Genomic DNA, 72,089 nt, shown 5'->3' on the forward strand with positions numbered 1-72,089 from the left:
TGGGCACCTCGGTCGCTCCGGCCCATGGGCGTTTTTCGGTCGATTGTACAATAATGTATTAGGAATTTTCCCATCAAAAATACCGTCCACCTCTGTGCTGTCAATAGAGAGTTTTAGGGAACCATTTTTGCACATCCGATACGGTACGACGGGCCCTCCGGTACGAACTGCGCATGCGCTTGTCTTCTGCGATCTTACCGTAATGCGCTGGCCGAACCGTAAGGCACGACCGGCACGACCAATGGCCGACATGGACAGTCTCGCTTAGTTAGCAAAACGGCTATTTCACTGGAGGAGAGAGCGTGCCGTGGCTCCAAACATGAATAAAATAACTCGTGGCAGTTCCAGGCAGGAGCGTCCTGTGTGACAGCAAGTCCATAAAGTTTGAGTCAGCAAAAAAGAAAGAGTATAAAGAACAAAACGCAATAGGACTTTTTCAATAGAAATAAATTAGTGTTTAGCAAACCAAGAATCGCCTGCGCGGTAGCTCAGTGGATTGGAGAGCCTATTTCTTTAGCTCGTACAGGAGCGGTAATGGAGACTTCGAATCCCGTTGGCCCATACACCTCTTTTTTTTTCATATTTAGGTTGTTTCTTTTTTTATACAAGCATTGGATGCGCATTTCGAGCACTTGTCACCCGTTTTTTTGCAGGTGCGGTTATGACTGAGGATCATCTGTAGTGGCAACAGAGTGAGCAACAGCCTTCTGCATCAAGGCTCTGGATACTTTTTAGTTTAAAAATGTTGCATGAATTAAAAATTTCTGTACAAATGTTAATCACATATATTCCATAAAACGAGCCCTTTCAAAATTGGGTGATAGTTTTAATAAGTGCACAGCAGTAGAGTTGCAGGTTTTCCTTTATATTTTCTTCATGGTCGTACCGTACACGGCGCAACGATCGGAACGCGGGCTACGACCGTGATCGTCTGCTATCTGTACCGTAAGAGAGCAACATGAGCGCCGCATCTACCCCCGTCTCTCCGCCTCCTCCTCGCAAGCGGTTTACAGCAGAAGACAACATCTTTCTACTTCGGGAGGTGCTAGGCGCTACTCCTTTTTCACTCCAGTCCTTTGGAATGACGTCCTTAAAGGCTTAAACGCAGCGTCGAAAAAGAACTTCTCGTTGCGAGGAGCCAAAGAACGGATTGGACTCCTCGTAACTTTGTACAAGAAAAATGACCGCATCAACTTAAGAAAGTGAGTATATTTTGGTTATTTTTGTATTTTCTTCGGGATGTAATATTTCTAGTTTTATTTGTCCATAGCTTTCTTAATACTCGATCCTGCATTGGGCCTCGAGGGAAAGAGACAGTATCGCTAGCAGACGACTTCGAATGTTGATGATAAGCGCGCGCGAGCGTGTTCTTGTGCCAAATCGAGTTTGCTTTCGGAAACGTCTCAGCATATCAGGACGTGGTTGGTGTAAACATCATATTTTGTTGATGTAAAACACCAAAGCTTGCCCGCTGAGAACGTATGACTTATTAGAAAACAAGTTACCATGTACGGTCGCGTCATTATTTTATTCCCCGAGTATATAAATCTGGTAAACTGAAAGAAAATAAAAATACGCTGGCACATCATTCGTGGTATCCGCACATCATTCCTGGTATCACAACTTTTTTGTTTACTTAAAAGCTACGACAAGTTAAACGTCCCATGCCTTGCCGCCAACAAACACCTTCTCTTAGTGCGCAGACAGTCGTACAAAATCAATTTTTCTAAATTGTTTTCGCTGAATCGAGCCAACTCCAAGTCATTGTCAAAAAGATCGAGCGCCATTGTTGTCGGAAAGCTCCTCTGCTTCTTTAGCAGACGAACATTTTAGAACTTCGCAGTGCCAGGGGCGACACGCCGTGGTGCGCCAGGTTTTGTATTACGGAAGCGCATTCATTCCAGTAAAAAAACGAGACGAACTATAAGTAGGTATACAATATTTTAGGTTCTCTATATATTTGGGGTGCGATCTTTATTTACTTGAGTTTCTGCGATTTTTACAAACACACGCAAATTTGTCTTTTCTCGATGATGCGGATGCAGGTTTCCGTCGCCAGGGGGCGCGACCTGTACCGATCGTCTGGTATCGTCTGCAAATACAATTCCCCCGAAGCCGTTTCAAGGCACACGATAGGTCCACACACCTGATCTAAGGTATCGATCGTTTTTGTTTATCGATCGTATTTTGTTCCGGTTCCCTAAAACTCTCTAATATATCGTTTTCTGACCACCACGTAGCATTTTTACGCTTTTTAATATTGCCACGAATGGCAAGTGATGAGGCGGCAAATAACTGAGTAAACTAAACGTTTAATCGGGCGAACTTGTGCCCAAAAATAAAGAAGGAAACAGAAGATAACAGTAGAGCGTCGCGGGCGTCGAAGTTGGCGTGAGAGCAGATGTCGAACGCTGAGGCGAGACTGACTCCGGCTTGCCACGCGGAGCCCCTTTTGTACACGGGTGGGCTTCTCGAGCATTCGGCGTAGAAGGTTCGGCGCGTGGAAAATTCTAACATCGAATCAGCAAGACGGTTCTCGAATTTTTCAGAACATCACATTACAGCCTCAACAAAAAAGTGTAGCCGATGCCAAGAATCGAACCCTGGCCTTCTGCATAGAAAGCAAGCGCGATAACCATTTGGCCACAAACGCGTTTTTTTTATTATTGTCGGTTTGGACATGTACAATACAAAAGGACCACACTGTTCAATTCACCTCATAAAGATCACTTATGCGCGGTCGTAAAATTTAAAATTCTCTCAAGGTCTCAAGTACGTCTAGAATTGACACCGAATCAGGCGCACAAACCAAGGTGGCGTATACAGATTTTAGTCTGCAGATAGATTCTATGAAATACATGCGTACGGGTCGGGCATCAACGTCGGCATGCCTCACTGCCATTCTACTTTTCCATGTGGCATGCAGGCCCAGGAGCATGACTAGATCGAGAGGGATTTCAACTTGTTTCACCACAGAAAGAAACCTAATGCCGTATGGGGTTAAAGGCAAGTCCTTTTTAATAGTTCGCTGGAGGACGTCCCAGAAAAGGAAAGCGTCTTAGCATTCGAGAAAAACATGTTCGATAGTTTCAGGCGTTTCGCACAAAAAAACAATCAACGCGCCACGGTACGTAAGTTTTTTTCTCCTCAAGCCAAGTTTTGACAGGGAGTGTATTGGTGTGTAACTGAACAAAAAAAAATATTTTAATAGAAGGGGCAATGGTCATCTTTTTAACTCTAGATAACACATTACGCTCTGGGCCTGCATAAAACGTAGAACGATGCAACGGTTCAGGAAAAACACTTTCAGTAAAGTCACGAGTTAAGCGCTTGCGTGTCACCGTCGACAAGTATCGAAGAGAAAAACGCACAGACAAAAAACGACACGCTTCAACCACTTCTCGAAGAAAACTGCTGAGTTTCCTCTGCTCGGGTCTACATGAAGAAACACCAAAGAAAGGGATTTCATCTGCAAGTTTCATTTGAATTACCGTCCGAAGAAATGGGTTGGTTTGTTCTCTAAGAAACATAAAACGGGATGCAGTCTGCCTAACGAACACGTGAGATAACGATAGCCCTCCCTTACTAACGCGACGAAACAAATTGTCGCGACGCATTCTCTCCCATTCCGATCTCCAGATGAAAACGGCAAAAACACGATGTAATTTCTGAATATTCACTCTAGCACACGCCAGCACTTGAAGGACATACCAAAATTTAGCGATGAGAAAAATATTACAAACGGTAGCTCGGGTAAAGATGGACATATCCCATCCCTTCCATTTGCCGGCTGCCTCGCGTGTTTTCTGCGCTACTGATGACCAGTATATGTTCGGTCTCCTACAATGTTGTAAGGGAACGCCTAACAACTTTGGAGGTGTCGACGTAAAATTTACGTTTTCAAAAACGTCGGGCTTTGTGGCCATGTTCCATGCCATAAGTCGCTGCACTTTTGCCAATAGACAGCTGAACCTGTAAGCTCGCAGTAGGCCTTCACTTCACAGACTGCTCCTATAATGCTACCCTTATCTTTACAAAAAATAGCGACATCATAGGCATAGAACTGGAGTTTGATCTCTATATTTTGTAACGAAAACCCACTAATATTCGTATTATTTATTACAGTTCGACAAAAGGGCATTAAATAAATACTAAACAACTAAGGTGATAGCGGGAAACTCTGTTTAACTGACGAATCCACAGAAATTCTAGATGTTGCTTTCCCGTTAATTATAATCTGTCTTGTACATCCCGTATATGCCATTTGTACAAACTTTCTTATGACTTTTCTCAATCGTACATGATCTAAACGGTATGTTGCACTCTCACTCAAACGCTTTCTCCAGATAAATCTGGAAGATGGCAACCTGATCAAGTTGAGCATCGCACAACTCTAATACACTTCTCGCAATGTGCACGTTCGTTAAAATAGATCTACCTCGGATACTACAGGTCTGGTGATCCCCTACTATGTCGCAAATAACATTCTATAGTCGTCAAGCAAGAACTTTCATTAATACTTTATGGTCGACGTTGCCTAAAGCAATGGGTCTGTAGTTCTTAACATTTCTTAGTTTGTGTGCATCATCCACTTTAGGAATAAGGACATCATGGGTATTTAAAAAAGAAGGCGGTAACCGTTCTGCCTCATTCGACTCGGTTATTACGTCATGCAGACGCCCAGCAATATCGTGTTTAAATTATTTGTAAAATGCCGCAGTTAATCCGTCAGGACCCGGAGCTCTTTTTTTGTTGCCAGTTGTTCTATCGCCTTCTCGGTATCTATGATCTTATGGAAGAGTAGAGTGGAGAACCGAACGGCGCGCGCTCTTGGCGCGTGCCGTTCGGCAGTGGTGCAGGTGTTCGGGGGACGCTGTCACAGATGCCAGCGAAGAAGGAACAAACAAAAGAGAGAAGAATTTAGATCGAAAGTACACGTAATGTTAGCTTGCGTATGTCATAAAATATATTTCGTGCTTTTTTCACAATATCGATGCCGATGAGCATGAAAATATTTTACGTATTGGAGAAAATACTTTATGCTTAGAGCACAACCAGCAATCACCGACATTTTTAGGAGACGTACTTCACTTTTTGACAGTTTTTTGATTCAGAGAAAACATGTTAGTAACAGCATAACAGCACAGGTAAACAGCATACTACATGGTTCTATGAACAGGGCGTTACAAATTTAAGCTATTTTTTTAAACTACAGTCTAAGTAAAATAACGCAATTTCTTGTTTTTTGTTTTGTTTTTATGCTTGACAATAATGGTGACTTTTTAAAACGATGAACAAAACTTCTGGTTTTGCTAAATAAAATGCGGAAAATATATTCAATCTTTTGCGGTTCAAATCGGTTCTAACCTGCTCGAACCGGATTGAACCGTAGTTTTGCTTTTAGGAGCTGAAGTGGAGCTGAACCGAAAGCAGTAAACCCGGGATACGGTCCATTCGTCACATGCGCACTCGTCAAAGGGCGATTGGTCACAGGGCGATTCGTCGCACGGGAACATTCGCCATAGGATGACCCGTCACACGGGTAACTGGTTCCACAAAAGTTCGTGCCCAAGCAAACATATTGTTCTGTTTGGTTCGGTTTACAAAGTGGGTCACCCCCTACCTCAGTTGGTAATAACCCCTGGAGAAGGGGATTATTATCGTCATTCTTTTCCAGCTCGCTTGCACCCTTGCAATGACTGCATTCTCAGCTTAACTTACCATGTCTTTTTCTTCTCAATGACGAAGAATTGGTAACAAACGTTTTAGCGTCTGGTTCGGTCCCCAAAAAGTGAATGTTGGTTCGGCCGGACAAAATGGGTCACCTCTTATCATAGCATGACGTTCGCTTCTCACGAGTGAAGAATTTGTAGCAAATGTTTCAGCTTCTGGTTCCGTCCTCAACGGTGCATGTGGAGGCCACATAAGAGCGACTATTTTTTTTAAAACTCGAACTGCATTTGAAAGGATGGGGGTGATCGGAAAGAGAGAAATGGAGCTTTCCTGTTTCTTTCACGAGGGGTTTTCGTACACATGCAGCAGAAAAAATAATGATACTTGTTACTGGATTTATCACAAAAGAGGTATATGCAAGGCAAAAGTAACAACTGATCTGGCTGGTAGTCGGATAATTGCTCGTTCAAGCCAACAAAGGCAGGCGGGGCACCCAACTGAGATCAACCTGTTGAAGACTCATCACATGATGAAAAGAAAAGCGGTTGAGCGCCAAAATCTTCCCTAACACGAGTATTGTAAGATTTGCTTTTCTAACCATTGGTTTATGTCAGAGTGGGAAGTTGTGAAACTCCTCATAACGGAATGTGGGCATTCGTGGAAATTTAAATTTTACTATCGTCCCCTGCGCACTCGATGTGACCAGTTGCCCGCGTGACGAGTCATCCTGTGGTGAATGTTCCTATGTGACGAATCGTCCTGTAACGAATCGTCCTTTGACGAGTGCGCATGTGACGAATCGTCCTCATACCAGTAAACCCGAACCCGAACCGAACTGATAAAAATTTTGTTTCCATACTCTACTTGAATGACGAAGTATATACCAGCGAACTCCGTCGCTGGTATTTATCGCTGTAAAACCTTCCTTGCGACCTCCAAACTCCCAGAACAATTTTTTTTTTTGCAAAAGTTGTTTCACATTTTAAGATCAAAAATTATCTTTTTTACTAGGCTGGTCAAATAAAGTCCGCCATTTTACAAAAAGGACGAGGACCGAAAATATTATTTGTATACCATAACAGACAAAACAGAGAAGCAGACGGAAATCAATAATTTGTGGAAAAAGAGCTGCCGAGATATTTCTGTTTTTTACACAGTTCCTTTTTACAAAGTACATTAGTTGGTCGCACACCCTGCAAGCCAGTTGATAAAGCACAGTTTCGTTTTCGCCGGCCCTTTATCAAATGTGCCTGCGTGTTATCGTAAAACGGTCACTAAGAAGCGTGAACGTCCTTGTCCAGAGTTGCGTGCTCTACGTGTCTCTGCCCCTTATCTGAAAAGAAACCCGGCAGTTCATCGCATAGTTTCGTTTTGCCCGTCAAGGACCAAGCGCTCCATTCAAGTCCTCTTCGTACCCTTCGTTCCCCTTCTCCAGGGATTAGTATTGTCATTCTTGTCCAGCTCGCTTGCACCTTTGCATTAATTGCAACTGAATCATTAATGCTTATATCATATCTGGATCCTCTCAAAGATTTATTTAATTTAATTTATTTACTCTTATGTCCCCAAGTCATTACAGACAGAAGTGGAAAAGTGTAATATACAAGGTGAGCCAAAGCAATCGATGGATGCTTGTAGGTATGACATAAATCGGTTTCTAAACGTATAGTACTAGGATTATAGTAATTGTTAGTTTATTGTCACGTACTTTTATAGTCGTGCTTTTATAATTAATTATATGATAATATACCTAGTGCAATCGTTTTTAAGCCCTTAACTCTCGTAAACTGAGCAGTAAGAAATGCTATTTATAATTTGTTTAATACATCTATCCATCCGTTCTTTTTTGTACCCTGAACAATTCCCATATTCCGAATATGGGAATTGTTTACTTTTAGTTTATAAATTTACGTAAATTCAACTCGCAGTTACTTTTTTTTTGTAATTGATCGTACTTGTTCGTTTAATGTGACATGGTGATAAAGCAAGACCTCTGAATAGTTAAATATTTGTTCAATTAAAATGGTTTAGAACTGCAAATTTGTTCAAGTTCGTCGAGATGTAGATATATGCTTTGTGTTAGTGCAACATCTTTATAGGATTCCAAAAGCACGTTAGTTTAGTTTTATCGATGTTCGCTGGTACTAAAATAATAGAAAAGAAACAGGAAGCAAGAGATCTATATTCTCCTGAAAGAAGGAAACAGCTCGACTGTAGCTGCCATGCGGTAATAATAAAACGGCACCATCTGCATATCGAAATATTCTTGAGAGCAACGGTAATAATTCTAAGTCGTTTACCATAAATATTAAAAAGCATTGCACCCAATATGCTGCCCTGTGGTGGACCACCTTTGAATCTCGAATTTTTTGCCTATGCTGTTTTTAATTTTTACCATCTTACCCCTGTTCGTGAAGTAGTCAGTAAAAACATTAAAACAGCACTTACAAGCCGTTCCTATTACGTTTTCTTAGCAGAAGCTTTAATTTACTATGTTGAAATTCTTGGACAAATTTAAGAACAAAGCAAGCGCTACTTAATTGTTTTCAAGCGTTGCATTCACACAGTTTGAAAAGTCTTCTAGTAGAAAAGTCGTGCTTTTGTTGCTGCCTGAAGCCATTTTGACCGCTATTTATTAAAAAAATATATTTCGTAAAAATCGTTTATGCAAATTTTAGCCCATTTCTCAAGAGCCCGAGAAATCACTGGCAATAGTAAAAGTGGTCGATAATTTTTAAATTATTACTTACAGTCGCTTTTATATTATATTTATTTATTTCAAAATACTATCAGTCCCTTCATGGGACTATGATAGGGAGGGCATGAACAAAATACTTTATAAACACTGAAGGAAAATAAAATAAAAAGAACACAACAAAAACTTGACAACTGCATTTGTTGCAAACCCGTCCTAAAAATATATTGCAAAAGAATCAATCGGCGCTGGGAAAAAATGTAAAATCAATACAACAATGGAAGAATGACGCTGGCAGGAAGTCATGACGCGACAAAAAGAGAAAAGTAATTAAATAAACATGCAATTTCAAGGATCGCTGCCCACGTCATCAAATGCAAGATAAGAACAAAAAGATTCCAGCGATTGACACGATACTGCTTGTTCTGGGAGAGAGTTCCACTCGCTTATCGTTAGAAGAAAAAAAGAATACTTAAGACAGTCTTTGAAGCAGCAGGGCTGGTGTTTGTTACGTGTAATTCTAGACGCATCGGGAATTACGTAAGCTGTCTTGTCTATCTGTAGATAATCATTAAGAATCATGTAAAGAAATTTTAACCTTTTCACTTTACGCCTAGTATTTAGTAGCGAAAATTTGTCTCTCGAGTACAAAGCCGTTGGCGAATCTAATCGATGATATTTAGAAAATATAAAGCGCAAAGTGAGCCTCTGCACTCTTTCTAATTTAAGGGCATCTTGCTTAGTGTGGGTGTCCCAGATTTCGCATGCGTATTCCATAACCGGCCTGACGAGCGTTTTATATGCCAAAAGTTTTGTGTTGACTGAACTCAGTTTTAGGGACCGTCTTAAGTACCATAATTTGGCGTTCGCTTGTTTAACAACATTATCTATGTGCGTTCCCCAGCGTAGATCGTGAGAAAAAGTCACACCCAGATATTTGTATTTGCTAACCCTTTCAATCGGGTTTCCTTCTAACTCATATACAAACACACTGGGTTAGTTTTGTGAGTAACTGTCATGCAAACGGTTTTTTGAAAATTTAACGACATTTGCCATGTATTGCACCATTCACTAAGGCGCGCAATACACGTATTTAGGTTAAGTTGGCCCATGGGGGTTTTTAATTTCTGTGTACAATATGCAGTCATCGGCGAATAATCTAGCCTGGACGGTAAGGGGTTTAACTATGTCGTTTATAAATATTAGGAAGAATAGCGGTCCGAGGACCGTGCCCTGGGGGACTCCCGACTTGACATAACTCATATCGAAGTGCTTATCTTTGATTTCTACGAATTGCCTCCGTTCATATAAAAACATCTCTATCCATCTGATTAATACGGGATTCTTTAAAATAGATTTTAACTTGATCAATAACTTCCTATGGTTAACCTTATCGAACGCCTTCTTAAAGTCTAAAAATATTACGTCAACTTGACCCCTGCGGTTCAAAATCTCGGAAAAATCATGCACAACTTCAACAAGCTGAGTGACAGTAGACAAACCCTTGCGAAATCCATGCTGAAAGCTATTCAACAAGCTATGATTTCTCAAAAAAGAATGTATATGGTTCGAAATTATATGTTCAAGAAGTTTTCCACATGTAGATGTTAACAAAATTGGCCTATAGTTGTTAACGGATGAAGCTTTACCCGACTTCGAAGCAGGTATGATTTTAGCAAACTTCCAGTCATTAGGCAGTAATCCTGTTGAAAGAGATTTCTTAAAAATGATAATTACATAGTTAGACAGTGATTCAGCGTAACGTCTCAGAAACGCATTCGGGATCTTGTCGTAACCGGTTGCTTTCATACAATCTAGGTTAAGCAACAAGTCGACAATACCATCAAGAGATAAACTTACATCGGGGATAGGAGGCACATTCTCTAGGTTGTCGAACACAGGCGTAGTCCCATCGTCCGTAAAAAAATGCGGTTGAAAAGAAGTGACTGAAATAATTTGCAATTCCGTATTCATCCTGGATCGTACGTCCTTCAACCTCAATTTTTTCTACACCCTCTTTTGCTGGTTTGAGGTGCCGCCAAAATTTGCGAGGAGATGATATTATAAAAGCTGGCATGGTTATATTGTAGCATTTATTTTTCGCCGCTTTAATCAGCGATTTAAGATTTTGACTTAGCGTTCCTAGTTTACTGCGTCCGTCCGGGTCGGGCACCTGACGAATCCGTGCTCGACAGCGCGATATTTTTCTTTTCGCGTGAATACTATCTCTATTAATCCAGGGATTGTGAGTTGCCTTCTTTTTACCCCTAGTAGGTATATACCTTGTTATACACTTGGAAATAACTTCTTTCATATAAATCCACAAGTCGTTAACCGACACCGTAGGATCGTCAGCAATTCTCTCAAATATTCCGTATGACCAGTCTAGCTCGTCCAGAATAGCTACGTCATCAGCCCGATTGAAATACTTGTACGTACTGTAAGTAAATTTAGTACGAGAAACCGATTGGATGGGAAGAGATAGAACAACCATGCAGTGGTCAGAGATACCGGGCAATACCCTACAGTCGTGGCTAGTTGAGAGAAAATTGTCAGTAACAAAAAACAAATCAAGGATCGAGCTTGACGAACCCTGAATTCTCGTGGGAGTTTTAACAACTTGAGTGAGGTTGTGCGAATAAGTCATATCCATTAATGCAGAGGACACTAGGGTCTCATGGGATGTTGAAACTAGACCATCCCAGTCAATGCTACCGAGATTAAAATCACCAGCAATGATAACTTTCCGGGAGTGTGCACGTAGTTGATCCAAAAAGTCGCTCAGATTATTTATAAATTCTACTCCCATTCCAGGCGATCGATATACAGCTCCCAATATGCATTCAACTTTGCCAATCTTAATCTTACACCACTTATTTTCTATATCAGGGGCACCATCTAGCTCTTCACAATCCAAACAGTCTTTAACAACAATAGCGACACCGCCCCTTCTGCTTTCACTGTCATTTCTAAAAAGTTTATAGCCTGGGGGATGATTTCGCTGTTTAGTATAGATGGATTCAGCCAAGTTTCAGTGATGATGACAGCGTGTGGGTCATGTTCAACCAGGATGTGCTCAAGATCAACGACTTTATTTATTATGCTTCTGGCGTTCACATTTATAATAATCAAATCGTTATCGCCGTTTGAGATGACTGGTCAATTTTTGGAGTGATCAGGGGGCTTATATTCTGCGCGTGTTGGAAGCTGCACTCTGTCATCCTTATCTACGTCCCAGACGTACAATATGTCCCCTACCCTTAATTTGTCGAAAATTATTGTAGTTTTCGCTCCACCATCTCTATTAGCTTTAGCACTGTCCCACAGCCTTTTTCGTACTGTCCTCACATGTAAGGAAAAGTCCTCGTTTATAAAAATATTAGACCCCTTTAGTTTACGCGCATTCTTAAGCACTTCCTTTTTTTCTGTGAAGTTTCCAAGCTTCATGCTGATAGGGCGAATTTTGTCGGAAGTGCGTCTTCCAAGTCTATGAATTCTTTCGATACTTTTAACCTCGACTTCTATTCTTTCCATGAATACTCCGTTGACTACACTATTTGTTAGCTGCGCTTCCGTCTCGTTGTCAGGCGCCTTGATTCCATAGATGATGACGTTGTTACGCCTACTTCTGTTTTCCAAGTCATCAACTTTTCTTGCTAGGTTTTTGAACGCACAATTCAAGACTCACTTTTCTTTCTTGCGCACAATCAAACTTTTGGGCCATTTCATTAAAACGGGAAGCCTATGCCTCGATCGCCCCCAGTCGCCTATCTAACGAGCCGAGATGATTACTTAGTTCAGTTATGTCCCCTGCTATTCTGTTTTGCCCTTCCGAAATTTGCTGCAGTGTAACAGGTCCCGGATTCAGCTCAACATCACCACATAATTGAAGCAGTATTAGAAAAGCATCCCAACATTCAGACATTGTGACAAGAACAAAGCCAGGGCTCGGCAGCACAACAAGCGTTACAGAATTGTCCCGCAAGGACTTAAACGCACGATATTTGTTACTAACCTGCGTGAACAACCAGAAAGGATTAACTATCCTGCTTGGAACGGTGCTACCGAGCGCTCTGAAGCCGCTGTTGCTTTGGTGCCGGTCTTGCAGGTGAGTAGATGTCGCTCCCGTCGCCAGCGTGCCGAAAGGGTGATCCAGGGCCAGGTGTCGCTCTGGGGCCGTGCGCTGGTTTACGCGGCCTTTAATCCTCAGATAAGCCGATGAGCCAGGAATCGCCGAAGAATTCACTTCTCGAAAGCCGTGATGTCCGATCTTCCTCGGGCTTGCAAAGTCATGGTGTCTTGTTCCATGCGGCGTTGTAGATGATGATTGCCACAACAGAATCTGCGTGAACAACCAGAAAGGATTAACCATCCTGCTTGCAACGGTGCTACCGAGCGCTCTGAAGCCGCTGTTGCTTCGGTGCCGGTCTTGTAGGTGAGTAGATGTCGCTCCCGTCGCCAGCGCGCCGAAAGGGTGATCCAGGGCCAGGTGTCGCTCTGGGGCCGTGCGCTGGTTTACGCGGCCTTCAATCCTCAGATAAGCCGATGAGCCAGGAATCGCCAAAGAATTAACTTCTCGAAAGCCGTGATGTCCCATCTTCCTCGGGCTTGCAAAGTCATGGTGTCTTGTTTCATGCGGCGTTGTAGATGATGATTGCCACAACAGAATCTGCGTGAACAACCAGAAAGGATTAACCATCCTGCTTGGAACGGTGCTACCGAGACCGAACGATCTAATTACTATAAATACTTTCAAAACTTCCGGCAGTTTTTTTTTTTTTTTTTTTGCGTTTGACACTTGCTAATTTTTGCAATTAGAACTACCTTTAGCCTTGGACAATTTTAGCTTATATTCCGAGCACGAATTTCATCTATTCTGGTTACTTTCAAAATTGACATTGAATTAATTGTATTGATAAGGCTGTGCTCATTTCTTTTTTATAAATGTGGGGACTTTAGACTACCAACTCGGTCCGCCAATACAGTAAAAATAAAGCTGTTGTTGAAGGATTCCGCGAGTGGCCATGTAGGTCGGACAAATATTTCTTGATTGTACCGTCAATGTTAATTTTTTTTTAGTTGCAGATTCTGGAACAATACCGAGTCAGGAAAAGGGTCCACCCACCATGCCACCTGAAGCTATCTAGGGAGGAAGCAGTCGCTTAGAGGCCATTAAAACCGACACCTATCCACGTGGCACACTCAAACGCCTGATACAACCAGTCCGCTGCAGATACGACTGCAAGGTTTGCAAGCTGCCAAATACCTTTTACCACATGGTGGGGGGATACCCAGGGCAACACGGCAAAACAAACAACCTATACAGAGACCCACCAGAGAACAGTGGGATGAAGAATTTGACATTGAGAAGGCCATGTTACGCACAAAAATCGATAAAATAGAAATATACCAGCGATCCAACAACGTGGAAATTAAAGGCGTGTGTTTGGAGTGAGATCCGCAAGGGTGTAGATCCAAGACTTGGCACCATTGTAGAAGATGCCATCGTGGGCTCTGACATTGACATCTGTCAGCGTGTTCCAACTTTCAGAGAGGGAGATAAAAATATTTTTGTCCGGTTTCTTCGACGTGCAAAAAGAAACCAAATCTGAACAAAAGCAAATAAACATAAAATAACAACAGTAGCTCTCGACTACGGCGGCTCGAGTAACCTATTCTACGTAAACGAACATCCGACAGGCAAGCAAAACGTTGCTTGGTGCTGCTATCACATGAAACCAAGCGGTGGCAGGCTGGCACCGATGTTGACATGCACAAAAATTACCAGTCAGTTTTCTGCTCTGCATTTTAATACTCGAAATATTAGAATTGAACGAGACAATATTGACCTATTTCCGCAACCTCTTTCTGGTAATTTTGACGTCATAATATTTACGGAAACTTGGCTCATCGCAAACGAGCCTCCGCCCTATTTTAAACATTACAAACGTGAAAGTTTACGCAAAGAAGTACAAAGAGGTGGTGGCTTAGGCGCGCATTTCAGGAACAATTTAGAGTACGAAGGTTTGGGGCATTAAATTGCTGAACAATAATAATGAGTGTCTGATCCCCAAAATAGAACCGGTGATTATTGTATCCCTATAAGTCACTGTCTGGGAATGTTTTCAAATTCTTGTAAGCATTTGATACCTTGTTGAATTTTCTGGGTACATGTCATTATCATTTTTTATTCTTGGAGACATAAACATTAATACAATAACGAACGATTGACACGCCAAAGACTTGCAAGACAGTTTGAACCAACATGCTTGTAGCAACACAATTACGGTGCCGACCAGAGTGGCTTAAAATTGTGCCCCTTGATTTGGTATTTGCATCACAAATGCAAAAAGAAATATTTCTATTTCCGGTGCTTTCCCTTGAAACGTTAATTATCATCTTCCCATTTTTCGTCTATGCCTCATCTTATTTAATATAAACACAAAACAAGCCAATACATTCTTCGCTAGAACTATGAAGATTGACACTTTGAATACGTTTACTCGCTTTCTTGAGGAGACAAATTATAACGAGGTGTATATTTCTAAACAAGATAAAAACTGATCAGGCTTTTAATGCTTTTCTGCAAAACCTTAAATTTTGCTACGACGCCGCCTTGCCTTTAAGGATGAAAAAATAGGCTAGGAAATCATAAGCTACTGTGAACGCAGTTAAAGAAGAAAAAGTGAAAGCCGTTTACAATTCCCTGTAACGCCGAATTGGAGCGCAGCTCTTGAGGAGGAGGAGGGAAGGGTACCGAGGGGAGGGTAGACCCCTCCTCCTCCTCCTCCTTCTCCTCCCCTCATTTCTTAATATGCTCCGGGGGGGGGGTCACCTGACCTCGGGGGGGGGGAGGGGGGTCACGTGACTTTGGGGAGGGGGCCACGTGAGCTGGGGGGCCACGTGATCTCGGGGGGTCACGTGACCTCGGGGGTCACGAGACCTTGGGGGTCACGTGACCTTGGGAGGGATCACGTGACCTTGGGGGTCACGAGACCTTGGAGGTCACGTGACCTGGGGGTCACGTGACCTTGGGGGTCACGTGTACTGGGGGTCACGTGACCTTGGGATGACCTTGGTTACGCCGACGCCGACGGCGACGGCGACGCCTACGCCGCTCAAGCCGGAAACGGGCGCCTAAGAGCTGCGCTCTAAAAAGAATAACATGCCTCACGCTTTCTTGCGAACTCGCGATCCTACCCTACTCAACGAGTTGAAACGGAGAGGGAAGGAAATTAACTCTGATTTAAAGAAAGCAAAGCGCCAGTATTACCAAAAGAAATTTATGTCAGTCTGTGATGGCCAGAGAAAAATACAGGAAACACATAATAGTATTACAAACTATAGGTAAACAAATAGTGTGGATCGAAGAAAAACTCATTTAACGGGAAGTATGTTAATAGTGTCGAAATGGCCAACGCAAGGAACGAGCATTTCATAAATGTCGGCAGAAGTACGGAATCAGAAACCGATACAGACTGTGATATGACACCGCCAAAGACAACAAATTTCCTAACACTGTTTTTGACAACGGCACTTAAAATAGAAGCCCTCATTTTAAAATAAAAATTGGCGTTGCGGCGGGCGACGACGAGCTCAAAACCCGACCTAATAAGTGGACAGCAAGAACCGTTAGTCCTCCTATCTTATCACATATTGCAAACAACATACTACGATGCGGTATTTTTCCGAACGACTTGAAGTTGGCTAAGGTGGTAGTCAAACAAGTCTGGAAAATGGTGGAAGTTTACTACCACCATAATGGTGGTAGTCAAACAAGTCTGGAAAATTATAGAGCAATTTTTGTTTTGACATTTTTTCCAAAATATTCAAAGCCATAATAAAACGTCTGAAAATTTGTTTTTTACAAAATACAAAGTAATAACAACAGCACAGTATGAAGTTCAACAAAGAAACCTCTACGGAATAACCTCTACTGGACATTAAGGAAAATCTTGTTGCAAATACAAAAAATAAGTTCGGTCTATTCCTAGACTTAAGAAAAGCTTTCGACACTGTTCAGCGTAATAGTTTAGTAAGAAAACTAAAGCGGCTTAGTGCTTATCTTATTCAAATGTTTTAAAGCAGTCGCCTGCAATAAGTAACAATTGATAAACTGGCATCTGATAAGCTATAAATACGTCACGGCGTCCCTCGGGGTTCTATTTTAAGACCTCTGCTTTTCTTAATTTATGTTAACCATATCGCGAGAATACCTGGTTTTCCAGAATTAATAATTTATGCGGATGAAACTAAGATATTTTTACTGAAACAAAAACAATGGAATGTTTAGAACATGAAGCAAATACGTATCTTAAGATGCTTTCAAGATGGCTGAGTTTCCGACAAACTACAATTAAATACAAATAAAAATAAAACCAAGGACATAATATTTAAGGTAACGGCAAAACGTTGTACAACGGCTTTTTGGGTTACTACGTTTGAAGGCGAATTAAAAGAACAGGCAACCAGCCAAAAATTCTTGGGCGTGTGGTTTAATCAACTTTTAAAATGGAACAGGCACGCGGATAAATTAGCACCTGAATTATCCAGAGTTGTTGCTTGCATTAATAGAGCATCAAGCCTTGTGCCTAGTTGGCTCATTGAAACGCTATGCAAGTCTGTATTTTTTCATTTGTTTTTAATTTTGCAATGGAATTTTCAGTTGCAACAATATCCCCTTATGATGTATTAAAAATCATACAAAAACGTTTTTACGCATACTCGAAAAATACAGAGGTAACATAAAATAGCTACGTACTCAACCACCCTTTAATAAATACAATATTTTTAAAGGCAAACCTAGTGTTCTATTAAAAACTATTCCAGTTGATATATAAAAGTAAGTTGTGCACGACTGTGTGACTGGGTGGGGGATCGGTGGCCGAGTGTGCTAGCTCACACCAGCTCGGATCAGGTGTAGCGAAAGCTCGCGTTGCAGAACCCAGGGATCCTGGGCTCAATCCCCACCCCTGCCCGTTTCGATCTGGATGAGCATCGTACCAGCAGACGTTCGTGTTTCACTACTGTGTGGTGCACGTTAAAGACGCCAGGCTAACAACGGTTGTACGTCACTGGGTAAATTGCTCATCTACAGCGAGTGACCCGTAGGAATCTTGCAATGGCTGACCGATTAACCGTTGCACTAATATCCACAAAACCCCAAGTATTATTTGGAGCTTCGGTTAGTTTCAGATCCGCTGCACACACACACCACTGTTGTAATCTCCGGGACCGTAAGAAGGGTCGAGACAAGTTTGAATTTCCTCGAGAGTGGAGAGTCTCGCGAGGATGTTTTAATGAGAAATGTATCATGCGTGTATGACTTCGAATTCTTAGTGCTCTTGGATTGCGTGGAGCCCCTTGATACCAAAACGAGAAGCGGAACTCGAAAAGCCTCTTCGTTGATAAGCTGCGACTGTCATGCAACCTCTTAGGATCAGATTACGCTCGACAAGGAACTCGGGACAATATAAAAGCGTCCGCAGACTCCTCTGAAAGCTCAGAGAGAACCAGGTCTTTGTTTTGACAACCGGTCCTTTCCCGAAATTGGCCTCCTAGCGCTGTGAGTATAGAACGCTTTTAGTTGTCGCATTTTATTTCATGCGCCAATAAACGATTGAGTAAAATAGTAAACGTACAGAGTGGGAACTAAAGTCCTATCGCGGTTAAGATGTTAGGAATAACAACAGCTCTGGCGCAGTGGTGCCTAATTATTTACCCATTCTTTATGTTTGCTATATTAAGAAATCTTGCCCCTTTAATTTACATATTTCTAAAGCTATCAGTTGCTTCGAACCTTTTAAAAAATATTGCGACTACGACTGCGACTTTAGCGAGACTTGACTTGGCAGCCGCGCCATAACGGCAGCCAAGATGGCAGGAGGTGGATGCGGCGTGCTGTAGTGGTCATCGTATAAATTTCCCGAGCGTCTTTCTTTGAGGCGAGGTTGAGACGGGTAAAGCGCAACTACGTGGAGTGCTTCAAGCAAGGGGTTTATAACGGGCAGGAGTTGGCGTCCGTTTTCTCCATGCATGGAGCCAAGTATACCGGGAGTAGGCCTGGCCGTAAAATGTCTGCTTATTCACTCGGCTATTGAGACAATCCCTTTGCTATGTATTTTTTTGGAAAGTTCCCCATCTTTTATTGGACTCCCGGGAAATTTACTTCACGATTAGCAAACTCGGTTAACGGACGCCGCCATGAAAGTATGAGGCAAACACTCGCATTTCTATGGTGTATTGCCATGGCAACGTGGTTGTACGCCCCGGAATTTCAAGGCGGCGTCCACTGAACCGGTGTCGAACAGGCGACATTTGGAGCCCAACACTTGCCTGACCAATAGGAAGTGGGCGTGTAGCGGACGCTCTCGACACCGCTCCGGGAGCGTCGTCTAGAGCGAGTCGTCATAGTGCGGCTTTGGAAAGCGAGCGTGTCAGACGTCGTACGCACGTACACTGTTAGCGAAAATGTAATATTTCGCCTGTTTACACCCCATTTTCACTCGTTAGCATATTCTTACACGCTCTGCTAGTGATAAATCGTCAAAAAATTACTTGGGGTAGTAAAAATTGGTGTTTCGGTTTCGGTTTACACGACTAAGCGTGTAAGCAACACTGAAAACACCCCAGCCCAACACCCCAAAACCACAGTGCCCAAAACGTCGAGCGCCATGTTGCTTCTGCCTTGAAGCGGTACGGTGGACGTAGCAGCCGAAGGTGAGTTTTTGATTTTTTTTATCAAGTTTGTATAGAATGTAGCACGTCTCAGATTTTTATTACATGCCATTCAAGAACGTTAGATTTGCTTTGAGCAAGCCGGCTCAGGCGTTAAGCCCGATTCACACAACCGGCGTTTAGCCACCCCGTCGATTGGAAACGACTCGACTGCTCGCCGGTTCTTTTGCGCGAGCTTTCGCTCGGGCGCTGTGGACCCTATGAACTGTGGTGCTCAAAGCTAGCACAATTAGGCACGGCTAGCGTCCCGGTAGAAGCTGCAGAGAGCGGAAACCGAAGACACACTCGCATAAGAGTGGCGAAGCCGCGATCCTGCGCTGATCGTTGTCTCGCCGCTCTCTCCGGCAATATCGACGCTTCGCTGCTGGGTGTCTCGTATTTCGACGTTTTAGAGAAACTTGGCAAGCGCGAGGAGTCTCTATATCGTTTTCTCCGTCGCCTGCGTGGAGGAAACACGGTGGCGATAGAAACATATGCTCATGCAGTCAGTCAACTTGGACAATCCCCCTGTTCCCTCAATCCTATCGCATTCTTTGACTGCGTTTGTGACAACAACGTTTCTCCAGTGTGAAAGCTTTCAGTCACAACGGGCTACAAACTGGGTTGTGCATTGCATGTAGCCCTGAGGGAATTCTTCGCCGGAGACACCAGCACATTAGTTTCATTGGTAAGGTGACCGGCCACTAACGTGTTTGGCAAATGAAGCGATCACGGGTAAGTAGAAATGCAAACAATGTTGAATGAATATTAAGGTGGTTGTATCCAGAGCCTGCCAGTTGAAATCAACCTTTAACGATATAGTCTGCGGTAACTTCTTTTTGCACTTAGGATTGCAATTTTAAACACAAAGCCACTTTACATAGCTGTCGAAAATCGTGTAAACAACAGCAGTCATCGTCCCCGGTTCGGATGAGCGAAGCCTTAGCTTGATGAAAAGAATGGCGGTCTATACTTCTTGGTTATTTCAATCACAACCTCGCACAGCTGAACAGACAAACAAATCAAGGAAATATATCCTGCGCTGGCTTGCAAATCACAGCACACAAGCAGGGTACATAGCAGAGCAGAAAACACTGGCAATGAGCACACGGAGGCATGCAGCTTCCTTTCTTTTTCCCTCGGCGAATGAATGGTTTGCTGCAGCATTCCGTAAGCACGTCGACATTCAAAAGTTGAGCCTGATCTGTCTTGCAGTGCCTTGCGGGACGGCAAGTATCGCCCACCATTCCACAAGGCACTGCAGGACTCGCAAATGTGTGAACAGTGCTTTGCAATAAAGGCCATGATCGGGCAGCAGGTGCCCATCTAAAGACATTTAATATTGATTGGCATTGAACTAACCTTTGGGCTTCATCACGTAGCAAGCATGGGTGAGGTATAATTCAAGAACATTTAATGTTCGACGAGTTTAATACGTTGTGGTGCTTTCCCATCTGTTTCGGTGTCACAGAGTGGGGTTCAAATTAATAAAAATAATTCAATGATCCACTCTGAGGATAAACGAGAAATTACAGGAAAAGAACAAGCGAGCTAAGTTCGACCATTGACTAGCGCTAGGTCCACGCCTGGTGTATAATGAGTAGAGAAAGATGATGGCACAGGGGGGATAAGCAAACAAAAGATTAGATTTAATAAATTGAAAAACTAAGCTGTACACGGCAATAGAGCACTCAACACAAACCACACTCCAGCTCAAAGCTATGGGGCCCTGCGAGCCAGAAACTAATACTAAAAAGACTCGACGCTCATAAAACCGGAATAAGCCAACAAAACAGTGACGAAAACCCGACACTAACAACGAGAGCAAACCGAGATGGAGCTCGAACGTTACCACTACACACATGGGATAATCCCCCAAAACAGTCGCGACAGAAAGTAGCACTGTGTAAAAATCTTCCCAACATTCAACAATTCATACTTTAGAGCCAGAGAATGCAGTAGACAAGTCCTAGAAAACCAGGCTTAGCTTTCCGGTAGGTGCTGAGTCCAGAGCAGTCCGTAGTCTGGAGTTGTCGGCCGAAGAACGGCGTCTCGGAGTCCAGCGGTCCAATTAGAGGCTTGATGAGGTCGACACCGCGTACCAGACAGCCACACACGCTTCAGCACAACAAACTCAAAGACTTGCCCGACAGGCAGGGCAGAAGCCAAAAATTACACGTTCCAAGACTCATCTGCAGGGAGTAACCGCGTTGAGCAGCGACCCGGCTAGCTCTGGGGTTGGACTACCTTCTTTGTTCCCGAACCCCCTTTTATAGGCTCGTCTACCGACCAACCTCCCATTTCCCCGCCTTTCGGGTCAGTCAACTTTCAAGAAAAACAAAGCTACACAGCAACGACCCAAAAGGCAAAACCTATTACATTTTTCAGACAACCAAACATATGTGCCCATCCATTCCCCCGTACGAGTCTAAAAACATCAATTATCGCCGATACATAGAACACGACAGGCGGCAGACTGAGCAAAGCCGCCGCCTTCAAAAAGCGCGCTAGCCAGCGTAAACATCTTTGTATCCCGGCGGCGCCCCTGCATGTCAAATCGGCACCATACGCGAGCCAGCATACGCACCCCTCCGTCCGCGAGGTCAAAGCCACAAACTGTGACCTGGGATGATCTACGTCGCCCGTTAACAAAAACCCATTCCGCAAACGAGCAAATTCGTTGGGGACTTAGAAAGGAACTACGACGGGACGAACTGAGATTAAAAGTGGCACCACACTCCCCCTTTTTGACCGTACCAACACTTAAAGTGGTCCAAAAAAAAGATCATAAAAGTATTTAAAAAAATGAAGAGAAGCCTGAATTTGTGACACCCGGTTTCTCCATCCTGTGTTTTTTTTTTGTGCTTTTTCTATTACGAAGCGAGACATTATTCCAGCCGTAGGCACCAGATGTAATTCCCGTCTGCGATCATAAGATTATAGGATCCTAACTGCCGGCAGCTAAGTGTCAATTACATCCGGCTTGTACATACAGTGCAACATCTTTTGCTATTCAGCCGATTATCACTTTACAGCCTGGTTATCTGTTTTTGTAAACGACAGTAGTGCTACATGTTAAACGGCTCTAAAGCGATAGAGCAAACTCACATCTCATTATCTTTTAGCTGAATAAACTGTTTGTTTGGTTATGCTTGTTATCCAATTTTTGTTTTAATTTCATTTTCTCATATAAACACCTTACATTATAGAAAAAAAATATTTTTATAGTACGGAGGTGTCCATATTAAGAAGACATGACTGTATCATATTTGAAACTAGTTTGCCACAGCCAGTGTTATAATATGTATTGATTTTTTATGCAGTGCCTGCCTTTCCTTGCCCCTTGTGAGGACGACTGAGAAAGCGACTTTGCGCCACAACGACGAATGGCAAGTGTCCCAAGTGTCGTCACCTATAGTGGTCATGTGCTATGTGTTCGCAGCATTGTAGGCCGACCGTGGAGCACTTTCAAAAGGGAACTTTCGCCATGTGCACAGTATGGCCGTGTACAATACGGGGCACGTACAGTCAGAAGAATTTTGAGAGGGAACATGCGGGCGCGTGTCACTTGGTACAGGCAAAGCAGCCTAGCAAGTGTCATGCTTGTGCACTGAGGGGCCCTGGTTTGAAGAGCCGAGGCAGAAGTTTCAGCAGCGGTGTCACCGCCCTGGCGGCTTGTCGCCGAAGCAGAGACGGGGTTAGCTAGCTTTGCTCGTGGCTGGCTTTGTGTAGTGTGTGTAGACCGGGAACGTAGACTTATGAACTTCGGCAACAAGAATACTACACGGCTTTGGTGTTTTGGTACGAGCAACAAACGTGACACTATCTGCTACGACTAGCTACGACCACCCACCGCAGCGGTGAAGGCATCAAAGAAGCAGAACCTGTGTATTACGCCGTTGCCGTAACCCAACAGTGCTCATTTGTCATGGAGGGCTTTCCGCCCAGAGACTTTGCTCGTCACTGAGTGTTATTTCCCGTGTTTCTCTTTGTGTGCGCAGTGGCTGGACGGGCCTCATACAGCAGTTCTTCAGGCTCAAAGGTGACTAAAAGTTGAGGGTGAATGGACTTGCAGCAATCCCCTCGGTTGGTGCGTGTGACAGAACCTTTGTACGGCATCATCGGGAGGATGCTGTTGTAACTTAGCAAGTTGTCCAATTGAATGTTCATTATGCTAATATTTAAAAAAGCTTGTTTAAAAGGATGCTGGACCAAAATTTGGATTTCATAAAATAAGGCCGCGGAAGCTTTGAATGGGAGCTCTACAAACTCCGAAACATCACTCATACATTAATATCTCAAACGGATGGTCGTATTCTTGGAAAGGAAAGCGCACAATCAAACAAGAAATGTGACATCATACTTCTCCTGGTACACTTTAGAATGAGGGGAAGCGGCCTCGCTTCTCTCATTCCCGCTTCGGTTCACCTGCTTAAGGGGATGAAGCCTAGAGGAGAGGGAATGTGAATCGTACATCACATGTCTCGTCGGCCTTGTTGAATCCCACATGTTTCCAAAAATACGGCCATCCGTTAGAAATAATGCTCTATGTGTGATGTTTTGGGGGTTTTGCAGCGTCCCGCCTACCGCCCCAGTATTGTTTTGCAAGCTTCGAATTTCGGTTAAGCATACCTTTTCATATGAATAATTGTGTCATCAGAATGTTAGAACATGTTAGTTCTACACAGCTACTCAAACATTTTCGAGTGGTCTCACCTGCCAGATTCAAAAGGGGGGGGGGGGGGGGGGGGGCAGCATGTACATGTTTTTATGTCTACAGCACAAATAGTTTCTATCATGCACTCTAAATAGCTGTCAATCGACAGACTGGGTAAAAGAGTGAGCACAAACAAGTCCAACTACCAACAATGCTGTCCATGGCGAATCTTGGACACCATGTCTTACGTTATTTGGCCTCAGCGGTCTTTCTATATTTCTTTTCATTGTTGCCGGTAGAGCAGCTACCGATAGGGGGGGTTGCGAGGACGTCAACTTTGAAATGCAGTTTCTTCACATAATTTTTGCACTTTGGGAAGTTTCTACACATATACCTTGAAGTCGCTATTGTACGGATGAAACAACTTTGTAAGAGTGTCTATGAAAACTTTGGCAGGGTTCTCTTTAACGTGCCTGACTTACAACAAGGCTGTCCAACTTGAGAGATTTCACTGGTGGGAAGCTTATTTTCATATAAGAATGGTGCACTTCTTCACAGCGCTGTATGTATCCAACAGAAACTCCAGATTTGTTCAATAAAAGTAGCATTTGCTAATATTGTGTTTTCTGTGTATCTGATGCACTAGGTTGTATTTGTTTTGAACGCTTGCTACGTTTAGGCTATAAAATATAGTCTAAATTTTATGCCGACAAGCTTATTGAAAAAGAAGTGTTCGGTCTGAATAAAAGATTCCAAAAATTACACTAAAATAAATTGCTACTTGGGGTAGCAAAAATGGTGTTTTACAGTCAACTCTCATTATTTCAAACTCCAGGGCCCGTTTGCTCGAAGCGATAACCGCGGCTGAAGTTAGCCACAGTACCTAGGAGAGGGATTTTCAAATCACGTGACTGGCTCGGTAGGGATGCGGGGAAGCGTGGTGGTGTCCCGGTGAGTGAGCGCCCCACGCTTTGGAACTAATATGTCGTTGTAGCTGCAATACCGGGCTCGTTAGTCAGCAACGAATGGTGCAGGAGGCTTTCGCTTTGCCTTACCTCACTTCATCACAAAGCATGAGCAAGGCTCTTGCCGCATTTTTTACATAGTCTTTCGACTCTGGCCATTCCTAAGCCTAAATGAATGTGGTAATTGTCGGCTTAGCAACATCTTTGGAAAGCGGATTGTCTTGACTCTATCGGTCGGGTATTCATTGCACACAAAAGCAAACAGCATCCCTATAGACCTTTTTCTAAATTACCCAAGCATCGAGAAGAACGCTGGAAGTATAATTCTGCGGTCCGCGCGCACTGGCCTTCCTCTTATAAAATATTCAAAGTAAATAATCATAATAAATATTTGACCAACGCACGTGCAAGACAAAATTTGTTTTAGACTTTTTGCTTTAGAACAGTTACTACTTCAGACGCCAGCACGTGCAACGCGTGTAACTACACTTGTAGCATGCACCTCGGTGCTTGGGAAATTTAGAGAAAGGTCTAATATGGTCTATTGGGACGCTGTCTGCTTTTGTGTGCTATTAATTCCCGGCCGATTGAGTCAAGGCAATCCACTTTCCGAAGACATTGCCATGCTAACATTTATCGCGTTCATTTAGGCTTAGGAATGGCCAGAATCGAAAGACTATCTGAAAAATGCGGCCAGGTCATATGCTCATGCTTTGCGATTTAAATGAGGTAAGGCAAAGCGAAAGCCTCTGGCACCATTCATTGCTGACTAACGCGCCCAATATTGCAGCTACAACGACATATTAGTTTCAAAGCGAGCGGCGCTCACTCACCGGGGCACCGCCATGTTTCCCTGCATTCCTGCCGAGCCAGTCACGTGATTTCAAAATCCCTCTCCTAGGTACTGCGGTTAACTTTAGCCGCGGTTAGCGCTTGAGCAAACGGGCCCTGGAAGCCACACACTTTAGTTTGAAATATCAGAAGATTGAATTATCAAAATTCATCTAAATATTGTCACGAATAAAAACATACTTATTTATTAAACTTAAAATCAGTGTGTAATGCGCCGAACTTGTGCTGAGAAACATAAATTAACAAAGACTTTTGATGGTGTCGAAAGGACAACTGCCTCAAGCAGAAAAGCGAAGGTACTTTTGTAAGCGCGTGAATATCTAGAAGTTTCTGAGCTCGAACAAAAAAAATTTGGAGTCGTCTCGTCATTCCAGTCACGCAAACAAAAGAAAGAAGGACATGCGCTGGCGGGGTCAGCGGCATGTGAGTCGATCACACTGCTGACTCGGCTATTTGCACGTGGCATTACTCCCCTCCTGCTAAAAGACTCATCGTCTATACAACACAAAATTAAATTAACAGCTTAAACAAGACTAGGTCAAAATACAGAGTCTCGTAAATAGCAGATTTTCACAGTCCTACCGAACATACCTAGTTCAGTTGAGTCGGAAGATGTGAATCGCCTACGGGTCGCAGAGGGCAGCGTGACAATGTTGATGTGCCATTGGCCAACGACTTACAACTTAGGTCTCGTGTAGCGAATAACCTTGAGGTCGAAGCACCACTTTAACAGTTCCTTGCTGCGACGATGAATTGGTGTTTAGATTCACAGTGGGTAGCCAGGCTGAAATTGGGCGTCGTGGTGACAAAGATTGTAGCAGTCATCGTCAGGAAGTTGTGGCTTGCATCAAAATGCGACCAAGCTGGCAAACTTCCTCCGTTCGTTGAGTGACATACCAGGCGTCGTCGTCCTGTTCGTCTTCGTGACAGATACCACACTTGCCGTAGGTATCGTCATCGGGTTCATCATCAAGGTCGCCGTAAAGTTTGTAGTCGTGATTGTCGTTAAAGGGCAACTCCGGACCATACTTTCAATTTTGGGATTATGACTGTTTTTAGTGCAGTCAGCGTCCCTGAATTGCAAGGTGTAATTTTTTCCTCGTTATTGTGCGTAGTTTTAAAGATATGGACGCCTCAAAGTTTTGTTTGGGGCACGGCCAACAAAACCGAAACTAGCCGCTCGAGGCCCTGGCAGCACTAGAAATCAGCCGCTATGTGAACGTGACGTCAGGATCGTTCTCGTTCAACGAGTATGCAGGTTGATCAGCAGCTACTTCTGTTGCGCTAGCCGTCTGAAGGTAGGAGGTAAGCAGATTTTATTTTAATTCTGTATATGTGGTAGTTATCCAGCACATGTAGGAAGAGTTAGTGCGTATACCCAAAAGCTAGTGACTGGAAAACCCGTAAACTCGTACAGTGCCATACTCGGCGGCCGCTGCCGCCGTGCGTGTGCCATGCCGTACTTGTCGCTAGTATACCCAAAAGGTAGCGACTGGAAAACGAGTGAACTCGTTCAGTACCGTACTCAGCGGCTGTCGCCGCGAGTGCAGTCTTCCGTACTCTGTCGCTAGGCCTAAATTGTCATCGGGGCTCCGTGGATGGAGCGGCGTTGCTCTACGACGTGCTGCCAGTGAAGTACAGTACTGGGGGCCCTCTCGCTTTCGCGCTGCGGGTCAGTAACAGACACGAAGCTTTGAGGCTTTTCGGCACGGGCGGCTGCGTTAGGGCTGTACATGTCTGTTTTTGCATTCTTTTTTTCTTGGGCGCGTAAAAGCCAAAGTCCACTAGTCGAACAGCGTTTACCCACACCTTCTTCAATATCTGGTACGTTGGATGCTTGTGAAAAAGCGCCTCCGGGTTGTGCAGCGGGTTGTTTGAGCAGCCCACAGCACTACAAGTTCTACTCGGCATCCTTCGAGGAACAGCTGGGCAGTCTTGGGCGCTACGAGTTGCTCGCTAAAACCAGTCTTTTGAGTCCTCACAAGCAAATAAACAAAAGGCTATACCGAAGCTACACGGGCTACATATCAAAGCACTGGCTAAACATGACAATCACAAGTCCAAGTAGCGGTGGTAGCGGCTCAAAGAAGCGCACTCCGCGTAACGCTTGGAGGAAAAAAAAACGATACTGACGTCACGGCCCAATGTTGCTTTAGTGATCGGCAACCCGCTAGCCGACCGCTAAGGTGCAGCGGCTCGCGGCGGGTCACATTTTTATTATCGGCATTAGTTGAGAATGCGGCATCCCACGAACGTAATATTTTGGCTGGGGTCGTATTTTGTGTCACTACAGCGATACCAGTAATTTCTTTAATTTCGAATTTTGGCCGGAGTTGCCCTTTAAAGTCATCGTCCGGATTGTCCTTGGATAACTGTCAAAGCCGTAGTCGGGATCGTCTTCCATGAAATTGTTTGAGTCTTCGCCTGGGTCATCATCAGTGTCGTCATCAGTCTCGTCACCACGGTTGAAGACTGCTTGTCATCGAGGCCGTTGTCAGGTTGGTTGTTGACATTGTAGCCGGGTTTGGTCTTTGGAGTTGTCGTCCGTTTCATCATCAGCGTAGAAGTCGTCATGATGTTTTCGTCTAAGTGTGGTAGCCAGGGGCTTTGTCAAGTTCATTGTCCGGGTCGCTTCCGAGGCCATAGTTGAGGTCGTCGTTGATGTCACAGTTGGAGTCGTCCTCGGATGATTTCAAGGACGTCGCCTTCACGATCGTCGTCTTCAGAGTTATCGTGTTCACAGATGGTACGCTTTATGGGCATAGACTGCGTTACCCTGCACATCCACCAATATGTCATGAACAAAAACAAACTTGATTAATAAAACTTCAGATCAATGTTAAATGCAGCGAACTTGTGCCGAGAAACATAAAGTAACAAAGACCGCACATACTTTGACAGCGACAAAAGGACGACTGACTCGAGCAGCCATGCGAAGCTCTTTTTGTAAGCCCGTAGGTATCTAGAAGGTTCCGAGCTCGAACAAACAAGATTCTCGAGTCATCTCAAACATTCTAGGCGTGCAAACAAACAAAAGATTCCCCATTCCACCCAACTCCATTGCAGAGAATCGGAATTTTCTAATACTAATTCCATTCCTTTGAACTCCTGGAAAGGAAAAACTGGGCCCATCCCCACTCCTGGAATGGCTGAACTGCTGCATTCCATTCCTCTCAATCCCTCCCAATTGTGAAAATGGCACTTGACAGCTAGTACTAAGTTACCGGAAAATGACGTCGGCGTAAAGCTGGCGTTATGAAATGCGTAGACAACTGCAAAATTCAAAACCCTACCTGCAATCATTGATTTTACTAAGTTGAGCTTTGGTCGCACATAGCACTAGTGGCAATTGGTATGGGGGCACTGCAGATATTGATCGCACCACCAGGTGTAAAAGCCTCATAACAGAGAGGAAAACTAAGTCGCCCATCTTTTCCACAAAAAAACCGTATATGTCCTCCACTTTTACGAGATATATAATAAGTGAGGAGTCACGTGTATTAACGAAGTGCGGGCGGTGTGACATTGTCCCTGCCTGGTGGCCTGCAACTGGTGCTGTAATCACACATGGTCCCAACAGCCTTATGGTTGCATCTTGCAGCACCAGGAAGGACACTTTAACTGTGTTCCAAATCTTACCCAAATAGATCCGCGTTACTCCGGTGGGTCGTGTCACGTGACAACACAGATTGAAAAGTGCTGGGCACGGGTAGTTTTTGGAACGCTGAGGTACAAAACACGAGTAAATTGCCCTTGTCAGCCTACAACTCTACAGTTTCGGTTGCTTCACTGGGGTTGCCACTTTTATCCTCGAAGGAACATAAGCAGTCGGATAACCAAACCGTCAGTTACCTAAGTGCAATAATGCCGTTTCGAAAGCCCCTTTGACGGCATCTAAGCAGCTCGCATTAGAACAAAGCCTATTCCATTCCTACTCTATTCTGGGCAAAATGTAACTACTAATTTCATTCCCATTCCATTCCAGTGCTCCCACCGTTTTATTTGCATTCGATTCCAGGGTTGTGGAAGTGCGGAATCGTTCCAACTCTGGAGTGGCAGCTCCTCAACACTGGTGATAGTCACCAAGGCACCCAGTTCAGTGTGAATGCTGTCCTCACAGCTTATCCAAAGCTGTTATTACTGTAACAAACTCCAGTACGACGAAGTAGTTGAATTCGGAAGCCTGTTGTGCAGATTTGTACCTTGCATTGTTTCCGGTATTTTTTATTTCTTTTGTATTTTATAATGGACAACAACCGTTGTAATCTCGGTATTGTTGCCAAACCTGAAGGTTTTATCATCGGTGCACTTTTAAATAAATACATATATGCCACAGCCGCAGCTCAGCGATGAGCACTTAGGTGTTTCGGAAGTATTCATTTTGATTGCGCGATAATGTTTGTCTTCTGTTAGGATTAAAAAAACCAAAACAATATTCAACATGATGGATAATTTTGGACACCCGCGGCATGTGTGATCTGAGCATTTGTTCTTTTCATCTGAAGTGTGTCTCTTGCTTACTACCTATAGAGTATACGATGTTGTGGACGGAAAAGATGCTGCGACCTACTCCGAGCAATAAAAACATTCTGGTTATTCTCATGTCGTTGAGCTCGTGGCGACGAGTATGAGTAGCACTGTCATCTGTGGCGATGCCAAGGCTGAACCGATAGACTGCCGCAGAGCTATCGCCCTCAGCTCTGCACTGTGAGGAATGGCACGATTTTGATGAAGTGATTACGGCTCCAGAGAGGTGTCGTTGCTGTCAACATGTACCGCAAGCAGGATGACATACTAGAGAGCAGGAAAGAGAGCGTTTGGAAGCCGTGCATGGTAGTTGACTCCGAGGTCAGGAAATGAGGCAGGAGACGGGGGAAATCGACCCTGTCGTGCTTTCAGTCCGGCTCGATCAGTTTGGAGTGTACAGCCTCGGACTGAAAGGGGGATGCCGGCCGACTGCGGGGCCGATGCAACATCTCCTAAGATGAGGAACCGAACTGAGAGCGAATGCCTGGCATGGCAACGATGAGGAGACCCTGGTCGGCTAGCAACATGCCTTGTGAACAGTGTGAAGATGGCGATGAATATTCACTTGCCAAGCCGGTGGGGCAAGCAAGGTGGTCGCAGCCCATTGCTGGGAGATGCCGGTGCTAGATGCGACAGAGCAGAGGTGGTTGCGGAGGCGCTGCAGATGTGGAGGCTGAGAAAGTTGAATATGTGCCTACTGCATTTTCGTCCGAAAAGGCAGAGCCATTGCCGTGCCCTTGGCCACGAAGAACATTCCCCTGGATAGCAGGTGCTCAGAGTCAATCATCATGTCCAGGTCACCAATCTGTAGCACTTTCGATCTTGAGGACGGAAGAGACGGTGCAACAGACTCTGAGTTTAACTGTGAAAACATTCTCTTTATTCTCGTACCGTCAAGCTCTTTCCGACGAGTAGCTTGCTTTTATACACTGCAGTCATTAGCATTATAGTTGATCTAAGTATTTTGCAACACTATTAATACGGCAGATTGGGCGAGTTGGTACGGCATAATTATGAACCAGCGCACAGGTAGACCAGTTACTCAAAATCCAAATACACAAAAATATACACTCGCACAGCGCTGATGTGATTTTTTTTGTGTTTGGATTTTGGGTAACTGTCTACCTGTGCGCTGGTTCGTAATATTGCAACACTGCCGTCTTTAGGCGGTGTGGAGGTTGAACCGATGGACCGCCAGAGGCCCATATCTGTATCTGTTTCATATACTGAATGCCTTTTTGCACGGCTCTGTGTTTACTTTTGTCTTCCAGATTTTTACTGCTCACTTGTCTTTTTAATTTTATTTAGAGGATATTACTGGCCATTGAAGGCCCAAGTAGGAGTGGGGTACAACATATGCATTCACACACCTACAACAACAAACAAATAACACGACATTAAGAGGTTTACAACAACTAACCAGCAAATATACAGGATATATATATTTAAAAGGGGGGGGGGGGGGGGGGCGGCACAGCATGCATCAAGCAGCATGTAATTCAATCATTTGTAATAATAGACGTGAAATTTAAAACTCATATTTAAGATTGAAGATTATCAAACAAATGTGAATTTAATTAAGCTATACATTTTATATAGACTGTTACTTTTTATACAATTTTGTCCTGATTTGTCAGGATACAATCTGCAAGTATGCATAAAGTAACTGGAAAGTTGAACGAAGCAAATTAGAGATTGCAAAACCTACTTCTCAATAGATATTTTTTTCCCAAAGTATTTACGTGATAGTGCAGCTGAAATAAGGCTCCTTTTTCAATTTGTTTTATTTGAAACACCTTAAAAGTACATTGTTTTCTATGATTTTATTTTATTATTATGCTTGGAAAATTAAGTTATCGATTGTGTTCAGTTTATTCTAAACTATTTATATGAAATTCCAGAGTGCTTTTGTGCATAACAGTGGCTACATAAGGTTTTTATAATATCTGATAAAACAAACTGACTAGTTTCTCTTTAGTGACCGTTTCGCCAAGGTGACAGCAGAAGAAGTAACGGATCCCTACGTCAAACTGCAGGAATTTGAGATATATGTTTTCTTAGCGAATGCACGCCACTGTTGTGACATATTTGAATATCCTTATCGCTTGCTTGGGCTCAGCGGGTAATGCAGGTCGGCACTAGCGTGAGTATAAAGGCTGAAATGCATAAAGCGATTTAGCGAGCGACGGCGACAGCGACGAGTCAGCGACGTATTACGAAGATTTCTTACTATCGCTCGTCGCGTCACTCGGTTTTTGGATTTCTAGAAAACATCGTTCCACTTTCATGGGGCTTGCGTCGTCGCGCGAGTGACCGAGCGTCAGCGAAGCGGGTCGCCGTCGCTTTTCTCGTCGCTCGCAAAATCATTTACATTCGGTTTATACTTCACGCTGTCAATAATATCGACTCGAGCGCGCATAATTTCATTTCCACGGGAGCGCGTGTAAATCAAACCCTAAACCAAGACGGGGGCTGCAGCCAGCAGCTTTGAGAGCGTCATACAATGGATTATAGTTTGACAGAAGCAAGCACACACTTCGCTAGCGCATTCCAGCCTTGAGCGCTCGAACTTCCAAAAACGAAACCATATTTTGCTACATTTTGGCTAGCTCGAAACATTTTTTTAAAAGTATAGGGTGTCTTTTAGCTATAATCTAGACTAAGTGAAATGTGTACCTTCCCAAATTATATTTACGTCGCCGTACTATATAAGTAATAATTGTGTAATTTCGTTACGTTCATATAAAATACGGGGGGTGTCACCGGACCTTCGTCTGAAACAAAAAGTCTGCTATATATACCGAGCGGGTTTCTATTATAATTGATTAGGAGTGTCGGGTTGTTAGTGCCTCTGTTCGTTGTTTGTGTATGTAGATGCTTGTATGTTGATCTTGTGGTTTGTGCTGTGATGTATGTGTTGGTATGCTGCCTGCCGTCCGTGTTCGAGCGTGTCACTTCCACAAATGCCGAAATGTCCTTCATTTTTGTAGTTTTCCGCATACTCACTAGGTGGCGCAAGCAGCCGCCCAATTTTATTTTAGCTTTGTTTGTACGTAGTCCATTTATGTGCAAGGAACCACACCACATAGCTACAGTCTAGTAGAAAAGTGACCGCGTGTTTAAATGGCGCATAGCGCCGGCGTTCAGTTCGTCTTCGTTCGCTGGCAACCTCCTTGTTCGCTGGCCGTTTTGGTAGCCGATTCGTACCCGGAAAGCCGCAAAATTTGCGTACACACGAGATATGAGTGGATACGTCGAAACGTCGCGTACAACTTTGCTCGCGGTAACGAGGTGAGCGGGACGTCGGTAACGCCGGTCGGGTAGGGTCGGGTCGGATCGGTGTCGGAGCTATTCGTCATCGCTCACGGCAAACGGGCTTTTTCAATAATGTTCATGTCTGTGGTCACGAAAAGATAACTGCTGTGGAAATTACCCGGCATCGGTGACAATGCAACCGGCTTGAGGCCTCGGCGATCGGCTGAACCGCCACGCGAACGAGACCTGCTCGATGGGGAAGCACGCTGCTGGATGCAGTCGATGGTCGCTCCCACTGTCGCGTAATCGCCGTAATGGATACGGCGTCGGCGCTTGGGGGTGAATGCTTGCGGTAGTTCAGCACGTATGGACGATTACGAACGAACACGTGCAAACTACGCTTTCGCTGCGGCGAAAAGCCGTGTAAAGCGCTGGGCCTCGCTCGTCGAACCCGTCTTGCGTCAAACGGCCGCCATTGTAAGAAAACACCCCTAGACGTGTGATCGCAGAACGAAGTACACGTTCAAAGATGTTCATTTTACACGAGACCTCGGGTGCAAACGAAATACACCGAGCCTCGCGTGTAAAACGAACACCATTTGGGGAGTCCGCCCTGGGACAACGGTTTACACGTCCAGGGGTGTACTTTTTCGCTGTGTGTGTAGCTGAGAATGACCCGGCGCATTGAGAAAGCTGTGGAAGCACTGCTTCCAGAAGGTGTTCGTTTCACTCCGCCGTGATGAGAATGTGAGTTCGCTTCGAAACGTCTTTTGGTGCGCCGATGGTATCGAAAGCCAGCCGCGACAGCGAGCAGACGAAGCAGACCGCAGGCACGAAGCACTCGAACGAGCGAAGAGCATACGATGGGTGCTTGGTAGGATTTTGGTTGGATGAGAGCGGTTCGGTGCACAAGGCTGTCTGGGATGGGGTTCTTTTTCCGGCGTCACTGGGGAAGACGTCATACCGGGTCCTGCCCTTTTTAAACGTACTTCGTTTCAAGCGCCTCTTGAACTGCGTCGCGGAAAAGCTCTTTTCTGTTCGCCATAAATTCGAACGAGCTGACGCTACCAACACGGACATGTTGTCTCGTACGACGCTTTTACTTCACGAGAGTACTTGCTAGAAGACAGGATTGTTAGAACTTTTGAAGCGTCAAGTTCCCTTTGGTTGCTCCTATGATGCTCGAGAAAATGGAGAACACATTTATAGGGGCGCCTGCAGAACAGTTATTTCTGTAATGGTTGTCTTTTTGCTCGACATAAATATTTGTGCACTACTTGATTTTCTTGTTCAGTTGCCCTCCGCGCTCTCCCCCCCCCCCTTTTTTTTTTTTTAGTGCAGCGGTGTTAATTTTAGGACATTTTGTGCATGATCTGCCCTGGAATTTATAATTTGCGCGTGCCCTTGAGCGATCGATTCCTAACCAAATTAAAAATTCTGGTTAGTCATGACAGACTACGTGGCGCAAGTGACCGCCTGATACGGCGGAATCAACGATATTAGTTATCCACCCATTCAGATAGCAGCCATCATGTCACTGGCCGTGCAGTGAACGGACGCGCCGAACAGGAAGCTGAGACTAACTTCACAACAGCCGCTAGGTGCGCTGACAGTCCAATGAGCCGCTGGGACCGAAAGAAGTGAGCATTCTCTATGTTCACTCTATTACTCTTTGAGAAAACGGAGGGAAAGTAGGAGAGGAGAGCGCGCGGGGGAAATCAGAATGCCGAGTTCTGGTTGGAATGGCAAGTGGGTAGACCTCAGGGTAGCTGCCTTTATATGCGCTGCACTCGTCGAACCCTTTGAACGCTAAAGGCCGGCGTCCGGCGTTTTACCGTCGCATTGGAACGTGTTCGACGCGTGCAGTGAAGACAAAGGCAGGCAGGCTTAGGTCTACTTGATTTAGCCACTAATAGTTCGAACCAGAGCTCGGTGCACTATCATCTCCTCCACACTTTCAAATTCTCGGAGCACAAATCTAAGAATAAAAAAAAAAAAGAAAAAAAGCGCCCCTTCTTTTCTGCGATGGACTCGAGAGGGTCATCCGCTGCAACATGCGGGAAGAGCTCAGCGAATGATGACGCTGGAAATATGTTTCTTTTTTAGTTCTAAACGTGTTCTGTTATGCCGAGCGCTTTGCGTAATATGCCGGGCGCTTTGCGTAATTTGCAACGATTACCGCTTAGAAGTGCTTTGCAAGAACGCAAACACGCGGGGTGTTTTTTTTTTTTTCTAGCTTGAATGTGTGAGAGGAAGGTTCAGTATATTTATAGGCTCGGCCGGCTAATATTTTATTTAAACGGCCTGTCAATTCGTGACGAAAATTTCGGATAGAGCTATGCCGCTTTGAGGAACTGAGGTCATGGTGGGGGTCGAGCACTCTATCACCACTCCACAGCCGATCAGCTTACAGCATTAGCCAATCACAGCGCCGGAGGACGAATCACAAACAATGATCACTAGATAATAGCCCCGCTCTGCGTTTCTTGAGCTGGTTACTATAACCTCTTTAATTACTCACTTAAGTCCCCTCTAACTAACCTATAGGAACATGACAAATATTCGGGAATCATTGAGGGAGAGATTTTGGTATTGGCCCCATGGCGAAAGGTTCAAACGCTGAAAGCAAGAACGCAAACAGAAGCCGAAAATATTTCAAAGTACATTGAAGCCAGTGTCCGCGATCAACAGTGTATAAGGTAGAGTCAGAAAACCATGCCGCTTAATTTCCAGGTGTTATACTTTGACTTTCATATTGCGAACCAAATAAAGTTGTAAGTCCTTCGGCCTTTTTGCCCACTTTCTGATATCATCTGTTCACCGAAGAGTTTAAGAATTTTCCACGATTGGTTCTACATGATCAACGTTGGTATATCTGCTCTACTTTTTGTAGTGAGGGAATAAATATTTAACGTGTTGCTTTCCAGGCTGCCTCTACTCGCGTCTCCAGCTCGACGCTCGCCCTCCCGCGGCGGAAACGGGAAGCGCTCTAGTGAGGGTCCCTCGATTCTCCTGCTCAGCGGGCACGGCGGAACTGCTCGCGATCCTGGCACGCGAAATGTCATTTCCCAATGTAAACAACACTCTTCACTGTCCCAACGCCGGTATGGGATTGTACCTTACTAGAGAGTTTTAGTGAAAAAATTGTAAGGGTGCAGGCGAGCTGGTGGAAGTTAACCATAGTTTTGTCTAACCCGAGACTGGGGTATTTCGGAAAAGGGACGAGAAGAAAAGAGGCCACAAGGAGGCGACGTCTCAAACACAGCTAAGGATTCTTTGCAAACTTCGCGGTGCGTGAATGACAGACTGACCGAGCATAAAAGAAATGTAAAAAACGGGGCACCGAACTCGGAGATCGCCAAGCACGTGTCTGAGTGCAACAATTGTAGGGTGTTTTGGTCGGAAACGGAGGTAATACATCGAGAGGAAAATGAGATAAAAAGGGTAGTGAAGGAAACAGTCCGAATTAAGTCGATGGGAAATTGTATTAGCCAGCCATCAATGCATCTAGGAGAAAGCTCAAGAAAGTTCCTCAAGATGTAAACCCCCCGTTTTTTTTTGTTTTTTTTTTTAGCTATTCAGCACTTTGTGCGCTGCCTACAAAGATGCAGGATTCCGAGTCAGAACATCCAACGCGTCAGAACATCCATCGAGTCAAAACATCCATTTGTGGATGTTTTGTCTCGGTGGATGTTCTGACTCGATGGATGTTTTGACTCGGATGGATGTTCTGACTCAATGGATGTTTTGACCCTATGGATGTTTAGACTCGGATGGATGTTCTGACTCGATGGATGTTTTGAGTCGATGGATGTTTTGACTCGGATGGCTGTCATGAATATTTTGACAAGTTGAATGTTCTATCGTTTTTTGCCTGAAAGGAGATTGCTAGCTGTTGTGTAAACGACTTTTGACGTTATGGTAAGCAAGGACCGTTTGCATACGCTCCCAGATAAAATTTAATCATTTATGAAGGACAAAATTGACTTCGGTATTTGACGGAAGTGGATAGGATATGTTCTTATTGCTTTACTATTATTTGAGCTGTGAACTGCCTTTACGATTTTATTATCTTATTGAGACCTTGTCAGTTACTTAGGCTATTCAATAAACGTGGGTTTGTATATGTATTTTGTGATTCCGATTTCTTCAATTTTCCTCTACGAGTGTTAGTTACTTTTTTTTTTTTGCAAGATCATTGCTGTTGTTTTTCTTGGTCCCTGCTTGATCCACTAATGGTCTGTTGTTTTTATTAATAAATAAATAAACAAAATAATAAAGTTGATATCGTCAGGGGCATGTAAACGGACCTAAATAATTTTTCTTTTGTTTTATCACATATTAGGGGGTGTACGCTAGTCAGTGACCCTGTGTCTTCTTGTAGCATAACGGAGCGTAAAATAAGGAAGTATTTTGGTGGTCCACTCCGTAATAAAACCAAGTAGGACACGACGGCGCAGTGGCAATGGCTCACGGAAGCGGCGATCGGTAATGTTACGTGATCACGCGATGTGGTTTAAGATTGTAATTTACTTGCATTACAGCGAAAATACGCTGCTTTGCGGTCTTGGTGGCGTTTTATTTGATGTCGTTTGACCCGTGCAGCTCGAGAGCACGCTACTCTGCCATTCGTGGCAGCTACGTGACCCACAGTCAATGGACAAGGCCTTTCGAATTCATATAAAAATGATAGGTATTTTGATCGCCTTTGAAGAAACCAGTGTGACAGTCATTCTATAATTTTAGCTTGGTGTATGTCAATGCGCTCCTAAGAGGTTCGGAAAGAAAGGAGTATTTTTTCCAGGCAATGTGGGATAACAAATTTTAGCAATTCATTCAAAAGCAACGTGATAAAAATCATCCAAATTAAAAGAACGATATTATTATTCACATGAAAAGTTAGAGCACTCTCATGCTTGAGATGGTGAAACATTTTTTCAAAACAGAATGGCTCTGTTTTAAAAGTATTTTGCTTCGCCACATTAATTAAAAAAACATTGGTTTTTTTTTCCCTTTTTTTTTTACATATGGGTGGGAGATGCAGAGCGCGCGATGGGCTGACTCCGAGTCTGCGCGATTGCTCGAGGGACCAAAATACTGTTGTCGGTGAATGATGCAGCGTAAGCCCTTCAGAAAAATTTATTTCACCTCGCCAGTCAATTGCTTCCATTTTTGTGTTAAGCCTCTGAATTGTTTCAAGTCGCTCTTGTCCCAGACGTTCACCGTGATCAGTAATGTTATTCCGAGAGAATCGTAGCTTTAGTTCGTGGTTTTTTAAAGTTAGTCTCACTCTCGGACAAAGCACTCTACAGAGATTTGCTCAATTGTATATAAATAATAGTTTTTTTTAAATTACGAAAGCACTATTAAACAAATTTTAGTTTTGTTTTTTCGTGTATTAAAACTTTTGTGGGTATTTGTACCCCGTCGTAGTGTCTCTACACTCATTTTTGTCACGATTACTTCTACCGGACACATCGTAGTGCATATCGTTCGAATAGAGTCATTTGGTTGAATAAGACACCAAGACATCGTGAGGCATTCAAAGAGGTTTATTCAAGGAAACTGGCCCATGTGTGCTGTTCAGTTCATTCTACGGAAGAACTACAAGGATTGTAATTCTGTTAAGATAATTAAGGGCATCCTGAAATGTCAGGACTGCAGATGACAAATAGCCAAATATACTCAGTGACAAAAATAAAACACGAACACGAGGGATCCTACATCCAATTTTGGCAAGTGCCCGAAACTGGCACTTGCCAAAATTCGCAGTCTCGAGCCGGAAAAAATTCATATATATTGTTTTCTTGTCTTTTCAATTCAAATAATAGTTTTGAATCAGATGGATGTTTCGACTCGGATGGATGTTCTGACTCGATGGATATTTGACTTGATGGATGTTTCGGCTCGGATGGATGTTCTGACTCGATGGATGTTTTGACTCGATGGATGTTTCGACTCGGATGGATGTCTTGACTCGTTGGATGTTCTGACTCTGGTGTCACGTGGCCTGATGGATGTTTTGACTCGATGGATGTTCTGACCTAATGAATGTTCTGGCCATAAGCGAAGATGCAGTACAGCTGCAGGATATATTGTTTGTTCTGGTATTCCTTGTTACTTCTTTCAAGTGTGTAGTTGAGGTTGGAACTTTTGCATTCTCCCCTTTGTGTATTTTGGTTCATGGTTACCCTCTTCCGCTTTCCTTCAATGTGTAGTGCGGGTTAAAATGACCAATTGCCGGCTTTCCTTTTTTTTTTTTTTTTTACGGTGACTAAGTACCGGCTAGTTTAATGGTTTGTTGCTTGGCTTTGTATAATTAGGTCTTGTATGCCCTCTTTCCCTTTGGTTCCGTGTGTTTGCGGGTTTGAAAAAACCTTTTAACGGTTCTTTGTTGACTTTGTGTAGTCGGAGGCTTATCTTGTCCTTTTGTCTGGCTGAAAGATTTTTCTTTTGTAATGTTTTGGGCCTATGTTTGGCTTAGTGTATTCCGGGTGTTATGTTGTCATTGGCCGACTTGGTTGGTGGTGTGTGGACGTGGTGTGTATAAAAGTGCATACGATGAAATAAAATCCTTAGCTGTGTTTGAGACGTCGCCTCCTTGTGGCCTCTCTTCTCGTCCCTTTTCCGAAATACCCCAGTCTCGGGTTAGACAAAACTAGAGTTTTAGTATTGCGCATAGAAGCAAACGCAAGCGGTGTGCGTTTGCGTTAGAGTTGCGTGCGACACGTTCTGCGTGCGCCTCATCGCCATGCGCCACCCAAGACCGCAATTTCGGGCTCCACGCACGTGCAGAGTGGAACACGCAAAGCTAACCCAAACACAGCGCTTGCGTTCGCTCGTGTACGCAATACTAAAACTCACTACTGTTTCACCGACTTCCAGCGGCAACAAAACGTGCTGCAGTGGGCAAACGTGCAAGCAGGTAGGCGTTCCTTTGAAGTGGAAAGGATGAGATTGTCAAAACGACGGAGCGTAAAAATGCAAGTAACTAAATGTTATAAAAAAAAAAATTGGTAATTACAAAAAAAAAATTGTTTCTGGGCATTTGGTTTGGAAGGATATTGGCGGCGACTTGGGACGTTTTGCCGATTGTTAAGAGTCGCGACATTGATAGCAAAATATACTTTACCCACAATAATGTGATTTTACATGAAATGCTCAGCTTAGCTATTTATTTTTTTTATTTTAGACTATTTTTATTTTATTACTTGGTAATTAAAGTTGCTGCAATTGACACCAGTGATGATACTTAGCACACTTTTGATTGTCATATTTGCTCGCGCGTTTCAAATTAGATCATAAGCAACAAATTATATTAGACCCTATTGAAAATTCCATCGAGCTACGTAATTTGGGACACTGACTGCCAGTCAGCAGCGTTGGTGGAACGTGATGGACCATCAGACGTCATCTGATGGTCCATCAGATGACGTCTTACAGCCACTGCCAAGGGAATTTCATCAACAAGGGCAGCATTTATATAAGAGTAAAGCTATACGCACTCATAAATATCGCCAAATGCCTCATTAAAACAAAATGTTCGAGAAAAAAAAAAAAAAAACAGCACCACCGCGCATCGAACCCGCGACTACATGCATACAAACCGGACATCTTAACCGCTATGCTATGCCACCGTTAGAGAAACTCGATTGGACTATTCGTTTTATACGACATGCTTTGGCTGCAAATGCAGTTAAGTCGTCAACATGTTATGCAAAGCACTCGTACATCACTCGCCGTACTTCAGTTCTAGTCACCTGCCATGTAGAGTACTTTCGCGTCGTAGAACGATCCTTTTGTTCGCGCATCACCGGCCCAGTAGACCTGTACACCCTGTCGTCTTCAACTACACCGCTAAAGTCCCTTACATCGTCGGAACTCACAACAGGCTGGGTCTTGTCGAGTAGAAATTCTACTAAAACTTAAGACATTGTAGAGCCCGGGCAGGATCGACAGGTTGGAGCGAGCGGGCAAACAAAACGAGTCGAGAGCGATCGTTCATGAAAGCTCGGCGAAGCCTCTATGGGCGAAGCGAAGTGGCGAAGTGCGAAGTGTCGTGTTCGGCGGTTCGGCGGGCTTCTGATCAAGGTTGTCGGTCGGTTGCGTGTCGTATTTCTAACGTCAGCGGTTTTATGGGCTCACGTCCCAAAATCGTTTTCTCCTGCATAGATTACTTTTCGTATTCATAGATTTGACGAAATAGTGGTATCCGAACGAACTTTACGTCCTTTGACCGTACGTCTGTCTGCACGTCAAAGCTTTCTGACGTACAGTCAGAGACAATCGATGTACAGTCAGAATCACGACCAAGACATCCTGATGGCATTTCGCGGCGGCCGACTGCCACCAGGAAACCATCAGAAAGCCGACAAGCGGGGTCTGACTGGAGTTTGACTGTCGGTCAGAGTAACTTGTTGGCCAATCAGACATGCTTGACGTACAGTCAGGCACAGTCAGTGGTCCACTAGAAAACATTGACTACCAAACAGGGTTACATTGATGGATTTTTCCTTCGGGGAGCTTGAAAAATTACGTATTAAAATATCTGAATTTAAATATTATTATTATTAATACAAATCGCGGCAGTGCATGCCCCCAATTAACGCTATGATCACAACAACAACACAGTTTAATCGTAATAGTATTTCCAGAAAGGTGTCAGTTTGTTTTCAATTTAGCATATGAAAAACTCTGACATCGTTATCAAGATAGACAAACAGTCAAACACTGGATGGATTATAAAATCCTATGCGTGACCGCGTTGCTATAAAAAAAAAAAAAAAACTCATACCCACTTCAGTTGTCTGACTCGGATTTTGTCTTTGGATTGCTGCAGTGAGAACAGCGTTTATTAATTTATACGTTTTGTGGACATATTGTAAAAACAATTGAACTATATTATTAATTTGCTGGGAAGAATGTTAAACAAATTAATCATATAAATACCCAAAAGCCATTAAAAGGGCCCGCAGTTCATTATTTCCCATGAAAATTATCTCAGCGAGAAAAGGCAGCGAGAACGCACAAATATCATCACTGATTTCTTCAACAACTGCAAATAGCCTGGATCGAAATGTATGCCACAAAATAAAGTTTCCGCGAACAACTTCTCCAACTAAATAATTACGATGTTAGACACATCTTCAGTTATGAAAGAAACCAAAATTAAGACCTATATCTAGAAATTAAACCCGAAATCGAGGTTAGTTTCGGTTTCGCTCCACAATTAAAACGCGCATCCTTGCGTTAATTTTACGCTAAACACCGTTCTTGTTTTCAGGGTAAAGAGATGACCTGCGCTCATAACACCCTAGCTTCCTCGTATTACCAGAAATAATTTGTGTCGCTCAATGAAGACAGCACACTAGACAGGCTCAACAGCGGCACGCATCTCCGACCCTCACTATAACCGCCATCTTGAAAAATGAGTGGCGCCATCTATAGTTCGTTGGAGTCGCGGATATTGCTCATCTGTTTTTGTTTTGTTTTTTTGCCTTCCTGCTTATTTTTGAGGTATTCTGACGCTTCTGAGAAAATGTTCCGGTTCATGACCTTGCTTCTCGCAGCCAGCACATTAGGTAAGTCAAGATATTGCTTATTGCTAGATCGCACGAAAAACAAAATGCGACTGAAAAGCTTTTCGCTGGTAAAATCTCGCAGCCAGTTAGAGCTCATAAATGTCGACCAGAACACTTCGCGGTTTTTCTGCGTAAACCTTTTTGACACGTATCAAAACAAATTGCCGAAATACGGCATTCAATTTTAGTTTCAAATGCTTATGCGTTAGAATGTCTAGACGTCAAGTCATTAGGCTTATCCACTGCGCGCTTAAAGAACACCGGGCACCGCGAGTGGCCAACATCTTAAGATAGCTCTACGACCCTTGAGATTGCGCAATTAGCGGATTGATTGCGGCGTTAATCACACCCTGCACTTTGTAAGTTGTCTGATACTTCATGATGAAAAACAGTACGAACAACAAGGACACAGCGCCTTGTCATGTGTGAATTTCTCTCATCTGTGTCTATGTTTTGCGCTGTTTTTCATAATGAGCCCAACTGTCCATTCTAGTAAGCTTTATTTCATGTGACTCTAAGTGCAGGTTGTTAAAAGAAGAAAAAAAAAGATGCAGGGTCTTTCTCCTCTCAAAAATAAACTATTTATCTCCGAAAACTCATTCTCCGCCCAAATGAAATGCTAACCGTCCGCACCATTACACAAACATTTCAGAGCAAACCGAAATCTCATTCAAAAGCTGCAAGTAATTTTCTGAAACTTTTATTGGGCAAGTTTATTTATTTATTTATTTGGCTACCTATAGCGCCCTTGCTAGGGCAAAATTGTACTGGGAAAGACAGTACAAAATTTACACAAATGCAAAGTACTTATTGAAAAGAAAGAGCTGTGTGATGTGGGAGGATTCACATTGACAGCGCCATCAAAATATGTAGATGATAACACAGCAGCAACTTTGCAACAGAAACACCAAGAAAAGTCGATAACAAAATATCAAGAGCAAACAAATTTTAAAAACATCTTGTAGGGTTGTAAAAAATGATAAATGGTGGAGCAGAAGCAATTTCACCCGATAAGTTCCAATTGTGTACTGTGCAGGGAAAGACGCTATACTTAAATATGTTTATTCTGCACCCGTAATCACGAACTTTCATAGGGTGATTTGTACAGGGAGGCACAGAGGCCGATTATTTTATGTATTGTTTTTTATCAATGCCATTTCTGTGATTAAATATATACTAAAATAAGGACAGCCTAAGACATTTTCGGCGTTCTGCAAGGGGAGGCTACCCTAATTTATTACATATAACAGACGAGCTTTTAGAGAAATCATAGTCGCCTAGCACAAACCGCGCTGCACGTTTCTGTATACGTTCGAGCTCATCTATACTTCTCTTGTTGTGAAGATCCCACGCAGTGCAAGCATATTCTAAAATCGGACGCACGTTCGCCTTACATAAAATTTCTTTGAGTTTTGTGAGTAACTGCCTAAAGATTTGCTTAAGATATTTTAACGTGCGGCTAGCCTTAGAGGACAGATAATTAACATGAGCATTCCAGGAGAGTTCGCTGCAATACTGAACCCCTAAATGCTTATATTCTGAAACAACAAAGGAGCTTGTGCCACCAAGAAAATATCCTGTAAGCAGAGATATTTATTTGTCAGTACACTTTACTAGATTGCATTTGTTTAAGTTCAGACACTTCCTCAATGTTTGGAACCACGATAAACTAGAGTTGAGGTCATTCTGCAGAAGATCAGAGTCCGCTTCGCATGTGATGTCACGGTAAACACAGCAATCATCGGCATATAGTTTGACGAGACAAGAAATATTCGAAGCTAAATCATTTATGTATATAGAAAAAGAGGAGGGGACAGAGGACAAATCCTTGAGGGACACCCAATAAGGCTCTTACATTTGACGAACTCAAACTTTCGAGGACCACCATTTTGCTTTCTTCCAACAAGATAAGCTTCAAGCCATTTAAAAAGTGTATCTGGAACATAAATAGTAGGTAACTTTTGCAGCAACAGAGCATGTGATCCCGAATCAAATGCCTTTCTGAAGTCTAAAAAGACACAATCAACTTCGCTACCATAGTTTATGAATGCAGCGATATCATGGGTAAACTCAACTATTGTGTATCACAAGAAAACCCCGTTCTAAAACCATGTAGCGTGCGGTCAAAACAAATACTATTACGTTGTAGATGACTGATTAAGTTAGTGTCATTAATGTGTTCTAACGTTTTGCAGGAAATACTTGTCAGAGAGATAGGTATATGCGCGGTCAACAGAGCTTTCGAATACACGGAGCTTAATGGCGCCCGTTCCTGAAATCGAGGAACAACCGGGAACCATTTTCGCATTATACTGTTTAAAGAAAAATCGCGTAACTTTTGAATAAGATAACGGCTACTTCTGGAAACTTAGGATCTGGCTCGGTGCGTCCAGCGCTACATTTCCGTTCAGAATCAGCGCTCTACAATGGGCTTTTTCCCCGATAAACAAACCAGTTTGTTTTGAACACGCCGTAGACTAATGAACAAGGGTTCGAACACTTTAAGAAATCTGGAGTGTCTAGTTTCCCGCAATACACGTGGGGACGCAGGAGCTGCCATCTACAAAGAAAGATCGGCGAAAGACACGAGACTAGTAAACTCCTTAGGCCTAAAAAGGCAGTCAGCGCTGTAGTGCACTGAGTAGGGTGAAACGTCATGCTGAGTGCCACAGCCCACACTGCGTTTCTTCAACTGTAGACGAAGTTTGGTATCATTTGAATTCGACCAACCTTGTCGAGGTGAGTCCTCAGAATTATCTGTAATATATATATGCAAAATCCTGATCCCGGTGATGAATGACACTGCCTTTAGGATATATGAAAATATGTAGTTCAAGAGAAAAACAACATGAAACGCTGCGGGGCGGAATGCGTGAAAATCGCGATTTGATTTCTGCTCACGTTTAGACGATCTTTGCTAAATATAGACTGGTCAATTAGTCATACTAATTTGTACTCAATAAGTATGCAATGGGGGCTGTTTCTAAAGGTAAATTGTTGTCTTTTACAATTTTTATTTATTTTTACACAAAATCGCAAAAATGCCACCCAGAGCAATGTTCACTAACATAGGGATAGCTATATCAAACGAACGGTAAGGAGCTATGTCAGGAGACATATATCGATGCGCAGCTATTTATATCAGATCTCGATTGGTGTATGTTTGTTGTTCATCGAATTTATTGGACAAATTTTATTTCGCCCCAAATGTGCACAACAATTGAAAATATGCACCTTTTGAAGCCAATTGTTTCAAAAAAAAGTATTTTTTTTATTTTTTTTTATTTTTTTTTTGTTAATTTCATAACCCATAAGGTGTAAAAATGGCGTATATAAGTCTTGGATGTGATATTTTTGTTACATTTTGGTGACTAGTTAAATAAGCCAATTTTAAGCCTGTCAGTCAATCCCTGGCTCAACTATGCTGGCTTCACTACAATGTTGCTGGCGGCCTCGTTATAGTAAAATGTCTTTGTTTTGTCAAGAGTTTACAGAACGAAGGTGGAAAGAAAAAAAAAAAAGCTCTAACACAGCTTGATTAGTCCCGAGCCACCTAAACAGCAGTTGAGACGCGGCCACCAAATTATTTAAATATGATTAGGAAATAAATGAAAACATGAAGAGGTCCTTTACACCAGAGAAAAATTAATTAGTGTCACCATATAATGCAAATTCAACTTGAACAAACTAGCATTGGTAGACCAAACGCGACAAAAGACAACTTCAGCCCTAAAAAATCAACACTTTTCTGCTATTCGTTTTCGTTCCAGATAAGTATATTAACACTTATCTTCTATTAGGGTTAGTTTGAGATGAGTATGATTAATTAATTCCCTTAAGCTGCACACCGACACAGTGCTAAGTCCTATATTTTACCTTCTGATTTGATTCAGTGTGGTCGGAAGGGTGGATGATGTAGTGTATTGGTCCGTAATTATTTCTGAAAAATGGTACTTCCATGGTTCTACACTTCGCGTTGGATATGCCTATACCTTTTTGTTAGGTTTGTTAAGTCTTCGAGATAATGTTGAGATTGAATTTTTTCCTATGATATATTTTGAGCATAAACTATATTTGTAGAAATCAAAAATTTTCATTACTCTAAGTTGATTGAAAACAATGTTCATTGGATAATCCAGCGTAACATCAGAAATACTTCCTAATACCTTTTTTGTAATATAAATATCTTTTCAAGATAGGTATCTGCAGGGATTCCCTATATAAGAGGGCCATCATTTATATGCGAGTAAAATAATGGATTATATTTTATTAACTTTGCTTTAAGAGGCAATATGCGTTAATGACGATATAAAACACCAGCGACACTGGATAATTTAGATACGATGAAATTAATATAATCGTCCCATTAAATGTTTTCGTGGGAAAAAATAAAACCTAAAGTGTAAATGTCGGTACAATTTCAATTTCCGAGTAAATTAAAAAGAATATTTTGGTAAGGTAGACATATTCATTTCTTGGTTGAAATAAGACCGCTTGCGCCTTGTTATTTAATTTTAGAGCATTACATTTATTCCGACTATGAACTTTTTGTAATATTTCATTGGCGTCACGTATAAGCTCTGTGGCGTTTTCTCTAGTAAAAATAAACTAGCATTATCAGCGTAGACATAAAAATTCGTTGTTAAACTTACGTTTGTTTTGTCATTTATATAGATATTGAATAATAAAGGCCCCCATATACTCCCTTGGCGAACGTCGGACTTAATACCCATTTGGGGAACGCCACACTCTCACACGTGTGGCTACTTGAAAAAGGTGAAGTGCGTCTTCAGCGAACAGCATAATTTGTATTTTAGTGCCTACATGGTGTTTCACAATGCGTGACTTTGTTAACTATCTAGGCAAATGACAGACGTTTTGTAAAGCATCTGCATGAACACACGGGGGAGTGTTGTGCATAATGGTCACCGTCTCTGTATGAGTATTTTATCAACGTGGATACATCAGTAGTTCAATCAAGTTTTTTAGAGCGCAGCTCTTAGGCGCCCGTTTCCGGCTTGAGCGGCGTCGCCGTCGCCGCCGCCGTCGGCGTAACCGCGCGGTGCATTATGGGAAATGTGACAATGTCCCATAATGCACCGCGTGGGACCTTTGTGACGTCGCGAGCATCCCTCGCGGTGCATTATGGGACATTTCCCATGATGCACCACGCGGGGAGTCCCCTCCCCACCTCCTCCCCCTCCTCTTGTCCGCGCGGCGGATTATGGGAAATGTCCCATAATGCACCGCTCGGGGAGGAGGAGGGGAGGAGGAGGGAGAAGGAGGGGAGGGAGGGAGGAGAGGAGGTGAAGGAGGAGGAGGAGGGGAGGTAGGGGGAAGAGGAAGTGAAGGAGGAGAATGAGGGGAGGAGGAGGGAGCAGAAGGACGAGGGGAAGAAGCAGGAGGAAGAGGAAAGAGGAGGAGTGGCAGAAAGGATGAGGAGGTGAGCAGGAGGAAAAAGGGGTATAGTCTCCCCTCAGTACCCTTCCCTCCTCCTCCTCAAGAGCTGCGCTCTAATTCGGCGTTACTGGGTGGTGTCTTGTGTTGTGACACCAGTTGGCGTTTTTTTTTTCTCATTATGTCAGCTGCACTTCGTTTTATGTATGTAAGCTTATCAGCAAAGTACAATTGTCTACATAGGTCAAACAGTTCAAGTTTGTGAAAAAAGATGTCCGTGCGTTCAGAAGTGGAAAACAAATTTCCATGATCGCAGAAGATATGTACTGAGCTGCTTCATGAGTGATTTTTTTCTGTTTATATTTAAATTACACTTTTTTATGTCACTGTGCGCCAGCAATTTCTACGATAAGAACGTTCACCTGCCAGAGCTTGGGACATGTCGGCTCGTCCCACAAACAAACTGCAGGTGGCAGTACTGTTAACACGAATGGTTCATTTTGCCCTCCGTAACGTGCCTCAGATGTTTCAGGAGTGGTCATGAGCATATATACCGGCAAACTGATCGTGATAAACTGGCTTCTAAAACCATATGTTATTATTGAGGCCGTCAGTAGCATTGTGGTGAAGCCACAATAGTTGAACCAAGGATTGAGTGACAGGCTCAAAATTGGCTTCTTTAACTAGTTGTCACCAAAATAGAACAAAAATATTGCGCCCAAGAGTTACATAAACTATATCTACACTTTATGGGCTATGAAATAAAAGTTACAAGGAAAGAAAAAAATGGATATTTGAGAAAGCTTGACCTCAAGATGTGCATATTTCCAACTTTTGCACATATTTGGGGCGAAATCAAATTTGTTCAATGAATTCTAAGAACAAGAAATACGACCCAAACGATAGCTTATATAAATAGCTACCTCATTGTTCGTGTGCTATAGCTATCCCATTGTTAGTCAAAATTTCTCTGCGTGGTATGTTTGCGATTTTATGTAAAAATTAATTAAAATGGTAAAAGACGACATTTGACCTCCAAACACAGCCCGCATTGCATGCTTATAGTGTAAAAATTATTATCACTAAGTGGAAAGTAAATATTCGCAAACACTGTCCAAATTTGAGCAAAATTGAATCACGCATTTCACACATCTACCCGGCAGCGTTTAATTTTTTTTTTCTCTCGAACTACACACTTCTAATTTTTTTTTTTTTTAAGGGAGGCTGGTTTTTTACAGGGATAGCGATTTTACAAATATTTTTTTTTTTTGATAATTCCGAGGACCCGCTCCGACAAGGTTGGTCGAATTCAAATGAAACCGCCCAGTAGATCGCGTGTTTCGTTTACTCGTTTAATTCATAAACAGTGTAACTTCTCTTCACACGCATAGTCTAGTGAAGTTTCTTGTTTCTTTGTTTTTCTAGGCAATGCAGTGACCGTGAATGACTTCAACGACTATGTGGACAGGGCCGTTGGCTCGAACCTTCCGCCTCTCATTCGGAACGCATATTCGCTTTATCCGGAGGCCCGCATTCCCTCCCACACATTCGAGGTGACGGGAGATTATTTATTGTACGGTGAACAAAAGCTGGGCTGCTCTCTAACTTGCACTGAAGCGGGGCTCGGTTTGGTGGTGAATGCGGGTGACTCGCCCAGTGGTTAAAATAGCCTCGAAAGAGCCTCTGACGCCTCGTGGCCGGGTCGATGGGGCCAAAACAAAATTAAAAGACGCTCGAGTTTCAGCGAACGGCGGCCGTGAGTCAGTCTTCGCTTTGATTATTCGGGTACAATTTGGCGCGCAGAAAGAGGGTGAAGAGGCTCGAAATATACCCGATATTATTCGCATTTGTAGTATTTAGAAGGGCATGTAAAGTTATTTGTGCGGAAGTTTGTGGTAATTGGTAATTAAAGGAAAATACAGGCAAGGCTCACGCGTTTTAACGGAAATCGGGTGGAACACAACGGGTGCGTTCTTCCCATGGAGCCGGTCCGGTGACTTCAAAACCTTCTTGCGCCTATTTTAAGCGCCTAGAGAGACAGCCGCATTCATCAGCAGACCGGCCAAGAGGGGTGCAACAAAATCTAGAGTGGAAGTGGTTGCTTTCGGATGTTGCAATCAATGACGAAGGTTGAAATTTGATAGGGCAATTATGTTCTGACTTCTAGCACGAACTAAAAGGCTGGTTCACACATTTGTGTTTGAGTGCGGTTGAATACGCTGTGTTCCCTCGTCGTAACCACCTACGGCGGAACAACACACTGGCACACTGGCGCCATCCTCTATCCGGTATCAATGGAAGCACTTTAAATCTCCTCGTAAGGTGCAAGATGTACAAGTGCAAGATACATAAGGATCCATTAGGGCTCGATAAGGTGTCGGGAACATCGCTGTGACTGTAATTTGGATTTCCACAGGAGTGCTTTTCTTTTTTTTGGTATAGAAACTCTTGGTATTGACTCTTTTTGGACTTGCAGCTGTTGGGAGAGTCCTCCTGGCAAAACATGGAAGTGAGGTTGACCGAGGGGGCTGTGAAGGGACTGGACGTCGTCACTGAACGTAGCGGAAGCTGCATAGAGCCGATGGAGTTTCTGTCAGGCATGTTGTCAGGCTGCGCCCTCGACTTGAGCAAACTCCAAGTCACGTACACTGCGCAGGTGAGACTGCTTACATTTCCAAGATGCTAAACTAGATTTTGTTAGCTCCCCCAAAAACGTAATTCTGTGCTAGGAATGGGATTTCGACCGGTGTGCTTTTGATGCTGCCCCGGCCATACATAAATAGTGGTGTCGAGGTGGCAACAAATGGCGTCACAGAAGCAGTCGTGTCGTCTTCTCGAATATCACAATTGGTGTTAGAAGTATGGTGTCTTGAACACGTCTCTGATTTCCGCCTCGTGACGTCATGCAAGCGTCATGCTGTCGCCGGCCGCGATCTTGACTGTGTCTCCGCACAAATGGTAGATGTAGCAGACGCCTGTTCTGCTGCAGGTCCCTCTTCGATGTGACAGTACACGGAAGCTTCGGTAGCAAGAAGTTGAGATGCCGCGACGACAGCGACACTGGTATTCCCTCGTAATTTGCGTCAGTATTTCTAGGACTACCCGCCAGGATCGCGGCATCCGACTGCTTGACCCTCCGGCTTCTATGACGTTATTGGTTGCCACTTCGTGGCCATACTAAAAGTATGGGCGATCTCGCCCATACGTGATGCGTGGGCGAGATCGCACACCAAACACTCCAGTCGGAGAAGCGCTCCAGGCAGCATACTAGAAGTGTCGGCAAAGAGTGCGAATGAACGCCGCAGCTTTCCACCGCCTGGCTACTGAAGCTTTGGCTAAATTTAGCGGAGAAATTGACGTGACGTGAATAAAAATCACGTAACGTGGTCGCATGAAGCCAATTTCCCTTCTATATTTAGCGGGAAACTTCACGTGACGGTGTTCTTCCTTGAAAATATTTTGTAACGGTTTTCTTATGAAATTCGACTGATAAAACGCATTCTTAAAGGTGATTCACATTAATAAAAAGATATAAAAACACATGAAATCCACCCTTTAAGGTGTGTCGCAGGGACGCTGGTGGGTGTGAAAGACACCCGTTTTACGGGACGTCAATCTACCCCGCTAGATCAAGTGAGGAAATCGACGTCACGTGACATCTTATGACCTCGAGTCACGTGACGTCAATTTCTAAGAGGTATCTGTGCGAGGTCGTGGTTCGCTCTCAGCACATTCTATGCTCCTCGGTCACGATCAAGCTTGTATAATGTCAGTTTCCCCTGGCACAGCTAACCACGTTATTTTCTTTTGTTTTTTTACAGACGAACCGAGGCGGACGCAAGAGGTTCTGGGTGGATGTGAGGGTCACATCTGCAAAGGGTAGAATCGATCCGTTCAGAGTCGGGCGCCGACCCGCCATGCGCGCGATTGTCGCGACCCTCTATCTGCATCCCATCGAGCTTCAGAACAGTTACGACCGCGAATTAGCTCTCGAATCACCCCGCCAGATAAAGTTCGTGCGCCAAGTTGAGCGTTACACGCGATCAGAGCTCTTCAAGATCCTCCAAGGCAGCTACTTGAGGGTTCTTAGGAATGCTTTCGCTTGCTTCGCCTGTAGACGACCCTCCTAATAACCGTGGAAGAAGAAAGACGTGTTTGAACCAGGGCCTACTCTCGTTTTTACACTTCTTTTTACTCACCTGCTGTGGAACACAAGTTTGGGCCTGAAATATACCAAGTTAAACGTCGTTTACTGGTGAAGAAAAACGCTCTAATTAAAATATTACACGTTTACCGTGTTAATAAAATTACATACCTTTCGGTACCGCCCAAATAACAAAAGTGTTCTGTATTATTTTGCGGTGAAGAGACAGAATGCACGCGCGTTTTCTCTTTGGAATACATAAGAGTACAGCAAACTAGACTGGTAGCTGTCTGCTTCAATTTGCATCCCGGAATTTGCATATTCAGTGGCGCAAGCTGAAGCGCTAGCGTATAATATTGTAACTATGGTTCCGAGCATCTCTCTACCGAATGGATGGATAGATGCCTACGGCTGTATTGAAAAGGGGCGATAGCTGGCGCCTCGTAGCCTAGAATCCAAAATATTATTCGTCCCCTCGCCCTTCGTATTTTTTTTTCTGACTTTAAGAACGCAATGCATTTTTATTATATTCCATTCAAGTGTATGTGCCTGAACATTTTACGTGAGGTTACTTTTTTGCTGCTAAAAACCGAAGCTAACGCTGCGTATACAAATCACGTGACTGCGTACCCCGCGCATTGCAGCGTCTCCCCGAAGCTCCCGTGACACTCACACGGCATTGGAATGGCTCGTAGCGTCCTCTGCTGTCCATCGCAAGGTGAAACGGAGTATATTCGGGTCTCAACGGTCTCGATCGGTTCCAGAAGGCCGGTTTGCTAAGGACGCGCGAAATCAGCAGCACCTCTTCTCTTCATCGCGCCGATAGTCACGTAAAAACGTGACGTTCGCGCTGTCCGTGCTGCCATTGGCTGCGGCCATCCGACAATTGGACAGCTGTGCGGCGAACATCTGGCAAGCTGGTCGCATGCCCACTACACACAAACAGACAAGCCGGATCCGGACGGAGCACCCGTCCGACAGCTGCACTGCGAAAAAAACTCTCGCCTCCGACTGTCGTTCCGTCAGATCACAGGTCGGATGGGACAGTTTTTTTTTCGAGCATCTGTCTCGCATTTAAGTCTCACAGAAGTGTCGTTCTTAAGTTCTTCCCCAAGCTTCGACCCCCTCCGTATTTGTTTAAACTTCACGGTTTCCGAGTGCAAATAAAGGCAATGGAGGGTTAATGTTAACAAGTGACGCAAACGTAATTGTCGAATTAACAACTCCCAAAGGGATAAGGGAGTCTTTCAAGAATATAAAGTATTTTCTGAAGGAGAACAAAAAAAAAAATGCGGGGAGGGTAGTTAGAAGCACATGTGTTGTGAAACTTCCTCTGCCCCGCATCTTGGGCGGAGTCCAGGAAACGCGTCCCCGGAAACTACACCGTTTCCAAAAACACTTTTTCCGTGCGCGTTTCCGTGTGGTGCCAAACTTTCGCGCCGTTCCTCACGACGCTGCACAAAACATACATCTTTCGTCTGTCAAAATGCAGCTTGCATTTCGTACCACCGGATTTGATATTCTCATCAAGTACAAATCGCGATGGCCATCAGCTTATAGTGATATGACGTCACGTGCAAACCATCATAAACACTTATTTTTTTTTCTGATGAAACACGATGAGCGCAGCACCAGCAAAGCTATATGTCTAAATTCTGAAGTTGTGCAGCACATATAGCGATTTCGAGATTATATGCGGCAGTCTAAGAAAATGTTAGAGCGGAATATTGATAGAGCGCACAGTTGTAGACTTAGGGCCCAAAACGATTGCACGTAAAACCGAAATACTGCCTCCCGAGGCAGTATTTCGAAAAGTTTAGAGTTCGTGCAAGCTGATACCCAAATATGCCCTTTTTTAGACCACCTGAGACTGGGTGAAAGAAACACGACGACGTCACTTGAGACGTCGTCGTGTTTCTTCCGCCCAGTCTCAGGTGGTCTAAGAAACGGTAAACTTACACCAGCTCGCCTGCGCCCTAACTGTTTTTTCACCCAAATAGGGTTTATGTTAGGAATAAAAAACTTTGTCTGTCTATATACACTTTAGAAGCTATGCATCGTAAGTACCCACAAATTATCTTAAAGTTGCTCTGCAAATATTATTAGGCCTTTTTTTTTTTTTCTTGTCGATAGGCACATTTACAAGTAGAGCGCTGCGCGGATAACAGTTTGGAAATCAGCACCCGATCCGCGTCCGCAGATTTCGTATCCGCATCCGAACACCATTTGCAATGTTCATAAATATTTATATCCGCATCCTAACCACATCCGCGAAATTCGGAACTGCATCCAACTTTAAATCCGTGCATTCAATATACATCATGAAATAAAGCATGAATAAAAATTAAAATTCACGAGGTATCTTATGTTTTCCCTAAGACCACTTGAAGGCGAAAGCCCAAGCGTCGATCCCTGTGATAGCGAACCTCCGAAAGCAGCGTCTTCTCTGACGACGCACGTTTGGCGCCGTTAACCTCGCGGCATGTCGGCATGCCCGCTCTTCACCGCTGCCCAAGCGAGAGTGTCCTCCTGTCCCACTAGGGTTGCGCCGCGCGCGGATCTCCGCCGATTCTCGCACAAGTAACGCCATCTCGTGGCCCAGTGGCGAACCGTGGGTTCCGGTACCTTCGTGCCACTGACCTGTTTTCGCTCAAGGACTGAACAATGAGACAAGGCGTTCGCGTTAAAAAAAGTCATCTAGATTATATCCCATAATAAGCCGTCTGCTTACCTTTGTGCGAAGAACTGTTTGTGTCAGAATACGCTCAAAGTCACTTTATTGTTATTTTTCATCGAATTTTTAAAATAAGATACTATCCTTCCAGAGACACTTCGCATCGCTGGAAAGAGTATCGCAGTTATGAGATCGTCTTGAAAGTCCGTGACACTTACACTCTGCCCAGAAGGTGCGCTCAAAAGAGAGGAAATTTTATATATGTATTTTTTTTTCTTTGAAAAACTCACTTCACTCGGATGCATATTTTATAAACATAAAACTTAACAAAGGACAAACTATCAACATCGTGTCAATTTATTTAAATTAAACAATAAAAAAAGTGGTAGAGGAAAGGCGCTCACCCCCGTTGGAAAGTACTCGTATGTGGTGAGGCGCCAGTGCACCAATGTGAAAATATCACAACATTCGATAGTGGCAATGCATCCTATCAGTTTCAGTGTTCAACACGAACCCTCAGCTGTATGCTCGGAACCATATCCTTACAAACAACTCAGTACCAGCTGCCGAGAAAAAGAAAGCGCACACAAACGCAACTTGTCGAGGTTTATATGTAGAAGAAACTGATTATCGTACACATGGATGGATTCGGACTGGTTGACCATTCTTAAATTAATACCCGCTAATCAGAAGTCGCTCTCCGTTGGAGCACTTGATGCTGGGGTGGAATGCACGAACAGCGTTCCATGAATGAGGTGCGGAAAGTCGTACTAACTCAAGTTCCGTCACTCCAGAGGATCGAATTCAGTCTCTTCGATCAACTTGAAAGCGAAGAAGCCACTTGCAAGCTTCTACTTTCTTGTGGGTTGTACGTTTCGGAATTTCTTTGCCCCAAGAACATTTTCCGCTCTTTCCCTGCCAAACAAGAACATGCATTTCCGGGACGACGGATGCTCCTGCATTCTTGACGTTTTCTAGGGACAGATTTTGCCGAGACAGAACGGTTTAAAGTGATCTTTGGTGCCAATCAAATATTTCTTGACGTAACAAAAATGTTCCCCCAATCGGCACTTTTCATCTAAGAAAGAAGCTTGCTCCCACAATACATTTGAAGATGCACTTCATAGTATCGCTGACTTATTCGCTCAACGCTGTGCGGTCACGCACGTTCATGGGCTGCCTCGGCAAAAATGTAGATGCGAACTTGCGGATATCCGGAACCCATCCGGAATCCGCCAAGTCTGATTTATTTTATCCGCAACAGCCATTTTACTGCGGATATCCGCGGGTGGTCAGCATATTATTGGCGGATATGCGGGCTCTATCTATAAGTGATTCACAAATAAAAAAAAAAAAAGATGTTTGAGGCAGAGCCTTAGACAAATGTTTTTATTTTGAACTTGGTTTAAATATCTATGTGTTCTAACATATTCTCAAGCTTCTCAAACATATATTACTCTTTTATTGACTCTTTTATGTGATGAACACCAATTTTATGTATGTTGGCTAGTAAAAAAGAAAGTACACGGGGGCGCGTGGTGAAGTTATGACGATTACGCACACAGACCGCCAAAATTTAACCACTTAAGTAGCTGCCATGTCAAGTAGAACATAAAATACTACTTCTTTTTTACAGAAAATATGAGTTATCAAGGGGGATGCTTATTTACTAATTTAATTGACCGGAATCTTGTCAAGAACCTACTTTAACAGCCAGGCTATGCAAGTTTGTGCTGCATAAGAAAAACACCACTTTGCTACGCGTTATTTTAGGCGAGAATCCATCTGAGCACGAAGGTGTGTATATTTTGAAGTGAGCAATTCTGATCATTCATTTCTGCATGATTCTTCGCCTGCATCACAGTGCCGAGTGTAAACGATATTGGTTAGGAAAACAAGTGTCCTGATTGCCGCTAAGTGTTTCTATAAAGGACGGACTGAAATGGCTCGTCCTAAAGCTTGTGTGACCTCTTGAAAATATAATTTCTCTGAGCTCAGTTGCACCGTCATCCTCAGGGATGGGCAAAATATGTATCGAAATACAAATACAAAATACTTTATCAAAAATGTATTTAATTACAAATCTAATTACATTTCCAAAAAAGCATTTAAATACAAGATACAAATACAACCAAATGTATTTGGTCTCCTCCAAATACTTTTCCAAATACATTCCTCAAAATTTGCGTCAGCGACTTCAGGGCACCTGCAACGGATTTCTGGGTATCTCATTTTAGTTTTGCATCGCACGCTCGGGAGTTAGTGTGCGAGCCTCTAGTAACGTAATAGAAATATAATAACAAAAAAATGTAATCAGCTTGGACGTAATAGGTGAAAAAAGTACAGAGCTTCAAGCGGCTTTTTTTGTTGATTACATTTTGGTATAGACCAACAAAGAACCGAGACGACCAAGACGCGCAGCACTATACTTTGTTTCATCTTATGTTGTACCGCAGCGAAGGCTAGAAGCGCGAGCTCATAGCGTTGGCAGTTAAAGGGCAACTCCACTCAAAAAGTCGACCCTATCTAAATGACTGATATCGCTTTAGGGGGTCAAAATACGGTCATACCCAAAATATCACGTCAAACCGACGCCGCATTACCGATTAAAACCAATATGAAAAATGTTCTCCCGGCTCGGTTACGGCCCGAAAGCGGGTGAGCAACGCTGGCACCGGGTGAGATAGTGAAGCAACACTGGGCAATGACGTAGGTCTAGTCCTACGCTCTCGTACGGACGCCGCGGACGCTTCGTTTCCGTGGCATTCTGCGATTCTGCTGACGGCAAGAGTGCTTACCACGTTATCCTGTGTTCTCTTATTTTTATTAGCGTCAAGGCAGTTCATTTAACTCCAGCATTGCTTCCGTGACAGCGCGGAAGAGAGCGAAGCGGTGCTGCTCGCTCACGCGCGTGTCGTGGAGCCGGAGAGACCCGCCGGACTCGCGTTGGGCAATGTCGAGCACGACTTGTAGTGCTGCGGGTTGCACCGACAATCCGGTCCGCAACCCGGAGCTGCGGTTCCACCAGTTCCCAAGAGACCGGAAGAGACACAAGGTGTGGGTCGGTGCGGTTCGCCGGATAGACTTCGGAAGACCGCCGACTCCGAGCTCCAACGCGAAGCTTTGCTCCCAGCACTTTACATGAGACATCTACACGGGATCTGCGGCTGCTGACTGTTGCGGGTTTCTCCACGAAACATGCGTCTTTGAAGAACGATGCGGTGCCGTCGCTGTTCGCGTGCTAGCTAACTAGCGTGCACATAAAGGCACGTTAGCTTAGCAACTTAGACCGCTTGTGGATACATCTGTCCATATATCTCCCATTATTTCTTTTTCTCTCGGTCCGTGAGCAAGAAACAAATACACTCACGCTGCGCCGGCACTGACCGCGTCATATTTATGGCAGTCAGATTCGCTTTTCAGCCGGCAAATTTATAAATACACACTCAAACTTACTACTTTTGGTGCATATTAAAGGGCAACTCCACTCCATTTTTAAAGAGCTTGTGCCGCCGAGATGTGCCCCAGAGCAAGGAGCTCGCGCTTGCAGCCTTTCCTGCGGTACATCATAAGGTGAAACAGAGTATAGCTAGAGAATTTTTTATTGTTGCAACTCTCACCAGTTACGAAAATCTGGACGACTCGCGCATTTAGAATGTTGTAAACAAAAATATTGATGGAAATCAGGCTGGAAAGCATCACAAGTTGTCACAGGCACTTATTTAGCCAGTCTGCCTGTGAACGTCGATTTCGTCACTATTCTTGCCCTGGACTACCACCGTAATCACAAAGTCACTAAACGCTTGTGCTTGATTGAGAGACACTGCATTCGGTGCAGAACGTAGTTTTCTTCCTGCTCTGGACAGTGACAATAAATTTGACGGATGTATTTTTGCCCACCAAATTGTATTTAATTACAATTGTATTTGAAATACCCACGTTTTAGTATCTAAATACACACGTCAAATACATTACCCAATTCGTAATTAAATAAAAATGCAAAATACACAAAGTATTTTAAATACGTATTTCAAATACTTGTATTTGAAATACCCTTACAAAAAATATCAATGAGTTTCGATTGAGTTTCTATTCAGTTGAATGACTTTCAATTGAAACTCGTTTCCTTTTATTGTAAGGGCCCATCCCTGGTCATCCTATATATTGTGAAACGTATTTCGCACACTATACTTCGTAACATATGGCGATGAGGTGCCCATTTTATGATTCTGGGCATTGGAATTATTTCCTCAGCTCTAGAGCACAACTACGATTTAACTTTAAATACTGCGACACAAAGTTGTACCAATCACGGGTATTTTAGGTGAACTACTACACTTCGTGACTACCTTTCGATTCAGATAAAATATATGTGACTGAAGTAAACAAATGGATGTTGATTAGTATGAACACGACGGTTTGTATGTTAACATAGATTTTCTTTTACTGTTGCGTCGAAAGTAAATAACTCAAATTGTTTTATTTTTGATACCTGATAATGAAAGTGGATTGTACGAACAATAAAAAATATTATACAGTTACTCATTTCACGGCAAAACAACGCCGAAAATATTTGGTCAATTTAGCGGTTCGAACCGGTTTGAACCGGTTTGAACCGTTATTTTTGCTTCCGGAACTGAACCATAACTGGACCGAAAGCCGGAAACACGAACGCGAACCGAACTGATAAAAATTTCGGTTCGACACTTTGTCCAAATGTGCAGCATATCTTGATAGGTTCGTTCCAAATCGCAGCGAGTCACTTTTTTTTTTGTGCTGAGCATAAAGTAAATTAAGTGAAAATTTAACGTTAGTTAAGTTTCTATAATTTTTGCGAGTTTGCAGGAGTTTGGTAATATTTTAAATTAAAAAGCGCAATGTAGAAGCGTAGAAAGGGTTGTGTCGAAAAGTGCCGAAAAATGTCGAAAACAATACACAGTTCTTTTAAGAAGCGGACTGGTCTTGTGCGCAATTTCCGGCTGAAGTCGCTCATGTGCTTTTCTTAATTCGAGTTGAACCATAAAAATAGCACGGCCAAATATTTAATACATCCTATAAAGATTTTATGTCCAAGGAGAGCAACATTGGTCTCAGGAGCGGGTTTGGCGCCTTGCACACGCAACGAAAATGACGTCATAGTCCCCCATTCACGCTTAACATGAGAGTAAAATGTGTGGCTCCGGGGAAAAAGAGAATAAAGACAAGCTTTTCGTCTCCACAGTGGGGTCTGGTGTAAAAGGTAAGCATATTAATTGGTCTAACAAGTACGTAGCTTTCATTTCTGGAGATGAAAAGCCTGTCTTTATTCTCCTTTGGCCCGAAACCCATACATTTCACTGCCATCTTCGGCGCGAATGGAGGACTATGATGTTTATTTTGTTATGGTGGCTGGAGCGCGTCTTCGACTGGTGTGTTTAGCGCAGACTTGTGCCTGTCTTAAATACTCGACTCAAGATACTGCATTTCAAATTCTTTTGGTAGTATTTCGGTATCTGCAAATACATTTCGTCTACAGTATTTGCTACTCCTTCTTAATTCCAATTATCACTATGATGTACTCAGTATCTGAAATGCATTTTTCAACATTCGAAAATATTTGTCGCCAGAACAATCTACGGAACTAGAGATCGCCGGTCTCCAGGGCAAAGCTGAACCGACTGCAGACTTGGAAGCGAGCGGCCAAACAGGGGACAGGAAACAAGAGACGAGCAAAACGCACTCACCGAATGCCAACATACCCCAAGTACGCCGCTTAATGTGTCCCCCAGTCCTCTTTGTTTTAATTTTTCAAGTTTTCTTTGAATGGCCGTTACGCCTTTGGCTAGCAAAGTGCTGGTGACGTCATCGGGATTTTACATGTTTTGCTTGAAGCTAGAGTGGTTCCATCTGCGGAAGATTGTGGCTCCAGTACTTGGTACAGTCATAATGGACGATTTTCGGAAATCGCCGGTTCAGGAAGTTTCGGCTTGGTTTTGGTATGAAAATGTGTAAGCACTATTTCAAGCGAGCGCGATCACTCCCTCGGCCAAAAAAAAGCTAGATCTTGATGATTTCATTGAGCTGCGGTGACCTAGATTAGGCTTTCCCAAAGACCCTTGTGTGAATATTGGGGCTTAACTTTGGATCTCAACCTAGTTCAAGAGAGTTTCTTTTACCTCCTTCCAAACGCGCAAATTGTTTCCTTCTTATAATCCTCAAACCCAGTTTTCTGCCAGGCGGAGCCAGGGATTGAAAGCGGTTTCGTAGGCACTCTCTTCAGTTACTTCTGTTGCACTCTTGGCCTTCCTAATATCTTTTTTGACAGTTTAAAGGTACAGGCGCTCCTCCTTACCCTTTATTCGGCTAGCGATAGAAGTTGCTGTCATCTATCCGATTTTTCTCCTGTGCGTGCACGTTTGTCATTCACTCGCGTACCCATTATCAAGTCTGGCTGCCCGATCAACGTTAAGTCCGGCTGTTACGGATATACACTGCCAGATTATGTGTTAAGTCCGCCGAATCGCGTCAAGGCATATTACGACCCTATTGCGGAATGCGTCATGACCCTATAGCCTACCGCCATACTAAAGCACGCCTGTTGCCATGTCCAGAAAGCGTTCCTAAAATACTTCGGTACCCATTATGTTGTGTATCCCGAATTATTCCAAAATAAACTTCGATTCCAGCAGCTAACTCGCGTCTTGAAAGTCATAAAAATCACAGCAGTGTGGTGATGGTGTTGGGTGGGTGAGGGGCCCAGTCCAAGAGGCAGCTCTGAGTGCAATCAACGACAGCATCTGCTCGGCTGACTGCATGGCGATGTATGACCCCACCCTGCCCACTGTCCTTTCTGCAGATGCCTCGTCGTTCGGCCTTGGCGCAGTTCTTTCTCAGGTCCAGAAAAACGGCGACCGACGACCTATTGCATTTGCTTCTCGCTCTTTAACGTCAGTGGAGACGCGGTACGCGCAGATCGAGAAAGAGGCGCTGGCATTGAAGTGGGCCACTGAAAGGTTTGATGAGTACCTGAGAGGGCTCGATGCCGTCTTTGAGGCTGATCATAAACCATTGGTTCCGTTGCTGGGAACTTACTCTCTTGACGTCCTACCGCGTGCAGCGGTTTCGCATGAGGCTCATGCAATACCGCTTTAAAATGGTTTACGTACTGAGAAAGCAGCTCATTACGGCTGACGGTTTGTCTCGTGCTCCACTCAAAGACAAACGGGTAGTACCGGACGAACTAACGGTTGGAGAAGTAAACGCATACTCGCAGGGTTGCCTGATGGGGCTAGAAAGCGGACAAGACTTTGTCTCCAAAGTTAAAGAGTATCAAGCCTCTGATCCTGTCTGTAAGTCACTAAAGCGTTTATGTGAGAAAGGCTGGCCCGTGAAACCATCAGTTCCTGATTTTCTACGCCCATACTGGCAGGTGAGGGCTTTAATAACCCTGGGTGATGGATTTTTGTTGAAGGGCACGCGGTTAATTGTTCCTCAGAAACTAAGGAAGGAGGTTTTTCTCCGCTTGCATGACGGTCACCAGGGCATAGCCAGGTGTCGAGCTCGGGCTAGAAAATGCGTGTGGGGGCCAGGCCTAAGTAAGGAACTTGGTGCGTTAGTAGAGAACTGCCGAGTTTGTGCGCAGTTTGGAAACCAAACTGCTGAACATATGATCCCAACGGTCACCCCCGCCTACCCCTGACAAAAGCTGGGCATGGATATGTGAAAGATAAACAACTCGGATTACTTAGTCGCTGATCATTACTTGTCACGGTTTCCGGAAGTACCCCTGCTCCCTTCCACTCGTGCCGACGTTGTCATCGAACGACTTAAGAGTATCTTCGCTCGACATGGTGTGCCCGAAATTGTCATTTTACACAAAACGAACCCCAATTTACAAGCTGGGAATTCGAAACATTGGCATCGAAGTACGGGTTTCTTCAGGTTACGACCTGTCCAAGGTACCCACAAGCAAATGGCGAGATAGAGAGAATGGTGGAAACTGTTAAACGTCTCATTCAAAAATCAGCAGTTCCCTACCTAGCTCTTTCGGCTTACAGAGCCACCCCAGGGTTGACGGGAAGACGTCCTGCTGAAATCTTGATAGGACGACGTCTTCGGACCAGGGTGCCAATGCTCCCCAAGTTACAAGGTCAGGTGCGCCCCGATCTGAAAACAGTAAAGGCCTGTTCACACATGCAGCGGAGGAGCGCTACAAGCATAGCACTGACCTCGCGCTAAGCGCGTGCTGATGGAAGCGTTCACCAGCTATGTATCGCACTGCCAAAACGGCTGTTCATGACAAACGATAAGTAGCTGACTGCACGTGAGAAGCGCTACATTAGCGCTTCGCTGCATGTGTGAACCGACCTTAAGGCCACGGTCCCACTGAATGTGGCAGTTTAGATACTTTTTGGCAGGTCATTACTCATCTCCTTTTAAATACTGTTTTGCGGGATTGATGTCATTCGAAAGGCAATGCAATCCTCTTTCATTTGATATTATGTATGTGTTGGTTTTTACTGTTCATGCGCGTTTGTAGCGTTGCGAATATGATGGCGCGGACCCTCACTTGCTCCGCTAGTTCATGTTTTATGAACGATCCATTAAAGATACAGTATAGAGGTTTTTTGCGCGACACAGGGGACAATTACAAGCGAGTAGACACGGACAAGCGCTTGTCCGTGTCTACTCGCTTGTAATTGTCCCCTGTGTCGCGCAAAAAACCTCTATACTGCATCATGAACCAACTAGGCCAACAACAAGTTTTAATTGAACCCATTAAAGATAGCACGGTTCCCATATAGCAGTTTTGTTAAGATGATGTCAAAGCAGAATGTAATGATACACTTTTTTGGTATTTGCATTACTTTGTTTTTTTCATCCCTCGAAATATTGCCCTAAAATTGACATTTTTCAGCACAAATATGTTTTTAATGAAAAGCGCTAGGGCAATGAAATTAGCTACAGATGTAGTGCTTATAAATGGTAATATGTAGAAAAAAAATGTAATGTTGTGTAAAATTTTTTTGTTTAGATATTTTATATCAAACGTAGCACTTTTTTCTGCTTCGAGTCATGGTACTTCAAATGCCGCTGAAGAAGTAATTAAACTATGCTAAAATCTTTTATAACATTTAGAGCTACAATGGTTGCCCAAGAGGTGGACGATGGCTTTTTTTCATTTTCAAAGTCATAGCGCTCCAAAAGCCTTTCAAACTTACCTGTTTTTGACGCATATCTTTTTGGACATCAAACAGATTTATTGGCATCTAATAACATTTATTGTTTGGAATAGATATACATTGCGATGTATTAAATTTTCACAATGATCTTTCTTTGGTTTCTTAATAGGTGTAGAGCTTAGCTAATTTTAAAAACAATTAAAACCTGTTTGGGTGTTTTGTTGCGCTACCTGGCGGATGGCAGACAAACTGCTGATTTGTAGTGTTCAAAAAATTTCCGAGGGCGGCGTTGGCGTCTGTATCATCATCAATCTCCATGTCTTTTTACCTTCACATTTAAAAAATATATTGGAAGATTTACTATCGATAAATGAATGGTTTAAGTAATGGGTCAGGTTAATAAATCTGAGACCAATAATTACACACGCGTACCGTGATATAATGTGTTCATTATTCGATATGATTGAAATCAATAAACAATAAAGACGAAGAGGAAAATAATACACCCGAGTTCACTTCATTCATGCCTAGAGTCACTAAATGAGCTTTAAAGTATCGGCACCCCGTTTCCCAAAATTGTTTTGGGCGCCGCCATTTCGGGTCTTGTTCAGAGCAAACGCAACTGCCGATCGTCATGATCCAAAAGTACGACTTTTTCAGCATTAGATGCGGTGCTAGGAAGCTGATGCAATAGTGCAATGCTCTGTCGCGGGTTGTTTAAACATTTGTGGGGGACGGAAAAGCGTTTCCTGTGATTTTAGATAAAGCTTCAGGTAACTGGCAACAATGATTTTAAGCCACAATATGGCGAAGTGTCGTTACTCTGAACCGTAGCTAATTTACTGGCACAAGCGGGAACAATGAGGAAGAGGCAGGTGTCAAAAGGTAGTGGCTTGTGGAATCCACGGGGCTTACGTCATGGCCCCTCCAGGTATTACAAGCCTCTTGAACAAGAGCATGAATAGTGCCATTAAATGAGCTACGCGTCAGAGTAGCGACACTTGGCCTCATAGTGGCTTAAAATCATGGTTGCCAGTTATTTGAAGCTTCATCTGAAATCACAAGAAACGCTTTTTCTTCCTCCACTTTAAACAGTGTGCGACAAAGCAAAGCAACATTACCTAAGCTTCCTAACACCGAATATAATGCTGAGGATGTCGCACTTTTAAATCATGACGATCGGCAGTTGCGCCTGCTCTGCACAAGCACCAGAATGGCGGCGTTCACAACACTGTCCGGGAAGAGATTGCCGATACTCTAAGCGCAGCTAATTTATTTGCTCTAGTTCCAGCGAAACTCCTTTCCCCTGACTGAAACTGAAAGTAAATATGAATAATACACCATTATTATAGCTTATTTAGTATAACCAACTACACATAATGAGAGGAGGAAGCGGCCGAGTAGGAGAAACGCGGGTTTTATGTGTGACCGTTCTAACCATCTCAAAAGAGAGAACGCGCGAGCTTGCGCTGGTTTAAAAAAAGGCATCCAAAGAAAAGAGTATGTATTGATGGCCGCAGCTCAAGGCCATCAATACATAGGACAGACCGGCAGATGCACCAATCACAGACTCCAAAGAAAAGAGGCGGCACGCTGTGCTCTTTGTTATTATGCGTCTAATTGCAAATTGTTGTGTGTATGTTTATACAGCCGGAAGTTAGTCCGCCTTAGTGGGCGTCTGACTCTCAGCTGTAGATGAGCAATTTAGCCAGTGCGGTACAACCGCTAGCCTGGGGTCTTTAACGTGCACCACGCAGTAGTGACACACGACCGCACGCCGGTACGATGCTCTTCCAGATCGAAACGGGCAGGGGCGGGGTGGCTTCTACAGCGCGAGCTTTCGCTCCAAGTGCTCCGAGCTGGTGTGCGCAAGACCATGCACTCGGCCACCAACCCCCCCCCCCCCCCCCCCCCTTGTGTGTCTAATTTATATACAGGTATAAGTATTTGAAGATCGACGATGGACGTCGATCGTATCGAGGTAATGTAACGTAATAACATTATATAAATAATACACTTGTTGAAGGACTGAACGACTCAATTTTTCAATTCTTGGATTGTAATATGGCGGTAGCCTATTGTACTTACTGTTGATGAAGAGCAATATGAGGTGACGAGGTAATGATTAAATGATGAGGCTCTGACGACGACATTAGTGGGTGTCGAACCACAACGTACTGTGCCAGACTTGTTTCAAATATCGTGTACCCAAAGACTTTCTTTACCCGCAACAGAATATGGTAGAATCAATGAGGACGCTGCTTTACAACTGTACGTGGAACAGGAAAACTGCACTGTGCAGAAGTGCGGCTTATTTGTTAATAGGAGGGACGGATTTCTAGCAGCATTCCCTGATTGACTACTTGGAACAAATGGCCTCGTTGACGTAAAGTGTCCCCGTTCCAAAAGATTATGGAAGCATACTTAAAGCGCAAAGGAGTATGAGGCGAAAAATAAGAAAAAGGAGTCTGGTGTGAAAGGTCCAAATCACCACCATAGCTTCTACGATCAAATACAAGTGCAGTTACACAATACACAAAGAGAGTTTTGTGATTTAGTTTTATTTACACTCAAGGGCATTGATATCCAACGTATTCAGAGAGATGACACCTTCTGGTCAACCAACATAGAGCCTTTTCTACTCAAGTTTTACATGGAAGGCCCGAATTCCGCTGAAATTCCTTACGTAGACGAGTTGTCCGACCGAATAAACTGCAATTACTCCCGATCTGGGAATCTCTTGATCTTCGTTTGTAAGCCATAGTATCATGAGATCGAAGGGTGTGGCTCATCGTCCGCCGAATATTGCTTCGGCGGGTGTTTTTACCATGTAAGATGAGACCGTCGCGTGCTGCTGGAACAACAACCTGTCGATTCTTCACTGAACTGCTTCTTCCGTAAGCTTCAAAAAGGCCTTTTTTTTTCTTTTTTTTTTTTTGTTTCGCACACCATCTGTTCTGCATGCCCGTTAGTTGCGGGATGGTATGGTGCGCTAATGTGATGCCTGATGCCGGTTTTTTTTCTTCAAAAATTTGTTTATTTTGTTTGAAGCAAGATTTGGCGAGTTATCAGAGAAAAGTATTTTCGGTAGGGCAAAAGTAGGTAAAGGAGACCGTAGAACGTCAATGACGTGTTTGGACGTCGTGCCAGGCATCTTGTAAACTTCCAGCCACTTAGAGTACGCATCGCCCATGACTCCGCAGATGCGGATACGTTTCGCCACCCACCGATTGAATAGTGGATCGTTTTCAATTACTGTTCATGATGGCGTGGGACTCAAGGAAGACTTTGAGTCTTTCCAGAAAGTTAGTCTAGGTGCCAGGACTTTTGTCGAAAGCGGTAAGTGTTCGAAACGTCGACAACGTCGGTAGCCACGTGTTGTGCTTGACACTGGGCACTTACCATTCGCTGAGAAGAAACTTGCTTGTTCGTCTGCCACGAGTCGTCCGATATCAGGTCATCCCCGCAACACCATCTCCCGACAAAAACGCATGTTCATAGTTAGCAATCACGTGAACTTATAAATTCCCGAAAGCTCATAACTTGCCGTCGTATAAAGGCCGTTCATTCATAACGTCATCATTGCAAATAAACGTCTTCCTATTTCTTCTGATGGTTTTCACCATATTCCTCCTAAGCTGTACTTACAACATTATGTGTGTCGGTACTTCCGAAAATATTGCAACGGCGTTTGTTTTCTGGGAACCCCCTCCCTATAATGTAACAACCTTTACAACATCTTCTGGACCCAGTGAAACATAATATTTCGTGACGTTATTTTAGTCATAATTAAAATGGTGAGGTAAGTACCGTAAATCGCGAAGCAGTTTACTTGACGTCCGCTTCCACTGGCGTCTTGGAGGATTGAGTCTACTGAGCGTGCATTCCTGCAGAAGAATTTTTCATTGATAGAATATTAACACGTCAATCAACATTTGATTCCTTCCTGGTAAGATTTATTGCAAAAGCCCGTTACAACCGCCGAACCGCATCTCCCTATATCAGAGAACAATTTATACCCAGCCTGACATTCTCGCATACATCCGTTTGCTGGGCCACGCTACTTGAGCTAGCTGAGCACAGCTGGCAGCGGCGCGAGCAAGGCCACGAGGGGAACGTGATGGTGCTCGAGCTATTTCACTGTGAACCAATGTTTCGGCCACCCCACGGGTGTGTGTCGCCATCTATTGGTTGAACTAACGCCTTGTTCGAGATGGCTGCCGTGGGACCGCAGCCTTAATACAAACGGACCGCCGAAAACGCGAGAATCAACGCAGAGGCTTCAACAAACGACACCGAGCGACAGAGCTACGTGCGTTGAAAGTAGGAGATAAAGTGTGGTTAAACGACAGGAAGTCCGAAGCCACACTGGTAGCGCGAGCTGCCAAACCTCGGTCTTACTTGCTGGAAACAGATTCTGGAAGACAGCAGAGACGAAACAGAAGAGCTTTACACTTTCTCCCTTCTGGTTCCTCCCACCAGTCTGTCTATGCTGGAACGCCAACTACATGATGTAGAAAACTGCATCGGGCACTGATTGGCTTTTCTCTCGGGTCACGTGACATGACGTTGAAATGTAGTTTTTCCCTATGCAGTTCGAGCTATGCTCGTAAAATGATGCAGTTAGCGGTGACGTCAAAATGTCGTCACGATGCACTTTGACGATGCAGTTAACTGAGTGGTCGAGGCGAAGGCAGAGATCAATCTGCATCGTAAAAGATGGCGACCCTAACATAAGCATCTCTACTGTTGGGTTCGCCAGCAGATCGAGTTTATAGAGATCACCGGGATGCTTTCGAGACGAGCGATGCGAGGTTTGTGGGCGAATACCAACTGACCAAAGGGGTGACTCGCTGGTTGTGTGACAACTTCGCGGAAAGCTCCAGCGTTGTCTTGAAGGGCCCCGTGTGCTGACGGTCGAACAACAAGTCCTCGCAGCTCTACGCTTTTACGCCGCTGGCGGCTTCTAGGGAACCGTCGGGAGCGACGAAAACATTGGTGTTCTCCAGTACTCTGTGAGTCACGTACTTGGTGATGTCACCAACGCCATCATCGATTGCCTCGGATCGAAGTGGCTCTGTTTCCAACAAACTCAAGCAGAGAAGGCGCTCACAAAAAGGAAGTTCTTCGAGCGATGCAAGTACAGCGGCGTGATCGATAAATATTCTAAATACTCTTACACGAATAAACACGATTGTGTTTTCATTTGAGTGCACCCCATATAAGCGATTTGGCTGAGCGAAAAGCCAAGCAAGCAACGGTAACAGGCTTAAGTTGAGCTAGTTCGTTCATACTTCAGGTAGAGAGAGAGCGAGATATGCTTTATTTTAAAGCAGCTACTTCAGGTCAGGCCAGCTGAACTAGAATAAACATACACATAAAGAAAAGACCATACACACCGTGGTACTAACAGGAGAAAGAAGAAGCTACCGACGAGTTCGGACGCGTTTTCTTGAGCTCCCGCTATTAGGCCTAGTACCTAATACCGATGTCCTCGAACACCCCACCGACTTCCAGCTTCTCACCCGCCGCGGCCTTATCCGTGGACGGGAACCTTGAGGAGATGGACACGCGCCCAGCAAGCCAAGCAAGTCCTGCCGCCGCCGCGACGGACCAGCTTACCACTTCGCTGATCGCACCCGCAAAACGCACTGCGGAGGAGAAACCTTTTCTTGGTGAATCTTCCACAACTACTAATAACGTAGATTCAGCGGAAATCGCGCTGAAGGCTCTATTTGCGGCGATTCCCAGAGAACGCCTCATTGACATCTTTAAGAACTTTCTCGAAGAGTCCAGTCCAAACAAACCCAGCAAAGGCAAGAAGAAAAAATCGGACAAGACAAACCCGCCGACGGCGAATTCATCGCCGAACTCAGCAAGCGTTGCTATGCCCGAAGCAACAACGCCAGCCCAAGAAACGCCGATCACAGCGGCAAGTCGGCGCCAAGACGCCGATACAACTGCGCTGATGATATTTACAGCTGGCTGTACGCAAGATGGTGCGGCCCCAACCGAGTGTCAAGGTCCATTGCCCTCAGACGACGAAAAATGGACACCAGTCACCTACAAGAGAAGAAAGCGGGTACGAGTAGACCCCTCACTCCAAGCCCACGGAGCGGTACGGCCCCGACAGCGCCTGTTCGAGTACAAGGTTCGCCCTACGAACTCTCAAGTCTCGATAAAGCCTTACCTTCAACCACTCAAGACGCAATGCACCATGCTGCGCACTACAGCCTCGTTCTCGATGCACGTCATTGAGCAAGCCAACACCATTTCGGTCCGCACAGACACGGAGGAGCTGGCAAAAATGCTGAGTGAGATTACAGAAATCAAAGTGCAGGGGCGCGAAGCACTTCCTGCACAAGTCTTCCGCACGTTTGGCACGTCATACACCAAAGGTATCATCTATGATATCTACCCTAAAGAGCAGGACCCGCGCGACGAAGTCCTCAACCACGAACTCGAATCGGAGAAGGTCGACATCGTGGCCGCCCGTCGGATAGGCAAGTCGAATACGGCTGTCATCACATTCGACGGAGAGAGACTACCGAGGTCGATCTTCTACGACAAGCGCTACATGAGGGTATTTCCACACAAGCCAAAGGCTGTTACGTGCCGTAACTGCCACAGGCTGGGCCACAAACCTGACATCTGCCCGAATCAGGCGGTGTGCCCGACCTGTGGAACTTCTCACCTAGCCGACACTGACCCCGCCAAGGGACCAGGATGTCCGGACTCTACTCCCTACTGCCAGGGGTGCAAGAAGAAAGGCCACCTGGGTACCGATCGCAAATGCCCAACGTGGTCGGCAACGAACAAACGAATGCGGGAGGACATCCAGAAATTGAAAAAACAACACCGACTCCAACAGCCGTCGGAGAATACAGAAAGAGTAAAAAATACTACGAAAACACAGAGCGGCACTTTTTGGGCTGACAAGGTGAAGGAGAACATCCAAGCACCCCCACCGGCCCCCACTGGAGGGTCAGAAACACAAGAGCTTCGCAACAGGTGCAGCTACCTCAAAGCTGAACTCGACAGGCTTAAAGCCACAGTCCAGTCTCAGCAAGAGGAAATCAAGCAATACAGGGAAACTGCTAACCGGAAAAAGGCGCTAGCAGCCCAAATCCTCAACGAAAAATGATCAGAGTTCTCCAGTGGAACTGTCAGGGGCTCCGCAAACGGGCAGCGGAGCTCCGACTACGCCTTCTGGATAAGCCTGACGAACGCCCTGACGTACTGTTACTTCAGGAAACGAACACCACAGCCGTCCATCTTTATGGATACCTGGTATACTCCAGTCCCTCCATAACCACCAAACGCCCTGGAGAAATGACTTCTCCTCCAGGGAAGGCCCTTGTCTACGTGAGGGACGACTGGCCTCAGCACCAAGTCGACCTCACCCCGTACTCCAACGATGGGCAGGAAATCGTGGCGGTCCGGATCCAGGTCCAGCAGCACCACATCGTCCTAGCATCCATTTACTATAGACCGCTCAAGTCCGCGACACAGCAAAGAACTAACCTATGGATCTCCCATATTCACGATCTTTACCCCAAAGAACAAAAGCTGTACGGAGGAGACTTTAATCTCCACCACCCTATGTGGGGATACAACCATGAATCTCCGGGGGCGAAAGACTTAGTGGGCGAGATACATTCCTTCCGCTTAAACCTGGTCAACAAGAAAGGAGTCAGAACAAGACTAGGAGGTTCCGGGCAGTCGGATGCCACACCCGACCTCACTTGAACCACGAACCCATACATTCAACACCACAAGTGGAAATGCCTAC

The 72,089-nt window shown here is 44.1% G+C and overlaps 2 protein-coding genes across 2 annotated transcripts; both read left to right on the forward strand.

The window, feature by feature from the left end:
* Window positions 1-42,862: 42,862 nt before the first annotated feature.
* Window positions 42,863-52,448, forward strand: LOC115318232. Its single transcript, XM_042290586.1, has 4 exons — window positions 42,863-42,921; window positions 49,744-49,871; window positions 50,795-50,974; window positions 52,140-52,448. Exons 1-4 carry the CDS (start codon window positions 42,879-42,881, stop codon window positions 52,446-52,448), a joined length of 660 nt encoding a protein of 219 aa, XP_042146520.1. The 5' UTR covers window positions 42,863-42,878.
* Window positions 52,449-71,629: 19,181 nt separating this feature from the next.
* LOC121835920 lies at window positions 71,630-72,046 on the forward strand. The gene has a single exon (XM_042290467.1). The coding sequence runs from the start codon at window positions 71,630-71,632 to the stop codon at window positions 72,044-72,046; it is 417 nt and encodes a 138-aa protein (XP_042146401.1).
* Window positions 72,047-72,089: the final 43 nt, after the last annotated feature.

Source organism: Ixodes scapularis, unplaced genomic scaffold (genome assembly GCF_016920785.2).
Source record: "Ixodes scapularis isolate PalLabHiFi unplaced genomic scaffold, ASM1692078v2 PGA_scaffold1__304_contigs__length_218370807, whole genome shotgun sequence".
Classification (NCBI taxonomy): domain Eukaryota; kingdom Metazoa; phylum Arthropoda; class Arachnida; order Ixodida; family Ixodidae; genus Ixodes; species Ixodes scapularis.

Excerpts from the sequence above, each read along its gene's own strand:
- LOC115318232 (XM_042290586.1), top strand. The coding sequence starts at position 42,879 with ATGTTCCGGTTCATGACCTTGCTTCTCGCAGCCAGCACATTAG. Across the intron at positions 49,872-50,794 it reads TTCCCTCCCACACATTCGAG|CTGTTGGGAGAGTCCTCCTG; the intron begins GTGACGGGAGAT and ends TTGGACTTGCAG. Across the intron at positions 50,975-52,139 it reads AAGTCACGTACACTGCGCAG|ACGAACCGAGGCGGACGCAA; the intron begins GTGAGACTGCTT and ends GTTTTTTTACAG.
- LOC121835920 (XM_042290467.1), top strand. The coding sequence starts at position 71,630 with ATGACTTCTCCTCCAGGGAAGGCCCTTGTCTACGTGAGGGACGACTGG.